This window comes from Manihot esculenta, chromosome 5, assembly GCF_001659605.2.
Source record: "Manihot esculenta cultivar AM560-2 chromosome 5, M.esculenta_v8, whole genome shotgun sequence".
Lineage (NCBI taxonomy): Eukaryota > Viridiplantae > Streptophyta > Magnoliopsida > Malpighiales > Euphorbiaceae > Manihot > Manihot esculenta.
In genome coordinates this window covers 10,534,507-10,606,595 of record NC_035165.2, presented here as the reverse complement: position 1 = coordinate 10,606,595, position 72,089 = coordinate 10,534,507, and positions in this window count along the sequence as shown.

The window sequence follows — 72,089 nt, the reverse complement described above, 5'->3', positions numbered from 1 at the left end:
GGGGTTTGATGCTTATGATCTTAAGTTGTGCATGCACAGGTTGAGTTTGGTGATTGAATGTGAAAGTTCAAAATTTTTTTATGTACTTGTTGATCAGGTATGGGATTAAACATGTTTACAGGAGGTATGTCAGGCTTGCTACGGGTCCCGGCGGCCTTACGCCGATCTGGATCCTAGCGCCGGTAGCGGTCCGAATTCCGGGTCGTTACAGATTGGTAGCAGAGCCCTAGGTTCATATGGTCGGACCTATAGAGAATGTCGGGCTCATAGATGTTCTAGAAGGTCAAGATGACCGATTACATGAAGCTGGGTGCTCCTCAGTTTGAAACAGGTGATGACCCATTTGAGTACCTTGGGAGGGTCAAGATGATTACAGATGAGATAGGAGCTGATGACTGTAGAGCCATTCAGATGGTTGGGTTCACACTGAAATGTAAGAAGGCCCGAGAGTGGTTTAAAAGCTATGTGAGCCCGAGGCTGGACAGTCTATCATGGGAGGAGTTTGCAAATGAGTTTGCTGGATGGGCTTTCCCTGATAGTTCAAGGGAATTGAAGATGATTGAATTTGAGCAGTTGAGGCAGTCAGAGGAGATGAGTGTAGATGAGTACACAGACAGGTTCTTGGAGCTGTTGCCGTTTGCTGGGCAGAATCTTGACACAGATCAGAAGAAGTCAAGGAGGTATATCATGAAACTTCATTCCAGGTATTCCTCCTTGATTCAGTCAGTAGAAAGGGAGAGTTTCCATGCCATAGTAGATATGGCCCGGAGGATGGAGGCTAGTGCAATAATCGAGGGAAGAGTTAAGCAGTCAGTGGCACAGTCTTCTGGTTCCAAGACCCTAGGTGGAGGAAAGTTGGATCCTTCTTCCTTGAGTTCAGCAGCCTCATGCAGTAAGAAGTGGGACAGAGGCCACAGGAAGTCCAAGAAGAACAAGTTCTGGAGCAAGATCAAGTCGGGTCTGGGATTAGGAAGTGGCTCGAGCTCAGGTGCAGAAAATGCAGTATGCATGAAGTGTGGGAAGCCGCACAAGGGAGTATGTCGATTTGGGACGACAGCCTGCTTCAGATGTGGGCAGGAGGAACACATGGCACGGGAGTGTCCTAGAGCAGCTTTTGTGGCACAGTCTCAGCAGACAGCTTCTGGTAGTGTGGCTCAGCCAGTAGCTCCAGCCGCGACTCAGGCTAGTGGCAGAGGCAGAGGGAGAGGGGCAACCTCTTCTTCAGCGGGTTTCAGGGGTGAAGGTCCATCAGCTCCAGCACGGATCTTCACGATGACTCAGCAGGAGGCGAACACATCTAACACCGTGGTGTCAGGAAATCTCATCATTGGTTGTTCAGATGTTTATGCCTTAATGGACCCTGGTGCATCTCATTCTTTCATTGCTCCGAGGGCCATCGAGAGGTTGGGTTTGATGGTCTCTGGGTTAGAGTGTCCCCTATGGGTCAGTGGACCCAAGTGTGACCCGTCAGTGGCGGAGTCAGTCTGCCAGTGTAGTCCAGTTTTTGTTGAGGGGAGATGCCTTTTAGCCGACCTTGTGGTTCTAGATTTGACAGATTTTGACGTCATTCTAGGGATGGATTGTCTATCTACCCATGGTGCTACCTTGGACTGCAGAGACAAGGTAGTCAGGTTCAGAGGACAGGATGGGTCAGAGGTTGTCTTCAGAGGGGACAGGAGGGGTACACCTAGAGGTTTGATATCAGCCCTACAGGCTCGTAGGCTGCTCAGGAGGGGTTGTCAGGGTTTTCTAGCTCATGTGAGAGAGCTGGACAGTTATGTTAGAGAGCCCGCCTCAGTGCCCGTGGTCAGAGAGTTCTTAGACGTTTTCCCAGACAAACTGCCAGGTTTACTACCTGTTAGGGAGATAGAGTTCGAAATTGAATTGATGCTTGGAACCAGACCGATCTCTATCCCTCCCTACAGGATGGCACCAGCATAATTGAAGGAGCTTAAGGAGTAGTTGCAAGAGCTGGTAGATAAGGGCTTCATCCGACCGAGTACCTCACCTTGGGGTGCTCCAATGCTGTTTGTGAGAAAGAAGGATGGATCCCTCAGACTTTGTATCGACTACAGGCAGTTGAACAAGGTCACTATCAAGAATAAGTACCTGTTGCCAAGGATCGATGATCTATTCGACCAGCTAGCAGGAGCAGGTTGTTTCTCCAAGATAGATATGAGATCCGGGTACCATCAGCTGAGGATAAGAGAAGAGGATGTACCGAAGATAGCATTCAGGACCAGATATGGGCACTATGAGTTCCTTGTTATGCCGTTCGGGTTGACCAATGCCCCTGCAGCATTCATGGATCTCATGAACAGAGTGTTTAGCCAGTACTTGGATCACTTTGTTATTGTCTTCATAGATGATATCTTAGTGTATTCCAGGAATGCAGAGGAGCATGCCCATCATCTGAGGATAGTCTTGCAGACCTTGAGGGAACACGGCTTGTATGCCAAGTTCTCCAAGTGTGAGTTCTGGCTGAGGAGCATCTCTTTCTTGGGGCATGTTGTGTCAGAAAATGGAATCGAGGTGGACCCCAAGAAAGTGGAAGTTGTAGCTAACTGGCCTAGACCCACTTTAGTGACAGAGATCAAGAGCTTCTTGGGTTTGGCAGGTTACTACAGGTGGTTCGTTCAGGGCTTCTCTAAGATTGCAGCTCCTATGACCAGACTGACTAAGAAAAACCAGAAGTTTGTGTGGACCGACCAGTGTGAAGAGAGCTTTGAAGAGCTAAAGAAGAGGTTGACATCGGCACCGGTGTTAGCTCTGCCAACTAGTAATGAAAACTTCACAGTGTATTGTGATGCGTCCCGTGTGGGACTAGGTTGTGTGCTGATGCAGAATGAAAGGGTGATTGCTTATGCTTCTAGGCAGCTGAAGAAGCACGAGTTGAATTACCCTACACATGACCTGGAGATGGCAGCCGTAATCTTTGCACTCAAGATGTGGAGGCATTACCTTTATGGGGTTAAATGTGAGATCTTCACAGATCATAAGAGCCTGCAGTACATCTTGAGTCAGAGGGAGTTAAATCTGAGGCAAAGGAGATGGGTAGAGCTGCTTAGTGATTATGATTGCAAAATTCAGTACCATCCGGGTAAGACAAACATTGTGACAAACGCCTTAAGCCGGAAATCACTTGGCAGTCTATCTCATATTTCAGCAGAGAGAAGACCAGTGGTGAGGCAGTTCTTCGAGCTCATTAATGAAGGTTTGCAGTTGGAGTTGTCTGGTACAGGTGCTTTGATAGCCCAGATGAGAGTGGCACCCGTATTCCGGGAGCAGGTGGCTCAGAACTAGCACGAGGACCCAGAGTTAGTGAAGATTGCCAGGACTATTCAGTCAGGTAAGAACGAAGAGTTCAGATTTGACTGCAAGGGGATCCTCCGCTATGGGAACAGATTGTGTGTACCAGATGACGTGGGTCTGAAGGGAGACATTATGAGGGAAGCTCATAATGCCAGATACAGTGTTCACCCTGGAGCCACTGATAGAGCATATTTTAGTCCATATTTCCATGGTCTTATTGACGTTTATTTGCACCTATTCTACCTAATTTTGTGGTTTTAATCATGTTTTGCAAGTATTAGGTGTGAAGAAACATTTTGGAGAAAATGCTCTTAAAAATGCCAAAAGAAGCCCAAATTAGAGGAGCAACTTTCGGAGGCAACTTTCGGAAGCCAAAAATCAGTCACCTTCGGCGGCAACCTTCGGCGGCCGAAAGAGGACTCCAGAGACGAAAGTGGACCACCTTCGGCGGCACCTTCGGCCGCCGAACCATGCAGACAGAGACGAAAGTCCACTATCTTTGGCCGCCGAATCCCAAACTCCGGCCACCGAACCTCCAAAATTCCAGCCTCCGAAACTCAACTTAGGCAGCCGAAAATGCGCTCCATTGCATTCCTTCCTTGTTCAAGAAGCCATATCCCAAGTTGCCATATTTGAAGAGCCAAATAAGGGAAGTATCTTGAGATCCAAATCTTCAATATTCACATTCAATTATTGGATTTCAAGATCCCCCTTATTAAGGAAAGAAAATCTAAAGATCACATGCTTCCTACTTAGTGCCATGCACATTCAAAATTCAAAAGGAGTCTCCCCCTTCCTTATTAGTGCATGGGCAGCCTCTTCACTCTTTAGGCAACATCTTGAAGACCTTGGGCAGCAAGTAAAAAGACCAAAGTGCCCCCACTTGCCTTCCATCACATGCAACTCGTTTTTGCCTTCATACATGCACAAACAAGGCACATGCAACACCAAGGACACTTTGGACAGCCTCTAAAAGTCTCCTGGACTTCCATGAAACCCTAGGCAGCCTCTCAAGATCTATTTAAAGGCTTCAAGAAGACAAGAAGACAGCTTTCATCTCCCAAAAATCGGCAAGGCCCCCAAGTCTCTCTCTCCACCTTAGTTCTTCATCTTTTGCTTTCTTTTCTTTTATTTTCTGTTTGGTTCAGCCATGAGTGGCTGAAACCCTCTTTCTAGTTGAAGTTTGGTTGAAACTAAGGTTGTTTAAAGGGTTGTGAGATCTGAACAGAAACTTTTGTCTTTGATTTTATTCAATATTCATGCAATTGTGCTTTGATTCCAAGATTGCTTTGTTGTTTTGATCAAATTGGCCACTTGATTCTTGATTGCAAAGTTAATTGATTGTTGGATTAGGATATTTGTTAGTCCGTAATTGCTGGAAATATTCTGTCCATAGAACACTTGGTGTAAAAACGCAAGAAATTGTATGATCTAACATCATCTCAAACGTTTGAGTAGTTAGGGTTTGGATCTTTCTTGTTCTTCATGCAATTGGCAATTGTTTTGATGCCCATGGCCCAAGGACGTTCCTTGGCAATTTGATGATTAGTAATTGGTTAGAGGACGTTACCTAATCAGTTTGCTCTTAAGGAAAGACATGGTGGTGAGAAGCGTCTTCCACCCACATAACCAACCTATTGAATCAATCAAGATAACCATATTTCAATGATCAACCCAAAGAACCAAAGTGGATCCATATCTTCAACTAGACTTTTCTCTTATTAATTTCTCTCCTATTTTAGATTACTTGCTGTTTTATTTACTTTCAATAGTTGTTAATCAAATCATCTCAAAACCCCCCTTTTACTTTCCTTGCACTTTACTTTTGTTCTGTTTGCAATTACTTGCTTTCTATTGTGTTTTCAATTTATTTTATTGGTCTTGATTGAGATAAATAAATAGGTGATCAATTCTCTGTGGATACGATCCTTCACCACTGTCTGCAGTTGTAAATTGTAGGTAACCAAGAAGGTTATTTTTGACCGGCTTCGACAACCGCTCCTGTCAAAAAATTGGCGCCGTTGCCGGGGAATTGATTTTACTTGTTTGTTTATTTTTCTTTCATGACCAGATCTGAGCATAAGGACACTCTGCCCTTTGATCCAGAAATTGAACGCACTCTCAGAAGGCTTGGAAAGCAAGCCTCAAACGCAGAGCCTTCTGCCCAACATTCGGCCGCCGAACCCAACCCACATTCGGCCGCCGAAAGTCCTACACTCCAGCAACCCAATCTTGCGCCAATGGCAGAACCTCAAGCACCAGCTGCTGCCCATGATGGACATGCTGTCCAAGGCCAGATAATTCAAGAAAATCCAGTAAATAGGCCACAAGCACAAAGGGAAAGAACCATGAGGGAGTTAGCAACCCCTATAGGTGATTATGCTCCACTTTGCATCACCTATCCACCTCTAACAGTTCCCTTTGAACTGAAATCAGGTTTGATTCATCAACTCCCTAAATTTAGAGGTTTACCAAATGAAAATCCACATAAGCACTTAAAAGAATTCAAAATTATTTGCTCATCCATGAGACCTCAAGGGATCTCTGAAGATCATGTTAAACTAAGAGCCTTCCCTTTTTCATTAGATGACCATGCTAAGGATTGGTTATTTTATTTGCCATCTGGATCTATAACTTCTTGGGATGATATGGTCCAAGCCTTTTTAGACAAATACTTCCCACCATCTAAATCAATTGGCATAATAAGAGAAATCACTAGCATAAAGCAAAGACCAACTGAGGACTTATATGATTATTGGGAAAGGTTTGAAAGACTTTGTACAGGTTGTCCACAACATGATATGTCAGACAAGGCCCTCATTCAGTTCTTCTATGGAGGATTGACTCCATCAGAAAGGAAACTCATAACTGTAGCCTGTGGAGGATCTATCCTAGACAAGACACCTAGGGAGATGAAGGAACTCATATCCAACCTTGCAGCTTCATCTAAGCAATATGAAGAAGAGGGGCAAACGCAAAGAGGAACCTATGAGGTAAGTACGTCCTCTGTTGAATCTCAAATTTCAAAACTAACTTTTCTTGTGGAAAAGATCGCCCTTGGCCAGATCCAACAACATCAAGCACCCCAGCCTTCTAGGCCATGTGGGATTTGTTTAGGTGTGGGACACCCAACTGATCAATGTCCCACACTCCAAGAAGACCATCAGCAAGCCAATGCAATTGGGAGGTACAACAACCAACCTAGATATGATCCCTATTCCAATACGTACAATCCAGGTTGGAGGGACCACCCCAACTTCAGCTATGGAAAGACCAACAATGATCAGAATTACCAAAGTTACCAAAGAAATCAAGCTCAACCAGCACCCTCAAATCCAAATCAGAACCTTGATAAGATCATGCAAACAATGATGGAAACCATGGTGAACACCATGCAAAGCGTGCAACAAGACCTAAGCCAAATGGCCACCTCTATAGGCCAACTGCAAACCCAAGGTAAGCTCCCTTCTCAAACTGAAACTAACCCTAGACAAAATGTCAGTGCTATTACTTTGAGAAGTGGCAAAGAACTTCAAGATGCTAATCACGAGCAAGAAAAGGAAGTTGAACCAAGGCCACCTGAAGCCTCTCCATCTCAATCTGAACCACCTCATGCGCACAAGACTGATCCAAAGGGAAGCTTCCACATCCCACCACCTTTTCCGAAAAGGTTTGAAAGAACTCAAAAAGAAAAAGAGGAAAAGGAGATTCTTGAGACTTTCAGAAAGGTAGAGATCAACATACCACTGCTAGATGCTGTTAAGCAAATTCCTAGGTATGCCAAATTTCTGAAAGAATTGTGCACCAACAGAACAAAGTTAGTTGAAAGAGAGAAAGTAAGTGTAGGTGAGGTAGTTACTGCTGTTATTAAAAGAGAACTCCCTACCAAATGCAAGGACAAAGGTATGTTTGCTATCTCTTGCAAAATTGGGAATGTTGGTATCAAGAAAGCCATGTGTGATCTTGGTGCATCCATTAATGTCATGCCTCTCTCCATCTATAAATCTCTCAATGCATGTGCACTAAAAGAAACAAGGGTTGTGATACAACTGGCTGATAGATCTGTGGTATATCCCATAGGTGTTCTAGAAGATGTCTTAGTCCAAGTAGATGAACTTGTCTTTCCGGCTGATTTTTATGTGATTGATACTAAGGAAGATAGTTGCAATACTAGTTCTGACATTCTTCTTGGATGTCCCTTCTTGAGTACTACTAGAACTAAAATTGATGTGCATGATGGTACTCTTACCATGGAATTTGAAGGGGAAGTCATAAAGTACAATGTCTATGATGCCATGAAATATCCACATGATATGTCCCCTGTTTATGGTCTTGATATTATTGATTGTTTGAGCCAAGATGTGTTTAATGAAAATCAATATTCTATTTTAGATGATGATCTTTGCAGGATTGAAAACCTGAAACTAAAAGAAACAATCTGCAGCATTCAGCAAGTTGAGATCAAGCAGACAGAAGATCTTCGGCCGCCGAACTTAGCCCACTTTCGGCCGCCGAACCCTACTGCTCCACAGACACTAGATTTTGTCGCATCACTTGAGCAAGACATTGCGTGGAAAGAAGACATTCTTCGGCTGCCGAACATCTTTCGGCCACCGAACCCCACTGACTTGCGGAAGCCGAATCCATCGCCAAAGCTCACCCCACAAACTGAAGAACTTCGGCCGCCGAACCCAGCACCTTTTCGACCGCCGAACCTCGCCCAGCAGGCCCCAACACAAGCAAGCTCCTCCGAACCTCCTTTGCAACCAGCTTCTGATCTGAAGCCTCTTCCAGACCATCTGAAATACCTGTATTTGGGAGCCAACAAGACACTTCCAGTCATAGTGTCCAATGAATTGAACCAACATGAAGAAGCAAGCCTCCTGAAAGTACTACAGAAACACAAGGGAGCCATAGGATGGACCATTGATGACATCAAAGGAATCTCTCCCTCCACCTGCATGCATAGAATTCACATGGAGGATGAGTGCAAGCCAGTCCGAGATGCTCAAAGAAGACTAAATCCACCCATGATGGAAGTAGTGAAAAAAGAGATAGTCAAGCTCCTTGATGCAGGCATCATATACCCAATCTCTGATAGCAAATGGGTGAGCCCTGTACATGTAGTTCCAAAGAAAACTGGAATTACCATTGTTCCAAATGCTGAAGGGGAACTTGTACCCACTAGAGTTCAAAATGGATGGAGGGTATGCATGGACTATAGGAAGCTCAATGCTGCAACAAGGAAGGACCACTTCCCACTGCCTTTCATTGATCAGATGCTAGAAAGGCTTGCAGGTAAAAACTCACTATTGTTGTCTTGATGGTTATTCAGGTTTTTACCAAATTCCAGTTGCTCCAGAAGATCAAGAGAAGACTACCTTCACTTGCCCTTTTGGCACTTTTGCCTTTAGAAGAATGCCATTTGGACTATGCAATGCGCCTGCCACTTTTCAGCGATGCATGATGAGCATATTTTCTGACTATGTGGGTAAGACCATTGAGGTATTTATGGATGACTTCACAGTTCATGGAAATTCTTTTGATGAATGCCTTACCAATTTAGAAAAGATCTTGCAAAGATGCATTGAGACTAACCTTGTGCTTAATTATGAAAAATGTCATTTTATGGTTAATCAAGGTATGGTCTTAGGACATGTTGTTTCAGCCAAGGGCATTGAAGTGGACAAAGCTAAGGTGGATACCATCAAAAATCTGCCCTACCCCACGAATGTTAGAGACATCCGTTCCTTCCTTGGACATGCAGGATTCTACAGAAGATTCATCAAGGATTTCTCAAAGATCACCTTGCCATTATGCAGATTGCTCCAACAAGATGTAACATTTGATTTTGATGCAGATTGCAAAAAGGCGTTTAATTTGATTAAAGAATTACTTGTGACTGCCCCAATTATTCAAGGGCCTGACTGGAACTTACCATTTGAAATCATGTGTGATGCAAGCAATTATGCAGTAGGAGTAGTCTTAGGGCAACGTGTGGGAAACTCACCCCATGTCATTCACTATGTCTCTCGCACACTAGATGCTGCCCAAAGCAACTATACAACAACTGAAAAAGAACTCTTGGCAGTTGTATTTGCTTTGGAGAAATTCAGACCATATCTATTAGGAACCAAAGTCATCGTCTATTCTGACCATGCAGCCTTGCGATACTTGATCAAGAAAAAAGAAGCAAAACCAAGGCTCATTAGGTGGATCCTACTTCTCCAAGAATTTGATCTAGAAATAAGAGACAAGAAGGGCAAAGAGAATCTTGTGGCAGACTACCTCAGCCGACTCCCATATTGTTCCACACCATGCCCAGTCAAAGAAGAGTTCCCAGACGAACATCTGTTCGTCACTCATCCTGCCTAGAGGATCATGCCACGCACACCACACCCCAGGGAAGTACTCAGTTTCTTTTGTCCTCTTCTTCTCTTCTTCTCTTCTCCCCTTCTCTCTTCTTTTACATTGAGGACAATGCATGATTTAAGTGTGGGGGTGCATATTTCTTCTTCTTTCTTCCTTCTTCCATCTTCTCCTTCTCATCTTTTCTTTGAAAAATTTTTCTTTTTTTTCCTTTCAGTTTTAAATTTCTTTCAAGTCAATTAGCCACAGTTAAATTTCAATTTGTTTATGCTTTCAATAAAACACACACAACCACAACCTTCTTCATCTTTTTGTTTGCTCCACTCAAACTGATGAACTATATTGGATGAGTTCTTCTTTCCATGACCCCATTGATGTGAAAACTCTTTAAACTTATGTTGAATCAATTGCAGTGGGTTATATTCATGTTTGAGAATTGCCTTTTGAATTGAATCTTTGAGTTTGCCATGGTGAAAAATGTATTGATGACCCTCAATTGATTGAGAATAAATTAAAGTTGTGTGAATGAACTTAATGTGACTTGATTTAGCAATTGGTGTTGATTTGCCCAAATCATTGAGAGAAAGAAAATTCAGCAAAGGCAAAGACCTCAAAAGCACAAATTGAAAATTGTTCCAATGGTCAAAAGACTATGAACAAGGCTGGTAGCCACTTGGATAGGTGACCAACTGAAAAATATAAACCATGACATCAAAAATAGGTTGGTGACCTTTCCAAGCAAGATCTAAAGTGCAAAAGCCTGAATAAAGTACTTCAAGGTAAGGGCAAGTCAACCCAAAAGCTAGAAAAAGTCTTAACAAATTAATGTGCATGTCTCTCTTGAGGAAAACAAATCCTAGCCACGGTAAGCAAAGGGAAACAAGGAAAGGGGGTAAGTAATCTTCATGCATATATTCTTCACTGCAATGCTTCAAAATAAGTGTCTGGAGTATGAGCTTAAGTGGAAATAAGGATCTAGAGGAAGAGAACTTATTTGACTATGTTTATTTGCTTGAGGACAAGCAAAAGCTTAAGTGTGGGGGTATTTGATAGAGCATATTTTAGTCCATATTTCCATGGTCTTATTGATGTTTATTTGCACCTATTCTACCTAATTTTGTGGATTTAATCATGTTTTGCAAGTATTAGGTGTGAAGAAACATTTTGGAGAAAATGCTCTTAAAAATGCCAAAAGAAGCCCAAATTAGAGGAGCAACTTTCGGAGGCAACTTTCGGAAGCCAAAAATCAGTCACCTTCAGCGGCAACCTTCGGCAGGCGAAAGAGGACTCCAGAGACGAAAGTGGACCACCTTCGGCGGCACCTTCGGCCGCCGAACCATGCAGACAGAGACGAAAGTCCACTACCTTCGGCCGCCGAATCCCAAACTCCGGCCACCGAACCTCCAAAATTCTAGCCTCCGAAACTCAACTTAGGCAGCCGAAAATGCGCTCCATTGCATTCCTTCCTTGTTCAAGAAGCCATATCCCAAGTTGCCATTGTAACGACCCGAAAATTGGACCGCTACCGGCGCTAGGATCCAGGTCGGCTTAAGGCCGCCGGGATCCGTAGCAAGCCTGACATGCAACCTGAAAACCTGTTTAATCCCATACATGATCAACAACATACATAAAAATTAAAACTTTTCTTTCATTCATACACCAAACTCAACCTGTGCATGCATTGAACATAGCCATAATCATAAACTTGACCCCTCTGTGGGATCTCATCAATGCCCCCCAATGGGTGGCATAACAAGAGTTGAGTTGGCTAAACATAGTCATCAATAAACATTAAGATCATGTATCAAAAAGGGATTACAATATACTATGGTCAAGCACACTTCTAACCTTAATATCATTACATTACATATCTATACATCATTATACAATCTGCCATGTCCACATTATGACTATTACATACATAAGACTTCATTACTCTTCTTGACTTCTCTATCTGACCCGTACCTGCAAACCTGGGGAATTTGGGAGAGGGGTGAGCTACTAGAGCCCAGTGAGCAGAATCATAAAGCATTTAAAACACATGCTATCATGGAATGCATCACATCACAATTAATCATATCAAGGATGAACTTGTCACCATTTAGCCCTCTACATATTCCAATCATGCCAGGGGCGTAGTGCAGGCCACACCTGGTCTTTCTCTTATACATAACATAACATACATAATCCATGGTGCCGGGGGCGTAGTGCAGGCCACGTCCGGTCTTTCTCTTACATAGTGCCAGGGGCGTAGTGCAGGCCACACCTGGACTTCCATATCATATCATCACGTCATAACATATGAGGGCTAATGGATCATTCAACATTCATCCACATCAACAACATATTATGCAATGCAACATATTCGTGATTTCTAATGCAAACAACCTAAAATATCACATGGCATCCGTGATGCATGAACATGCTCAAAACTGATTTATTTACTTGAAACATAAAGAGTTATTCTACTCACCTCTGGCTAGCTCTGACACTGACTGAAGCAACTGACTCACTGCTGGGGTCCTCGGTTCCTCGGGTCCGAACCTACACAGGTGGACTCAAATGAGGGACCAAACAACTAGAACATAACTCTAAAAACATCCCCCAAAAACCCCCTAAAATACCTTAAAACAATCATGCAAAACATGCAAAGGAAGACTGAACAGGGCAGGTTCAGCGGCACCTTCGGCGGCCGAAAGCCCCTGACAGAGACGAAAGTCTCTTTTTGGGGGCAACTTCGGCAGCCGAAAGGCCTGCCTCCTAGGCAGGTTCGGCGGCTGAAAGTCCTTCGGCTGCCGAACCTGGTTTCTGCCAGAGGGCAGAAACTTGGTTCCCTTTGCACAAAAACCTCTCCTTCTCATTCCAACATGCATATAACTCATTCAAATCATGCAAATAAACATACATTGGCTCCTAGGGGTTTCAAACTATCTTAAACCCCAACTACAACACACAACAACAACACATTGCTCAAAATCACCATATAAGCTCATAAACCTAACTATAAGCTAAACATGCATTCTACCTCATAGATCTTACATAAAACTTACTTAAAACATGCAATGAGCTTAAGATCGGCTCTTACCTCTTGAAGATCGAGAGAGAGACGACCTAAACTCGGAGATGGGAGAGATTTGAGTTCTTGGACCTCAAAGCTCCAAAACTTGCTCAAAACTTGAAAATCTTCAAAACAAGATGAAAACTTGTGAAAATCGTGAAAGATTTGAAGGAAAAGCTCAAAGATTGGTGAGGAACGGCGGAGAGCTCACCTTGGCCGATAATGGGGAGAAAAACTCGCCCTTTTTCGGCTAAGGGACCCTTTTATAGTGGCTGACCAGGCCACATTCGGGGGCCGAACGTGCCTCAGCATGCATGCCATGTTCGGCGGCTGAACTTGAGGTTCGACGGCCGAACCTGGACTTCCCTCACTTATGCCTTCGGGGGCCTAAGGCACACCCGAAATGCATGCATGTTCGGCGGCCGAACCTGAGTTTTCCTCCAAGGTTGTTTTCATTCAAAAACTCATTTCCTCTTTACTTAAAATCATCAAAACACATTAAAACCTTTTATGAAAATATGGTTTTACCCTTTTAGAAGTCTCCGACACCAGAGATTCCACCGGACGGTAGGAATTCCGATACCGGAGTCTAGCCGGGTATTACATTCTCCCCCCCTTAAGAACATTCATCCCTGAATGTTCCTCAACTAGCACATGCAAGGTACACAACATATCATACACATAAAACACATAAAACTCATAAGGAACTAACCTCAGAAAAGATAAGGGTATTGCTGGAGCATGGACTCCCGTGTCTCCCAGGTGCATTCTTCCATATTGTGGTGGTTCCAAAGGACTTTCACCATCGGGATTTCCTTGTTTCTCAGCTTCCTGATCTGGGTGTCTATGATCCGTACTGGCTGTTCAACATAGGTGAGATCTTCTTGGATCTCCACATCAGGCTCACTAAGAACCTTGCTCGGATCTGACACGAACTTCCTCAACATTGAAACATGGAAAATCGGATGGATTCTTTCCATTGAAGCAGGTAAATCCAACTTGTACGACACATTCCCAATCTTTTGCAAGACTTCGAAGGGTCCGATGTATCGTGGGGCTAGTTTACCTTTCTTCCCAAAGCGAACCACTCCTTTCATTGGAGACACCTTGAGCAATACCAGATCCCCCTCCTGAAACTCTACCTGCCTCCTGCGAATGTCTGCATAACTCTTCTGTCTGCTCGCAGCAGTCTTGATTCTCTCTCTGATTATGGGTACTACCCTGCTGGTAATCTCTACTAGCTCAGGCCCTGCCAAGGCCTTTTCTCCAACTTCTTCCCAGCAAACAGGTGATCTGCACTTCCTCCCATACAAAGCTTCATATGGAGCCATCCCGATGCTAGCATGATGGCTGTTATTGTAGGCAAACTCCACCAAGGGTAGATGCTGCCTCCAAGAACCGCCAAAGTCCAGCACGCACATTCTAAGAATATCCTCTATCATCTGGATGGTCCTTTCTGATTGTCCGTCCATCTGTGGATGGAAAGCAGTGCTAAAATCCAACCTGGTACCCATGGCATTCTGCAGACTCCGCCAAAATCTGGAGGTGAACTGGGGCCCTCTATCAGACACTATTGAAACAGGAACCCCATGCAGTCTGACGATCTCATCGACATACACCTGCGCCAACTTGTCCACAGAATAGCCACTCCTGACAGGGATGAAGTGAGCAGATTTGGTGAGTCTGTCCACAATCACCCATATGGAGTCCATTCTGTTGGACGCTGCCGGTAACCCCACTACGAAGTCCATAGCTATATTCTCCCATTTCCACTCTGGAATAGGTAGCGGGTTAAGCATTCCAGCTGGCTTCTGATGTTCCAGCTTCACCCTCTGACACACTTCGTAGGCTGACACAAACTGTGCCACTTCTTTCTTCATCGCTGGCCAACAATAAGCTTTCTTCAAATCTTGATACATCTTGGTGGCTCCAGGGTGAACGCTGTATCTTGCATTATGAGCCTCTCTCATAATGTCTCCTTTTAGCCCTATGTCATCTGGTACACACAATCGACTCCCATAGCGAAGGATCCCCTTATTGTCGAATCTGAACTCATTATCTTTGCTTGACTGAACAGTCCTGGCAATCTTCACTAACTCTGGCTCCTCATGCTGTTTCTAAGCCACCTGCTCCAGAAACACGGGTGCCACTCTCATCTGGGCCATTAAAGCACCTGTACCAGACAACTCCAATTGTAGACCTTCATCAATAAGCTTGTAAAACTCCTTTACCACTGGTCTCCTCTCTACCGTGATGTGGGATAGACTGCCTAGTGACTTCCGGCTTAGGGCGTCTGCCACAACATTCGCCTTACCCGGATGATACTGAATCTTGCAATCATAGTCACTCAGCAGCTCTACCCATCTCCTCTGTCTCAAGTTCAAATCTCTTTGACTCAGGATGTACTGCAGGCTCTTATGATCTGTAAAGATCTCACATTTTACCCCATAGAGGTAGTGCCTCCACATCTTGAGTGCAAAGATTACTGCTGCCATCTCAAGGTCATGTGTGGGGTAATTCAACTCATGCTTCTTCAGCTGCCTAGAAGCATAAGCAATCACCCTCTCATTCTGCATTAGTACACAACCCAGTCCCACACGGGACGCATCACAAAAGACTGTAAAGTCCTCATCACTAGATGGCAGAGCTAACACTGGTGCTGAAGTCAATCTCTTCTTAAGCTCTTCAAAACTCTCTTCGCACTGGTCGGTCCACATAAACTTTTGATTCTTCCTGGTTAGTCTGGTCAGAGGAGCTGCAATCTTTGAGAAGTCCTGAACGAACCTCCTGTAGTAACCTGCCAAACCCAAGAAACTTCTAATCTCTATCACTGAAGTGGGTCTAGGCCAGTTAGCCACAGTTTCTGTCTTCTTGGGGTCCACCTCTATTCCATTTTCTGACACGACATGCCCCAAGAATGAAATGCTCCTCAGCCAGAACTCACACTTAGAGAACTTGACATACAAGCCATGTTCCCTCAAGGTCTGCAGAACCAACCTCAGATGATGGGCATGCTCCTCTGCATTCCTGGAATACACTATGATATCATCTATGAAGACAATAACAAAGTGATCCAGGTATTGGCTAAACACTCTGTTCATGAGATCCATGAATGCTGCAGGGGCGTTGGTTAACCCGAACGGCATTACAAGGAACTCAAAATGCCCATATTTGGTCCTGAAGGCTGTCTTCGGCACATCCTCCTCCCTTATCCTGAGCTGATGGTACCCCAATCTCAGATCTATTTTGGAGAAACAACCTGCTCCGGCTAGCTGGTCAAATAGATCGTCGATCCTAGGCAACGGGTACTTATTCTTGGTAGTGACTTTGTTCAACTGCCTGTAGTCGATACAAAGCCTAAGGGATCCATCCTTCTTTCTCACAAACAAGACTAGTGCACCCCAAGGTGAGGTGCTCGGTCGGACGAAGCCCTTTTCTACCAGCTCTTGCAACTGTTCTTTCAATTCTTTCAACTCAGCTGGAGCCATCCTGTAGGGAGGGATAGAGATCGGCCGGGTTCCAGGCATCAATTCTATCTCGAACTCTATCTCCCTAGCAGGCGGTAAACCTGGTAGCTCATCTAGGAAGACGTCTAGAAACTCTCTAACCACTGGCACCGAGGCGGGTTCTCTAACCTGACTGCTAAGCTCTCTCACATGAGCCAAATACCCCTGACATCCCTTCCTAAGCAACCTACGAGCCTGAAGAGCTGATATCAGACCTCTAGGTGTACCCCTCCTGTCTCCCCTGAAGACAACCTCTGACCCATCCTGACCTCTGAACCTGACTACCTTGTCCTTGCAGTCCAAGGTAGCACCATGGGTAGATAACCAGTCCATACCTAGAATGACGTCAAAATCTGTCAAGTCTAGAACCACAAGGTCGGCGGAAAGGCATCTTCCCTCAACAAAGACTGGACTGCACTGGCAGACTAACTCTGCCACTAATGGATCACACTTGGGTCCACTGACCCAGAGAGGACACTCTAACCCAGAGATCATCAACCCCAACCTCTGAACGGCTCTCGGAGCAATAAAAAATGAGATGCACCAGGGTCCATCAAGGCATACACATCTGAACAACCAATGACTAAGTTACCTGCCACCACGGTGTTAGATGCGTCTGCCTCCTGCTGAGTCATCGTGAAGATCCGTGCTGGAGCTGATGTACCTTCACCTCTGAAACCCGCTGAAGAAGAGGCTGCCCTTCTCCCTCTACCTCTGCCACTGGCCTGAGTCGCGGCTGGAGCTACTGGCTGGGCCACACTGCCAGAAGCTGTCTGGTGAGACTGTGCTCCAAAAGCTGCCCTAGGACACTCCCGAGCCATGTGTCCCTCTTGCCCGCATTTGAAGCAGGCTGCTGTCCCAGCCCGGCAAATTCTCCTGTGTGGCCTACTACACTTTGCACAGACTGCATTATCTGCACCAGAGCTCGAGCCACTCCCTAGTCCCAGACTGGACTTAACCTTGTTCCAGAACTTGTTCTTCTTAGACTTCCTGGGACCTCTGTCCCACTTCTTGCTACCTGAAGCTGCTGCACTCATTGAAGAAGAGCCTGGGGTCTTAGAACTAGAAGGCTGTGCCACTGACTGTTTAACTGTCCCCTGAACGATGGCACTGGCCTCCATTTTCTGGGCCATATCCACTATGGCATGGAAGCTCTCCCTATCTGCTGACTGGATCAAGGAGGAATATCTGGAGTGGAGTTTCATGATATACCTCCTTGACCTTTTCTGGTCTGAGTCAAGGTTTTGCCCTGCAAATGGCAACAACTCCAAGAATTTGTCTGTGAACTCCTCTACACCCATCTCATCAGTCTGCCTCAACTGCTCAAACTCTATCATCTTCAGCTCCCTTGAACTATCTGGGAAAGCCCATCCTGCAAACTCGTTTGCAAATTCCTCCCAAGACATGCTATCCACTTTCGGGTTCATATAATTCTTGAACCACTCTCGTGCCTTCTTGCACTTGAGTGTGAACCCAGCCATCTGAATGGCTCTACTATCATCAGCCCCAATCTCATCTGTGATCACTTTGACCCTCTCAAGATACACAAACGGGTCATCCCCTTTTTCATACTGGGGAGCACCCAACTTCATGTAGTCGGTCATCTTGACCTTGCTCCCACTGGCTGAGCTAGGTCTAGAAGGTTGAGCAACTGGGGCTGCTGGTTCTGTAGGTGGTGGAGGTGGTGCAACATTTTCTGAGGTAGGGTTTGCTGGATTTGGATAGTAAGGTGGGGGTGGATACATTGGATACTGTGGGTATGGTGGATAATAAGGTGGGTATGGCATCTGTGTGGGATAAGGGCTAAAGCTATGGTAATCCGATGTGCCTCCCATCGAATACCCAGGGTTTTGTGAGAAGGGTGGGTAGTAAGGTGGCTGAACAAATCCTGAGGCCTGAGTGCCTCCTTGGGATTCTCCCATTCCTTCTTCTGACATGCTAACTCCCAGACTGCCATCCCTCCTCTGCTCTACATCCATATCATCCCCCATATCCTCTGACGCTCCTCCCTGAACTGTTCCTCTGACTGATCTGCTTCTACCCAGATCCAAAGACCTTCTAGGGTCTCTTACTACTCTTTCTCTGTTAGACCTACTCGACATTGCCCTAGGCAATGCTGGAGGACGGGCGCTCGTGCCCTCATCCTCAGGTGGTACTCCAGTCAATCTTGCTGATCGACGAGTTCCTCTCATCCTGTTTTCTGAAAAACAGTACACATCACATAAACATTAGTATCATATGGTTCATGTGGGCACACATGAACCTGCATCACACATCATAGCATATCATTAATGCACATGCATATAATCATGGCATTTCACATCATCATGTAAGACAGGACTCCACATCCTATCCTAGTGGACATGATCTTCCTATTGTGCTTGACCTTCTAACACAACTATGAGCCCGACACTCTAGGTCCAACCATATGAACCTAGGGCTCTGATACCATTCTGTAAAGACCCGAAAATCGGACCGCTATCGGCGCTAGGATCCAGGTCAGCTTAAGGCCGCCGGGACCCGTAGCAAGCCTGACATGCAACCTGAAAACCTGTTTAATCCCATACATGATCAACAACATACATAAAAATTAAAACTTTTCTTTCATTCATACACCAAACTCAACCTGTGCATGCACTGAACATAGCCATAATCATAAACTTGACCCCTCTGTGGGATCTCATCAATGCCCCCCAATGGGTGGCATAACAAGAGTTGAGTTGGCTAAACATAGTCATCAATAAACATTAAGATCATGTATCAAAAAGGGATTACAATATACTATGGTCAAGCACACTTCTAACCTTAATATCATTACATTACATATCTATACATCATTATACAATCTGCCATGTCCACATTCTAACTATTACATACATAAGACTTCATTACTCTTCTTGACTTCTCTATCTGACCCGTACCTGCAAACCTGGGGAATTTGGGAGAGGGGTGAGCTACTAGCGCCCAGTGAGCAGAATCATAAAGCATTTAAAACACATGCTATCATGGAATGCATCACATCACAATTAATCATATCAAGGATGAACTTGTCACCATTTAGCCCTCTACATATTCCAATCATGCCAGGGGCGTAGTGCAGGCCACACCTGGTCTTTCTCTTATACATAACATAACATACATAATCCATGGTGCCGGGGGCGTAGTGCAGGTCACGTCCGGTCTTTCTCTTACATAGTGCCAGGGGCGTAGTACAGGCCACACCTGGACTTCCATATCATATCATCACATCATAACATATGAGGGCTAATGGATCATTCAACATTCATCCACATCAACAACATATTATGCAATGCAACATATTCGTGATTTCTAATGCAAACAACCTAAAATATCACATGGCATCCGTGATGCATGAACATGCTCAAAACTGATTTATTTACTTGAAACATAAAGAGTTATTCTACTCACCTCTGGCTAGCTCTGACACTGACTGAAGCAACTGACTCACTGCTGGGGTCCTCGGTTCCTCGGGTCCGAACCTACACAGGTGGACTCAAATGAGGGACCAAACAACTAGAACATAACTCTAAAAACATCCCCCAAAAACCCCCTAAAACACCTTAAAACAATCATGCAAAACATGCAAAGGAAGGCTGAACAGGGCAGGTTTGGCGGCACCTTCGGCGGCTGAAAGTCCCAGACAGAGACGAAAGTCTCTTTTCGGGGGCAACTTCGGTAGCCGAAAGGCCTGCCTCCCAGGCAGGTTCGGCGGTCGAAAGTCCTTCGGCTGCCGAACCTGGTTTCTGCCAGAGGGCAGAAACTTGGTTCCCTTTGCACAAAAACCTCTCCTTCTCATTCCAACATGCATATAACTCATTCAAATCATGCAAATAAACATACATTGGCTCCTAGGGGTTTCAAACTATCTTCCCAACTACAACACACAACAACAACACATTGCTCAAAATCACCATATAAGCTCATAAACTAACTATAAGCTAAACATGCATTCTACCTCATAGATCTTACATAAAACTTACTTAAAACATGCAATGAGCTTAAGGTCGGCTCTTACCTCTTGAAGATCGAGAGAGAGACGACCTAAACTCGGAGATGGGAGAGATTTGAGTTCTTGGACCTCAAAGCTTCAAAACTTGCTCAAAACTTGAAAATCTTCAAAACAAGATGAAAACTTGTGAAAATCGTGAAAGATTTGAAGGAAAAGCTCAAAGATTGGTGAGGAACGGTGGAGAGCTCACCTTGGCCGAAAATGGGGAGAAAAACTCGCCCATTTTCGGCTAAGGGACCCTTTTATAGTGGCTGGCCAGGCCACGTTCGGGGGCCGAACGTGCCTCCGCATGCATGCCATGTTCGGCGGCCGAACCTGGACTTCCCTCACTTATGCCTTCGGGGGCCTAAGGCACACCCGAAATGCATGCATGTTCGGCGGCCGAACTTTGAGTTTCGGCGGCCGAACCTGAGTTTTCCTCCAAGGTTGTTTTCATTCAAAAACTCATTTCCTCTTTACTTAAAATCATCAAAACACATTAAAACCTTTTATGAAAACATGGTTTTACCCTTTTAGAAGTCTTCGACACCAGAGATTCCACCGGACGGTAGGAATTCCGATACCGGAGTCTAGCCGGGTATTACAGCCATATTTGAAGAGCCAAATAAGGGAAGTATCTTGAGATCCAAATCTTCAATATTCACATTCAATTATTGGATTTCAAGATCTCTCTTATTAAGGAAAGAAAATCCAAAGATCACATGCTTCCTACTTAGTGCCATGCACATTCAAAATTCAAAAGTAGTCTCCCCCTTCCTTATTAGTGCATAGGCAACCTCTTCACTCTTTAGGCAACATCTTGAAGACCTTGGGCAGCAAGTAAAAAGACCAAAGTGCCCCCACTTGCCTTCCATCACATGCAACTCGTTTTTGCCTTCATACATGCACAAACAAGGCACATGCAACACCAAGGACACTTTGGACAGCCTCTAAAAGTCTCCTGGACTTCCATGAAACCCTAGGCAGCCTCTCAAGATCTATTTAAAGGCTTCAAGAAGACAAGAAGACAGCTTTCATCTCCCAAAAATCGGCAAGGCCCCCAAGTCTCTCTCTCCACCTTAGTTCTTCATCTTTTGCTTTCTTTTCTTTTATTTTCTGTTTGGTTCAGCCATGAGTGGCTGAAACCCTCTTTCTAGTTGAAGTTTGGTTGAAACTAAGGTTGTTTAAAGGGTTGTGAGATCTGAACAGAAACTTTTGTCTTTGATTTTATTCAATATTCATGCAATTGTGTTTTGATTCCAAGATTGCTTTGTTGTTTTGATCAAATTGGCCACTTGATTCTTGATTGCAAAGTTAATTGATTGTTGGATTAGGATATTTGTTAGTCCGTAATTGCTGGAAATATTCTGTCCATAGAACACTTAGTGTAAAAACCCAAGAAATTGTATGATCTAACATCATCTCAAACGTTTGAGTAGTTAGCGTTTGGATCTTTCTTGTTCTTCATGCAATTGGCAATTGTTTTGATGCCCATGGCCCAAGAACGTTCCTTGGCAATTTGATGATTAGTAATTGGTTAGAGGACGTTCCCTAATCAGTTTGCTCTTAAGGAAAGACATGGTGGTGAGAAGCGTCTTCCACCCCCACAACCAACCTATTGAATCAATCAAGATAACCATGTTTCAATGATCAACCCAAACAACCAAAGTGGATCCATATCTTCAACTAGAATTTTCTCTTATTGATTTCTCTCCTATTTTAGATTACTTGCTGTTTTATTTACTTTCAATAGTTGTTAATTAAATCATCTCAAAACCCCCCTTTTACTTTCCTTGCACTTTACTTTTGTTCTGTTCGCAATTACTTGCTTTCTATTGTGTTTTCAATTTGTTTTATTGGTCTTGATTGAGATAAATAAATAGGTAATCAATTCTCTATGGATACGATCCTTCACCACTGTCTGCAGTTGTAAATTGTAGGTAACCAAGAAGGTTATTTTTGACCGGCTTCGACAACCGCTCCTGTCAGCCACCAAGATGTATCAAGATCTGAAAAGAGTTTATTGGTGGCCAGCGATGAAAAGAGAAGTGGCACAGTTTGTGTCAGCCTGCGAAGTATGTCAGAGGGTGAAGCTGGAACATCAGAAACCGGCTGGAATGCTCAACCCACTACCTATTCCAGAGTGGAAATGGGAGAATATAGCTATGGACTTCGTAGTGGGGTTACCAGCAATGTCCAACAGGTTGGACTCCATATGGGTGATTGTGGATAGACTGACCAAATCTGCCCACTTCATCCCTGTCAGGAGTGGCTATTCTGTGGACAAGTTGGCGCAGGTGTATGTTGATGAGGTTGTCAGGTTGCATGGGGTTCCTGTTTCAATAGTGTCTGATAGAGGACCCCAGTTCACCTCCAGATTTTGGCGGAGTCTGCAGAATGCTATGGGTACCAAGTTGGATTTTAGCACTGCTTTCCATCCACAGACAGACGGACAATCAGAGAGGACCATCCACACAATAGAGGATATGCTCAGAATGTGTGTGCTAGATTTTGGCGATTCTTGGAGGCAGCATCTACCTTTGGTGGAGTTTGCCTACAATAACAGGCATCATGCTAGCATAGGGATGGCTCCATATGAGGCTTTATATGGGAGGAAGTGCAGGTCACCTGTTTGTTGGGAAGAAGTTGGAGAAAGGGCCTTGGCGGGGCCTGTATTAGTAGAGATCACCAGCACAGTGGTGCCCATAATCAGAGAAAGGATCAAGACTGCTGTGAGCAGGCAGAAGAATTATGCAGATATCCGCAGAAGGCAAGTGGAGTTTCAGGAGGGGGATTTGGTATTGCTCAAGGTGTCTCCAATGAAAGGGGTGATTCGGTTCGGGAAGAAAGGTAAGCTAGCTCCACGGTACATCGGACCCTTTGAGATCTTGCAGAAGATTGGAAATGTATCGTACAAGTTGGACTTACCTGCTTCTATGGAAAGAATCCATCCGGTTTTCCATATTTCCATGTTAAGAAAGTTCGTGTCAGATCCGGGCAAGGTTCTTAGTGAGCCTGATGTGGAGATCTAAGAAGATCTCACCTATGTTGAGCAGCCAGTACGGATCCTAGATACCCAGATCAGAAAGTTGAGAAACAAGGAAATCCCAATGGTGAAAGTCCTTTGGAATCACCACAACATCGAGGAGTGTACCTGGGAGGCACGGGAGTCCATACTCCAGCAATATCCTCATCTCTTCTAAGGTGAGTTTTATGTGCTTTGTATGTGTGTTGATGTTCTAGGCTAGGCATGTGTTGTTTGGTGAACATTCGGGGACGAATGTTCTTAAGGGGGGGAGAATGTAATACCCGGCTAGACTCCGGTATCGGAATTCCTACCGTCCGGTGGAATCTCAGATGTCGAAAACCTCTAGAAGGGTAAGATAATGTTTTTATAAAATTTTTTAATGTATTTTATGATTTTAAGTAAGAAGGAAATTGAGTTTTGAATGAAAAAGACCAAGGAGGCATTTCCAGGTTCGGCCGCCGAACGTGGGATAGTTTAGGGGGGCAAGTTAGGCTTCCGAAAGTGGCTCAGGTTCGGCCGCCGAATCTCATGTTCGGCCGCCGAACTTGCATGAGTTTTGGAGGCACTTTAGGCTGCCGAAGGGTGGTCTGGCCAGCCCCTATATAAGGGCTCCATGGCCGAAACGGGCGAATTTTCTCCCCATTTTCGGCCAACGGTGAGTTCATGCTCTCCCATGGTTGTTTTTGAATGATTTTCCTCCAATCTTTCAAGTTTTAACAAGTGTTTGCTTGGCTTTTGAAGATTTGTGAACTTTGAGCAAGTTTTAGAGCTTGGAGACCCAAGAGAACTAGATCTCCCCCATCTTCGAGTTGGATCGTCTTTCCTCTCGATCTTCAAGAGGTAAGCTTAGATCCTACCTTCCTTGTATGTTTTAAACGAGTTTTATGAAAGTTATGGGGTAGAAATGCATATTTAGGTTATTATTGAGTTTATGGGTTAATGTTGAGTTTTTGGACAAAGTATGTTTTATATGTATGTTTGATGTGTTGTAGTTGGGGTTTAGGATAGTTTGAGACCCCTATATGCTTGTTGGCTTGAGTTTGCTTGTTGTAGAATAGGTAAATGCATGAGTGAATGGTTTGGGAGGTAAATGTGCATGTTGGAGGCTGAGTTCTGCCATTTGGAAGAACTCAGGTTCGGTAGCCGAAGGGACTTTCGGCCGCCGAACCTGCCTGTGGAGGCAAGCCTTTTGGCTGCCCAACCCTGCCCCCCGAAAGTGGACTTTCGACTCTGGAAGGGACTTTCGGCCGCCGAAGGTGCCGCCGAACATGCATGAGTTTTGTCTCTGGAAGGAACCTTCGGCCGCCGAAAGTGCCGCCGAAGGTGCATGACTTTCTTCTCTGGAGGGACTTTCGGCCGCCGAACCTGCCGCCAAAAGTGCCCTGTCTAGCCTTCCTTTGCATGATTTCTATGATTTGTTTTTAAGGTGTTTTAGGGGGTTTTTGGGGAGTATTTTAGAGTCATGTTCATGAATGTTTGGTCCTTCATTTGAGTCCACCTGTGTAGGTTCGGACCTGAGGAACCGAGGACCCCAGCAGTGAGACAGCTGCTTCAGTGTCTTGTCAGAGCTAGCCAGAGGTGAGTGGAATAACTCTCTATGTTTCAAAGCAAATAATGAAAGTTCTAGCATGATTCATGCATCACGAATGCCATGAGATATATTAGGGTGCTTGCATTAGAATTCACGAATATGTTGCATTGCATACTATGTTGTTGATGCAGATGAATGTTGAATGATCCATTAGCCCTCATATGTTATGACATGATGATAGGATATGAAAGTCCAGGCGTGCCTGCTCTACGCCCCTGGCACTATGTAAGAGAAAGTCCGGGCGTGCCTGCACTACGCCCCCGGCACGATTGGATATGTATGATATGATATGGAAGTCCAGGCGTACCTGCACTACGCCCCTGGCATGATTAGACTGTATAGAGGGCTAAATGGTGACAAGTTTATCCTTGATGTGATTTGTTTGTGCTGTGATGCATTCCATGATATCATATGTTTTAAAATACAATGTTTTATTATTCTACTCACTGGGCTCTAGTAGCTCACCCCACTCCCAAATTTCCCCAGGTTTGCAGGTACGGGATAGGCCAGGAGGTCAGCTAGAGTAAAGTCATGTCTATGTAATAGTTAGAAGTGGACATGAGAATGATGTAATGTAAAGTATAGTATTGAACAGTTATGTATTATAATGATGTTATTGAGGATTAGAGTTGTGCTTGACCCTAGTTTGTATGTTAATCCCTTTTTGTTACATGATCTTTCAAATGTAATGGTTTAATGAAGTTTTATGTAGACCAAACTCTTTATATGCTATGTTACCCCATTGGAGTATTTGTTGAGGACTCCAGTGTGGGGTTTGATGCTTATGATCTTAAGTTGTGCATGCACAGGTTGAGTTTGGTGATTGAATGTGAAAGTTCAAAATTTTTTTATGTACTTGTCGATCAGGTATGGGATTAAACAGGTTTACAGGAGATATGTCAGGCTTGCTACGGGTCCCGGCGGCCTTACGCCGATCTGGATCCTAGCGCCGGTAGCAGTCCGGATTCGGATCGTTACATTGAGCATACACATAACCATAAACATAAAACCCCACACTGGAGCCCTCATCAAATGCTCCAATGGGGTAACATATTATACATTAAGCTTGGTTAACATAAAACATCTTGAAAACATTTCTTTAAAAAGATCATGTACCAAAAAGGGATTTACATACACTAGGGCCAAGCACAATTCTATCCTCAATACGGTTCTTTACATTACATCACATTATAACATTTTACAATACATGTCCACATCTAACTATTACATATATAAACTTCTATTCCTGGTGACTTCCTGGTCTAGTCCGCACCTGCAAACCTGGGGGTTGAGGGAAATGGGTGAGCTACTAGAGCCCAGTGAGCAGAATAGGAAAACAATATATATAAATTGATGTTTTCATGAAATGCATCACATCACAAACAAATCACATCAAGGATGGACTTGTCACCAATAGCCCTCTACACATTTCAATAGTGCCAAGACGTAGAATGGGTCCTGGTATTTCCCTTAAACATATCATAACATTCCAATGTGCCAGGGACATATAATGGGTCTTCCTGGACTTTCTCTTACATAGTGCCAGGGACGTAGAATGGGTCTTCCTGGACTTCATACCGTATCATCATCATATCATATTATTCCATATTAAGGGCTAATGGATCATCCAATATCCATCCACATCAACATCATATTATGCAATGCAACATATTCGTGAATTCTAATGCAATCAACCTAATACATAACATGGCATTCGTGATGCATGAACATGCTCGAAATTGAGTTACTTTGAAACATAAAGATCCATTCTACTCACCTTAGGCTGACTCTGAATTAGCTATCTCACTGCTGAGGTCCTTGGTTCCTCGGGTCCAAACCTACACAAGTGGACTCAAATGAGGGACCAAACATACATGAACATGACTCTAAAAATCTCCCCAAAAATCCCCTAAAACACCTTAAAACAATCATAGAAATCATGCAAAGGAAGGATGAACATGGCACTTTCGGCGGCAGGTTCGGCGGTCGAAAGTCCCTCCAGAGCCGAAACTCAGCCACTTTCGGCGGCACCTTCGGCGGCCGAAAGTCCCTTCCAGAGACGAAACTCATGCACCTTCGGCGACACTTTCAGCGGCCGAAACTCCCCTCCAGAGCCAAAAGTCCAACTTTCGGGGGCAGGGTTCGGCAGCCAAAAGCTTGCCTCCACAGGCAAGTTCGGCGGTCGAAAGTGCCTTCGGCTGCCGAACCTGAGTTCTTCCAAAGTGGCAGAACTCAGCCTCCTCATGCACATTTTGCCTCCCACAACTTTCAAACATGCATTTAGCTATCCTACAACATGCATACTCATGCAAACAAGCATATAGGGGGCTCACACTATCCTAAACCCCAACAAGACATATACATATTACACATATTTTCAACAACACTCACATGAACCCTAACATTAAACAAGTAGCTTAAACATGCATTTCTACCCCATAAACTTTCATAAAACTTGCTTAGAACATCGAAGAAGGTGAGGATCGATGCTTACCTCTTGAAGATTGAGAGAGGGCGTGACCTAACTTGGAGATTTGGGGGAAAAACGGGTTCCGGAGGTCTCCAAGCTTCACAACTTCGATCTAAGCTCAAAACTTCAAAAACCAAGTAAAATAACTCGTAAAAATCATGAGAGACTTGAAGGAAGAACACAAGATCGACAAGGGAGGACAGAGACTCACCTTGGCCGGAAATGGGGAGAGAAAACTCGCCCATTTCGGACAGGGGACCCCTTTATAGGTGGCTGGCCAGGCCATTTTCGGGGGCCTAACGTGCCTCCGCATGCATCCCATGTTCGGCGGCCGAACCTGGGCTCTTTCTTCATTCTCTTTCTTTCTTTTCTATAAAACTTTTACTCAATTTCTTTCTTCGTAAAAACCATAAAATACATGAAACATTTTATAAAAATATGATTTTACCCTTCTAGAGGTTTTTGACACTCGAGATTCCACCGGATGGTAGGAATTCCGATACTGGAGTCTAGCCGGGTATTACACTATTGATATTCAACTTGATTTGACTTATGAGGAGGAACCATTGGAGATTTTAGAACCATAAATAAAAGAGTTGAGGAATAAGAAGATTCCATTAGAGCTCTAAAACTTGTGTTTAGAAGTTCAATTTGCATTTCATATAGAGTTATACATGCAAAGACAGTTAAAATAAAAAGATCAGTAATAATGTTTTTGTAATACCCGGCTAGACCTCGGCATCGGAATTTCTACCTTCCGGCGGAATCTCGGATGTCGGAACCCTCTAGAAGGGTAAAATATGTTTTTATAAAATGTTTTTACATGTTTTTATAGTTTTAATGAAGAAAGAAAATGAGTTTTTGAAAGAAAACACCATGGAGTAAGAGTCCAAGTTCGGCCGCCGAACATGGTGTTCTTGCGGAAGCACCTTTGGCCCTCGAAGGTAGTCTGGCCAGCCACCTATAAAAGGCCCCTTGTTCGAAAATGGAGTTTCCTCTCTCTATTTTCGGGCATAGGTGAGATTTCGCCCTCCCATGGTTGATTTTATATTTTCCTTCAATCTCTTCAAGTTTTTGATGAGTTTTACTTTATTTTGAAGATTCTTGAGCTAAAGATCAAAGTTTTGAAGCTTGGAGACCCCGGAGCTCGTTCTTCCATATCTCCATGTTTGGGATCGCATCTCCTCTCGATCTTCAAGAGGTAAGTGTAGATCCACGCCTTTTATGATGTTTTAAGTAAGTTTTAAGAAGAGGTTAAGTGTTTTGATGCATGTATAGAGTATATGTAAAATGTTAGGGTTTATGTTAGTTAAATGATAAATGCGATGTTTATTAGGGTATAGGCTAGTTTTATACCCCTATATGCTTGAAAATGTGTTTATGCATATTTTAGAATAGTTGGTTGCATGTTATGAGGTTTTTGGTGGCTGGATGTGAGAGGCAGAATCGGGTTCTGCACTTTAGGAGAGCCCAGGTTCGGCTGCCGAAGCCAGCTTCGGCTGCCGAACCTGCCTGTGGAGGCAGCTTTAGGCCGCCTAAATTTGCCCCCGAAGGTTGTGACTTTCAACTCTGGAAGGACCTTTGGCTGCCGAACCTGCCCCCAAAAGTGCCTGACTTTCGGATCTGTAGGGGCTTTCGGCCGCCGAACCTGCCGCCGAAAGTCCCCTGCCCAGCCTTCCTTTGCCTGTTTTTCCATGCATGTTTATGATGTTTTAGGAGGTTTTTGGGGAGATGTTTAGAGTCATGTTAGAGTTTGTTTGGTCCCTCATTTGAGTCCACCTATGTAGGATCGGACCTGAGGAACCGAGGTGATCAGCAGTGAGATAGCTGCTTTAGAGTTAGTCCAGAGTCAGCTAGAGGTGAGTAGAACTAAACTAATCTTTTATTTCGAGAAATCAAATGTTTTAAGCATGTTCATGCATCATGATATGTAATAGGTTGTTTGCATTAGAATTCACGAATATGACGCATTGCATTATTTATTGTGGGTGTGGATGGACAACAGGACGACCCATTAGCCCTCTAGATGTTATGCTATGTAATAGAAGTCCTGAGGAGCCCCACCGAGGGTCGGGCACAGAGCTTATGTATGTAATAGAAGTCCTGAGGAGCTCCACCGAGGGCCGGGCATAGAGTAGAGGGATTTTTAGGCCAGTCCATCCGTGATGTGAATTGTTTGTGCTGTGACGCATTTCATGAAAGCATATGTTTATTATAATGTTTTTATAGTTCTGCTCACTGGGCTCTTGTAGCTCACCCCTTTCCACTAACCCCCAGGTTTGCAAGGTCAGAGATAGCAGGAAGTCAGCAAGGGTAATGGTTATGTCATGAAATAGATTAGTAGTGGACATGAAATGACATGTACTGAAATGTAAAGGTATTGTATAGTAATGTAATGAGGATTAGTATTGTACTTGACCCTAATGTATGGTTAATCCCTTTGGTACATGATTTTTATGAAATATTTTTAATGATGATACATGTTGAACCAAGCTTGATGTATGTTATGTTGACCCCCTAGAGCATTTGATGAGGGCTCTAGTAAGGGGTTTTTATGTTCAAAGTTATGGTGCATGCACAGGTCAAGCTTGGTGAATGAAAAGTTTAAAGTTTTTATGAAAATGTATGATCATGTATGGGATTTTATCAGATGTACAGGATGTATGTTAGGCTTGCTACGGGTTTCAACGACCTTAAGTCGATCTGAAACCTAGCGCCGGTAGCGGTCCGGTTTCCGGGTCGTTACAATTTTAATATCTTTAAGTTGTAATAATTGAATCATAAAAATGCCAAATAAAAAAAAGGACATATCTTAAAATAAAGCAAATAATGTGATAAGCAAGTCGGAATCAAGTCACTTTCGAGAGGTGCTTAAGAGTTTTCTGACGTGTTAGCTTGAGGTGCTTGTTAAATTCGACGTGCTTACCTACAATGACAAGAACTTCTAAATATTAAAAGTGTAACTTTAACTTTAGAAGTTAATCTATGAATATTGAAGTTTAGAAACTAAATTGATATATGGAGAAAAGTTTAGTAGGTTAAAATGTGAATATGAAAAGTTTAAAAGTAAAATTCAAGTTTAGTCCTTCATTTTTGCCACCTCTTCAACTTAGCCCTGCATGTCTCATCTAAATAAACTCAAAATAAGTGACAAAGCAAAAAGAAAAGCTCATCTTCTTCATTTTGGAAGCCTTGGCCGAAATTTCTCCATGAAAGAATAAATGTGAGCTTAGTTTTCTTCATCTCCACCAAATCTAAGCCAATTTGTTCACCAAATCAACTCTTTTCTTCAACCAAAGTTCATCCTCATATCAAAGGCAAGAAAATAAGCAATAAATTGAAATATTTGAAGAAAGAGCAGTTAGAGCTCCAAGTATCCAAAGCTGAAAAGCTAAAGAAATTTCAAAACAAAAGGATTTTACAAAAAGATTTGGTGTTTGTATGAATTTCTATTTTCCTTTGATTTCTTCATGAATATATAAAGTTAGGGATTGATTTTGATTGTTAAAGATGTTGATAGATTTTATACATGTGAAATATGAATGTAGAAATGATGTTTGGAAGGTTAAAGCAAATAAATTTAACATGGAAGTTATAAGTGCTAAACTGGCATAATAGGTTTTAACAGGATAGCCTGTGTTGGAAGCTTCAGAACTTATTGTGTAATTGTTAAAAGTAAGCCTAACATATACCAAAGCAAAAATGAGATAGAAAGTTAAAACTTTTATAAAGTGACCAAATTCTGAATCTGTAGCTAAGTGTATATAAATTGCTTATGAATCTAAACTAGTCACAGGGGTAGTGCATTGACTCGCGGTTGTCGAAGCCGGTCAAAAATAACCTTTCTGGTTATCAATAATTTACAACTGCAGATAGTGGTGAAAGGATCTAATCTACAGAGAATTGAATACTTATCTATTTTTCCCAACAAGATCAAGAGAATCAATTGAAAGCACAATTGAACGCAAGTAACTGAAAGCAGAATAAAAGTAAAGTGCAATAAAAAAACGGGGGTTTTGAGATTGATTTGACTAACAACTATTGAAAGCAATTAAATCAGCAAGTAATTGAAATAAAATAGGAAATCAATATGAGAAAGGTCTAATTGAAGATATGGATCCACCTTGGTTGCTTGGATTGATCATTGAAACTCATGTACTCTTGATTGGTTTAATAGATTAGTTTTGGGGATGGAAAACGCTTCTCACCACCATGTCTCTCCTTATGATTAAATCAATTAGGGAACGTCCTCTAATCAATTACTAATTAACAAATTACCAAGGAACGTCCTTAGGCCTTAGGCATCAAAACAATTGTCAATTGCATAAAGAATTAGAGAGATCCAATCCTAACTACTCTAAACGCATGAAGATGATGCTAGATCATACAATTCCTTAGTTTTTACACCAAGTGTTCTTAGATCAGAATATTTTCAGCAATTACGGACTAACAAATATCCCAACTAATAATCAATTAAGTTTGCAATTAAGAATCAAGTGGCCAATTTGATCAAAACAACAAAGCAATCTTAGATTCAAGCACACAATTGTATGAATATTGAACTAATCAAAGACAAATAGTTTATGTTCAGATCTCACAATCCTTTAAACAACCTTAGTTTCAACCAATCTTCAACTAGAATTAAGGGTTTTAGCCACTCATGGCTGAACCAAAATAGAAAATAGAAGAAAAGGGAGGAAGGAGGTGAACTGGCGGTGGCAAAGGTGGAGGTGGAGCAGCGGCCGAACCTTGGAGAAGTTGGGAGGTTCAATTCTGTCTCTTCTTGTCTTCATAAGGCCTTTAAATAAGTCTTGGGAGGCTGCCTAGGGTTCCTTGGGTGTCCATGCATCTTTTAGGGGTTTGCCCAAAGTGCCCTTGGTCTAATATGTGCCTTCTAGGTGCATGTGTGGAGTTGCAAGGACTTTTTGGTCTTTTAATTGCTGTCCAAGGTGTGTCCAAGAAGTCTTCTTCACATTATTCTTGCCACTCATGCACTAAAGAGGAAGGTGGAGCCTCTTTTTGAATTTTGAATGTGCATGGCATGAAGTGGGAAACATGTGATCTTCAAGATTTGGCTTCTTGAATAAGGAAGAGGCAATTTGGGAAGATCTTCGGCTGCCTAAGCTTGCCTCCGGAAGTTGGACTTTCGGATCTGGAGGAAACTTTCGGCCGCCGAAGGTGCTGCCGAAGTTGGGTGACTTTCGGCTCTGGACGAGACTTTCGGCCTCCGAAAGTGCTTCCGAAGGTGACTTTTCCAGATTTGGCACTTTTTGGCAGTTTTGAGAGTATTTTCTCTTGATTGTCTCTTTACACCTAATATTTGCAAAACATGATTAAAACCACAAAATTAGGTAGAATAGATGTAAATAAACATCAATAAGATCATGATAATATGGACTAAAATATGCTCTATCATGCATCCGAAATACTTTGTATTGCTTATACTATAACTAATTCTTACTCATTGAAATGAGTTAAGACCAGTGCCAAATGAACCCTGAGAAGTATACCTAAAACTTTGTAGAAAAAACTTAAGCTTGAATTTGTATACAAATGTATGCATATGATATTTTTTGTTAGACTAAAAAATAGGTACAAAACTGTACTGGTTAGTACCTGATTAGGCAGCTTGCAAAGAAAAATTCATAACTTAATTTAGAAAGATCAAAATTAGATGTAAGATATCTTGTTAGAAAAACATAAATACATAAAATTCATGAAGAAAGGTTAGTCTAATTCTATCTATAAGACACTTAGAAATGTGATACAATCTCAGAAAAAAAACAAACCTAAATATGAATATTGACCTAAAAGGAATAGACATATTAGCTTTGCGGGCAAATTACGCAGTACTAGCTTGATATGCCTGCTTTATGCACATGCTAGCTTAATAAACTTAAACTTTACACATATTTTCTTAATGAAATAGCAATATTTCCATGACTGAGTATGGTCTATTAAACACACACATATGCTTTTAAGAACTCATTTTATCTACATGCTTGCTTATGAATGTATAATTCGACATGCTTACTTATTTCAATATGTTAAGTATCTAAATGGATAATTTTAGTACAAATAAATATCTAACATGTAAATATGCATCCTTTGCCCTAGTAAACCTTGGTGGGAGTCATAGACAGAATAAGGGTATGACATGCCATATATAGTTTAGCATTACTACGTCCTAAGGGGCTACATGATATGATATTTTCGACACACAATGTGCCATATAATTTATCGGCTTTTGAGCCATACAAGCACATCATTCAATCCCTAAGCCATACAGTTTGGCACTTTATGCTATACAGACACAGTTTTTCCTTATCTAGTTAGTTGATCTTGCTAAGTGTTTATAGGGGTTAAGATTTAATTATAAGACTTATTAATACCTTATAAACATGCATACAAGATAGTTACTATAATTTGAATGACCTTATATGTATACAACTACATGGCTTAATTTGCTCACTTTTCACTCACAGATACACAAAATTTCCACACATTTTTATGAAATAATTTTGTTGTAACTTTCATGTGTAATCTTGTTTATACTTTGCATGGATATATTATTATTAACCCACTGGACGTGAGCTCAGCGCATTGGACCTTTCCATGTGCAGGTAACAAACAAAGGAAGTGATAAACAAGAAGTCTTGTTTTGCATCAGCACAGAGATATCATCATAACCAGTTAATCTCAGCTTTTGTACATAGGTTGTTTATGTTTGGCATGCACATAAGTAGTCCACCAGGAGTCTGTAAATGAGTGTTGAAAATAGTAAAAATATAAATCAATGTATTTATTTCTTTAAGTTAATATGTTATATTTATAGATTTAATAGTGTGAATTGAGTAAATATTAAGAATTTATGACTTTTTTTTTACAAGGATAATTGCTAATAAACAAGGAAGACTCTTACAGTTTCTCCATTTAAAATTGTTAATGTAAATTAACATATTTTTGAACAAATTAAATAATAAATGATAATGTTGAAGCTAATTTAAATGTATATGTACAATTGTGTATAGTATAGTATGTGGTATCCTTTACTCAGCTATTTAATAGATGAGTAAAGGGTGTTACATATGTAGATGACATGATAGTAAAAATTGCATTTTGGAGGACCACCCAAATGATATTCAACAAGTTATAGATATATTGGACAAAACAGGTACAAAATTAAATCCTGAAAAATGTACTTTTAGGGTAAAAAACTGGAAAATTGTTAAGCTATATAGTCTTTGAAAGAGGCGCAAAAGTTAATCTTGAAAAAAATTAAAGCAATACATGACATGGAAGTACCTAAGTGCATTAATGACATGTAGAAAATAAGATGAAGAGAATTTAAGCACATAATCTCACAACTTGGATAAAACCTCAATTTGGATTAACCTTCAACTGAAAAGTTGTGTTTAGCCTTTAAGGGTCATAATAAAATTGCAAAAACTAAAGAAAAGAGAAGATGAAGGGGCCAACAAGGGAGGCGGCCGAATATGGGAGAGGAGAAGAAGAAGAGAAAATATGATGCTAGGTTAATGCTTGGGCAGCCTTTATATAGGCTTTTCCCCCAACAAAAGGATAAAAATTCTCAATTTAAAATAAACTCTACTACTCCTATCTTATCCCTATTCTAATCTAATTATGTTTGGTCCAATCAGAAGCTGATCTTACCTCTGTACAGTTGGAAAAATCATGATGAGCTGGCGAAATTTTGAATTCTGGAGCTGTCCATCTCCTTGGCCTATAGCCTTGCCCAAGGCTGTAAGCCCCCAGTCTGAAAATCTTCTAATTCAGCCTTTTTTTGTTCCTTTTCTTAATTTCTGCTAAAAAACTGTCTAAAATTAAATTTCAAATAAAAAAATTAATTATTTATATCAAAATCATAGCAAAATTATGGAATTTAATAAGGAAAAAGTGGTGAGTTTTGCAACTCATCAAGTGTGTTAGGGTTGGGGATTCAGGCCATCCGTTAACCTCTTTAGGTCTCTTTTTAAGATCCTCAAATCAAACAATGGGTTTTGAAACTTTAGTGGTTGCATGGGTTTGTCTATTTTCACAAGCCATAAGGATTCCATTTGTCACTGGGTTGAGAGCTTCGTTGTTGTTCGTTTGAGGGGAGAGAAGATTTGGGGCTTTAACTTATCATGGAAGGATGTCGATTCTGGGTGTAACATTTTCCCTTTCTTGTCTGAGTGGGAGCAATTGTATTTTGCTCGTTTGACGTTATTCCCTTATAAGTACGACATTTTTAAATGTCTGCAACTCCCTTTCGGGGGCGATTGTTACGCTACTGGTATATATTGACTGATTTCTTTCATCTTGTTTGCTTCTCCCTTTCTTGGCTAAATTTTTTATTTTTATGGTTTGCAGCCTTTGAGATCCCAATGGGTGAGACCATGATGCCTCAAAATTTCACATTGTCCTAAGACTTTGTCAAACAGGCTGTCGAGCAATTTACTGCTTGGAAGACCATGGAGGTAGTTCACAATGCCCTTTGTCTTAATCCTCATCAAGAGGAGAATGCGCGACCTATGGCAATCATGGGACCTTTTCTTGATTACAACTATTGAGGAGAATATTGTGGAGACTGCGGTGGGGATGGGCACTGGAAAGATAGTTGAAGCAAGGGGTGTACAACAAGTGTCTCATGAAGGGGGTAATTCTCATGGCTCCCTTAATGCCCCTGCTATCTATGTTTTCTCATCTGACCCCTCCTCGGAAGGTGAGGATGAGGTTTCGGGTGGCTTGTTGAGGAAAACTTTTTGGGCTACTTCTCAAAGATCTGACCCTCCACCGCCTCAAAAGAAGAGAAGAAGGCTAGGGAGCCTCTTCTGGCGGTTGCGCAAAAAGAACTCCTGGCATGGTGAAGGGAGATAAGGGGAGCATGTCTATTGCTGTCAGCATGGAGCTGCTTCAAGCCCTAATTCCCCATGAGTCGGGGATTGCTTATACTTTGACCCAAGAGTCGACCCCTACTCTTATTGCAGAGCTCCTCCGTAATCATGTTTTTGGGTCTTCTCTTGATATCGGTGATCCTCAATTCCTGGGAAATATTTGTCATCTGGTTAAATTCAGTGCATAGTCAGAGGCTAGCAGCTCAAGGCCTGTCGAGAAACTTTTTGCTGACTCCAATAGACAAGCTCTCTTGGTACTTTCTTTATTCATTTATTTTATCAACTTTTGATGTCTTTACTGTGTTTAACTGTTTGTTTGTGTTTATAGGTCCTCAGTGCCCTTGTCGAGTTAGAGGAAAAAATGAAAGGTTCATAGGGAGCTACCCATGCTAAAATTGAAAGAGTGAAGCGTGAGGAGGTTGCCCGCATTGTTGCCTTGAAGGGGGAGCACAAGGCAAAGGGGAGGAGATTGAATGAGCTATTTGAGCAGAGCTGTCTTCAAAACGATCGTGCTACCCAACTGGAGAGTCAATTAATTAAGGAGCGATCTAAGGCGACAACTCGATTGTCTCAGGTTCAGGCTAATGCAGAGTTGAATGTTAAGGGTTCTCTTTCACGTACTTCTCAACTTGAAGGTGAGCTTTTGAAGATATCTGAAGATTTGAAACAGGCTCATCATCACTTGGAGAAGTCTTGAGAGGATGCTCACGCTAGTGAAGCTGTGAAGAATCAGTACAAACTGGAGGTAACTGAGCGCTCTACCCATTGTAAAGAATTTGTGGTGGTAATAGTGGATTTGCACAGGAAAAATGAAGGCATTGTTAGGGCCATGTATCAAAAATATCTATAGTCTGATGAGCACCATGCCAAGATTCTCAACTCTGCTATGCATTTTTATGTTAGCAGCTATAATTTGGGACTGAAGGCCGGTCGTGATGAGTTGAACAAGCCTCTTAGTTCTCTTCGACTAGCTGAGTGTGATTCTGATGATGAAGACGTGCAGTATGTTCCTGACAACTTGCTAATTAAGAAGCCTACTAAGGCCCTGCCTCAAAGAAGATGGCTTCTAAAGCTCCTACCACCTCTTCCCGAAGTGTCTTAGGGAAAGATAGTGATCGAGCTAGTCAGATGACTGTTAATCCCCTTGTTCTAAAGGCCGTAGATGCCCAAGTTTCTCCCTCGAAAGATGTTACTTCTGCAGACCCGACTGTTGAGGCTGCTCATGCTACTCATGCTATCTCTAAGGTTAAGCCTAATCTGGCTAGTGAACTAGCTTCTTTCGGAGAAGTTTAAGAATATTTTCTAATTTTTGAATAATTGTAGGCTTGTTTCTTCCCTGCTTTTGTTTCTTTTAATTTTTGTAACACATCTTCTATTAATGAGAACTATTTCTTTATTTGCAACTCAATACTTGGTTTTTTCGCTCTTCTATCATTTATGTGAAATTTTAATATCTCGTTAGGTTAGTAGGACATTTATGTTTTGACTTAGCCCTGATGGCATGTCGAGATAACGATACTTTAGATTCATGTAAACAAAAGAGAAAATAAGCAAACTATTTGATAAAGGTCATAATGAAAACTATTGTAAGTTGCTATATGGGACTTTTGGTCTATGTTTTGAGAATTTCAAAAGGTCATGATATATTTCGCTTCTCTCAGTGTCAAATTGTATTCTTTTTAGAAAAGACCTCGTAGGCTTTTGAATGGCCGAATTGTTTTTGTGAACTTTTAGCACTTACATTGTCTTTGGGGTTTTTAGCCCTGAGTATTTTCCATGATCGCTTCAGCTCTTCACTGGGCTTTTTGCTTTGATTTTTGTCTGAGTTCTTTATTGTCGTATATTATTTTGGGCTTTTCACCTCTGACTCTCTGTCCAAGCTCTTAAACCTCTGTATATTATTTCGGTCTTTTTAGCCTTGACTCTCCGTTCGAGCTCTTTAAGCTCTATATATTATTCCAAACTCTTTAGCCCTTATTTTCAACTAAGCTTTTTGCTTTCAAGGGGATTTTAGACTTTTGCCCCATACTAATCCGAGTAACTTTCTCTCGAGCATTTTTAATTTTACTCTTGTGCCTTTATTGGGTTTCTTTATCCTTCCAAGCTCTTTGGCCCTGATTATTTTTATGCCCAAGCTCTTTTGGCTCTTTGCATTATTCTGGGATTTAGCCCTGATAATCCTTATGCCTAACCTTTTTGCTCTTGCGCTTCTTCTGGACTCTTATAACCCTGAGTATTTTTATGCTCGAGCACTTTTGGCTTTTCGCATTATTCCAGGCTTTTAGCCCTGATTATTTTTACATCTGAGCTTTTTTCTCTTGCGCTTCTTCCAAGCTCTCATACCTAAGTATTTTTACGTCCGATCTCTTTTGGCTCTTCGCATTATTCCAGGCTTTTAGCCTGATTATTCTTATGCCTGAGCTTTTTACTCTTGTGCTTCTTCCAGGATCTCATAGCCCTGAGTATTTTTGCGCCCATCACTTTTGGCTCTTTGCATTATTCTAGGCTTTTAGCGCTTAAACGTCTTCTAGTTTTTTATTGCTCTGATTTTTATCTAAGCGCTTTTGCTTTTTATTTTTTTCGAGCTCTTAGTCCCAATTTTTGTTCGAGCCTTTTAGGCTCTCTGTTTTAGTCCAGACTCGTAGCCTTGAGTTTTTATTTTCTGGCACTTCTGCCCTTAGCATGCTTTCGAGCATTTTTGCTCTTTTATTTCTTTTCGGTACTTAGCCCTGACTTTGTGTAACGACCTGGAAACCGGTACCCCTAAGTAACGGTCCGAACCGCCACCGGCGCTAGGATCCAGATCGGCTTAAGGCCGCCGGGACCCGTAGCAAGCCAAACATACCTCCTATCACCTAGTCAAATCCCATACATGATCAACAATTACATAAAAACTAAAACATCTGATGTATATTCCGAGCCTGACCTGTATGCGACATAACTGAAAACATAAAGAACCCCTTACTAGAGCCCTCATCAAAACTCTATGTAACGACCCAAAAATCGGACCGCTACCGGCGCTAGGATCCAGATCGGCTTAAGGCCGCCGGGACCCGTAGCAAGCCAAACATTCATCCTGTGAACCTGTTCAATCCCATACATGATCAACAACATACATAAAAATTTGAATTTTTCTTTCATTCATTCACCAAACTCAACCTGTGCATGCACTAAACATAAACATAACCATAAACATTGACCCCTCTTTGGGATCTCATCAATGCCCCAATAGGTGACATAACATGTGTTGAGTTGGTTTACATAAACATCATAAAATATCTGAGATCATGTATTAAAAGGGATAACAACATTCTATAGTCAAGCACACCTCTAACATCCATGAACATCATTACATTACATTTCTATACTGTACTTATACATGACTGTACTAGACATAACATCTCAACATTTTTCATGTCCACACTATCTATTACATAACCAAGACTTCATTACTCTTGCTGACCTCCTGGTCTACCCTGTATCTGCAAACCTAGGGGTTAAGGGAGAGGGGTGAGCTATAAAGCCCAGTGAGCAGAATAATAAAACATTTAAAACATATGGTAACATGGAATGCATCACATCACAATCATATCACATCAAGGATGAATTTATCACCAATAGTCCTCTACATGGTCCAACTGTGCCAGGGGCGTAGAATGGGCCTCACTAGTCTTTCTCTTACATAACATAATATAACATAACATAACATTTCGACTGTGCCAGGGGCGTAGAATGGGCCTCACTGGTCTTCCGTACCTTATCATCATCATATCGTAACATACGAGGACTAAAGGATCATTCAACATTGATTCGCATCATCAACATATTATGCAATGTAACATATTCGTGAGTTCTAATGCAAACACCCTATTATATCTCATGGCATTCATGATGCGTGAATCATGCTAAAACTGATTTATTTACTTTAAAGCATAAAGAGTTATTCCACTCACCTCTGGCTAGCTTTGACAGACATAGAAGCAGCTGAACTCACTGCTGAGGTCCTCGGTTCCTCGGGTCTGAACCTACACAGGTGGACTCAAATTAGGGACCAAACATACATGAACATGACTGTATGATACTCCCCAAAAACCCCCTAAAAACGCCTCAAAACATCCATGGAAAACATGCAAAGGAAGGCTGAACAGGGCACTTTCAGCGGCAGGTTCGGCGGCCGAAAGTCCCTCCAGAGCCGAAAGTCAGGCAGGTTCGGCGGCACCTTCGGCGGACGAAACTCCCAGACAGAGATGAAACTCATGCATGTTCGGCGGCACTTTCGGCGGCCGAAACTGCCCTCCAGAGACGAAAGTCCTCTTTCGGGGGCAGGGTTCGGCAGCCGAAAGGCTTGCCTCCCAGGCAGGTTCGGCGGCCGAAAGTCCTTCGGCTGCCGAACCTGGTTTCTGCCAAAAGGGCAGAAACTCGGCTCTTCATGCACAATAGCCTCCCATTCCATTCAAACATGCATAAACCTGATCTACAACATGCATACTCAAGCATACAAGCTCCTAGGGGCTTCAACTATCTTAAACCCCAACTACAACACGTCAAGCAACCACAAATATCATACATTGCTCAAAGACTTAACATAACCCATAAAACCAACCAAAACCTAAACATGCATTTCTACCCCATAGACCAACTTAAAACTTGTTTAAAACATGCAATGAGCTCAAGATCGGCTCTTACCTCTTGAAGATCTAGAGAAAGACGACCTAAACTTGGAAACCAAAGGAAAAGAGCTCCTGTGTCTTCCAAGCTTCAAAACTTGCTCAAATGCTCAAAATCTTCAAAATAAAGTGAAAACTCATGAAAATCTTGAAAGATCTGAAGGAATAACTCAAAAATTGGTGAGGGACGGTGGAGAGCTCACCTTGGCCGAAAATGGGGAGAAAAGCTCGCCCATTTCGGCTAAGGGACCCCTTTATAGATGGTTGGCCAGGCCACATTCGGGAGCCGAACGTGCCTCCGCATGCATGCCATGTTCGGCGGCTGAACATAAGGTTCGGCGACCGAACCTGGTTTCTCTTACTTATGCCTTCGGGGGCCTAAGGTATATCCGAAACACATGCATGTTCGGCGGCCGAACTTGAGGTTCGGCGGCCGAACCTGCATCTTCCTCCAAGGCTGTTTTCATTTAAAATTCAACTTCCTTTTCACTTAAAATCATAAAATACATTAAATCATTTTATAAAAACATGGTTTTTCCCTTCTAGAGGTTTTCGACATCCGAGATCCCACCGGACGATAGGGATTCCGATACCGGAGTCTAGCCGGGTATTACATTCTTCCCCCCTTAAGAACATTCGTCCCCGAATGTTCACCAAACAACATAGCATGGCATCAAACATGATCATACAAAGCATAAAACCTAAACATTCATACAAAGCACATAAAAACTCACCTTAAAAGAGATGAGGATATTGCCGGAGCATGGACTCCCGTGTCTCCCAAGTACCCTCTTCGATGTTGTGGTGATTCCAAAGGACTTTCACCATCGGGATTTCCTTGTTCCTTAGCTTTCTGATCTGGGTGTCTAGGATCCGTACTGGCTGCTCAACATAGGTGAGATCCTCTTGGATCTCCACATCAGGCTCACTAAGAACCTTGCCCGGATCCGACACGAACTTTCTCAATATAGAAACATGGAAAATCGGATGGATTCTCTCCATTGAAGCAGGCAAGTCCAGCTTGTACGATACATTCCCAATCTTTTGCAAGACTTCAAAGGGTCCGATGTACTGTGGAGCTAGCTTACCTTTCTTCCCGAACCGAATCACCCCTTTCATTGGAGACACCTTGAGCAATACCAAATCCCCCTCCTGAAACTCTACTAGCCTTCTGCGGATATCTGCATAACTCTTCTGTCTGCTTGCAGCAGTCTTGATCCTTTCTCTGATTATGGGCACCACCCTGCTGGTGATCTCTACTAGCTCAGGCCCTGCCAAGGCCTTTTCTCCTACTTCTTCCCAACAGACAGGCGACCTGCACTTCCTTCCATACAAAGCTTCATATGGGGCCATCCCTATGCTGGCATGATGGCTGTATTTGTAGGCAAACTCCACCAAAGGTAGATGCTGACTCCAAGAACCGCCAAAGTCCAGCACACACATTCTGAGCATATCCTCTATTGTCTGGATGGTCCTCTCTGACTGTCCGTCCGTCTATGGATGGAAAGCAGTGCTAAAATCCAACCTGGTACCCATAGCGTTCTGCAGACTCCGCCAAAACCTGGAGGTGAACTGGGGCCCTCTATCAGACACTATTGAAACAGGGACCCCATGCAGCCTGACGATCTCATCAACGTACACCTGCGCCAACTTGTCCACAGAATAGCCACTCCTGACAGGGATAAAGTGAGCAGATTTGGTGAGTCTGTCCACAATCACCCATATGGAGTCCAATCTGTTGGACGTCGCTGGTAACCCCACCACGAAGTCCATAGCTATATTCTCCCATTTCCACTCTGGAATAGGTAGCGGGTTAAGCATTCCAGCCGGCTTCTGATGTTCCAGCTTCACCCTCTGACACACTTCGCAGGCTGACACGAACTGTGCCACTTCTCTCTTCATAGCTGGCCACCAATAGACCTTCTTCAGATCTTGATACATCTTGGTGGCTCCAGGGTGAACGTTGTATCTGGCATTATGAGCTTCTCTCATAATGTCTCCCTTTAGCCCTATGTCATCTGGTACACACAATCTGCTCCCATAGCGGAGGATCCCCTTGCTGTCGAATCTGAACTCACTATCCTTGCCTGACTGAACAGTCCTGGCAATCTTCACTAACTCTGGGTCCTCATGCTGTTTCTGAGCCACCTGCCCCAGAAACACGGGTGCCACTCTCATCTGGGCTACCAAAGCACCTGTACCAGACAACTCTAACTGTAGACCTTCATTCATGAGCTCGAAGAACTCCCTCACTACTGGCCTCCTCTCTGCTGAAATATGGAACAAACTGCCAAGTGATTTCCGGCTTAAAGCGTCTGCCACAACATTCGCCTTACCCGGATGGTACTGAATCTTGCAATCATAGTCACTAAGCAGTTCTACCCATCTCCTCTGCCTCAGATTCAGATCCCTCTGACTCAAGATGTACTGCAGGCTCTTATGATCGGTGAAGATCTCACATTTAACCCCATAGAGGTAATGCCTCCACATCTTGAGTGCAAAGATTACCGCTGCCATCTCTAGGTCATGTGTAGGGTAATTCAACTCGTGCTTCTTCAGCTGCCTAGAAGCATAAGCAATCACCCTTTCATTCTACATTAGTACACAGCCCAGTCCCACACGGGATGCATTACAATAGACTGAGAAGTCTTCATTACTAGATGGCAGAGCTAACACTGGTGCTGAAGTCAACCTCTTCTTTAGCTCCTCAAAGCTTTCCTCACACTGGTCGGTCCACGCAAACCTCTGGTTCTTCTTAGTCAATCTGGTCATGGGAGCTGCAATCTTAGAGAAGTCCTGAGCGAACCTCCTGTAGTAACCTGCCAAACCCAAGAAGCTTTTGATCTCTGTCACTGTAGTGGGTCTAGGCCAGTTAGCTACAGCTTCCACTTTCTTGGGGTCTACCTCGATTCCATTTTCTGACACCACATGCCCCAAGAAAGAGATGCTCCTCAGCTAGAACCCACACTTGGAGAACTTGGCATACAAGCCATGTTCCCTCAAGGTCTGCAGAACTAACCTCAGATGATGGGCATGCTCCTCTGCATTCCTGGAGTACACTAAGATATCATCTATGAAGACAATAACAAAGTGATCCAGGCATTGACTAAACACTCTGTTCATGAGATCCATGAATGCTGCAGGGGCGTTGGTTAACCCGAACGGCATAACAAGGAACTCATAATGCCCATATCTGGTCCTGAAGGCTATCTTCGGCACATCCTCTTCCCTTATCCTTAGCTGATGGTACCCCGATCTCAGATCTATTTTGGAGAAACAACCTGCTCCTGCTAGCTGGTCAAATAGATCGTCGATCCTTGGCAACGGGTACTTATTCTTGGTAGTGACCTTGTTCAACTGCCTGTAGTCGATACAAAGTCTAAGGGATCCATCTTTCTTTTTCACAAATAGCACTGGAGCACCCCAAAGTGAGGTACTCGGTCGGATGAAACCCCTATCTACCAGCTCTTGCAACTGTTCTTTTAACTCTTTCAATTCTGCTGGTGCCATCCTGTAGGGAGGGATAGAGATCGGTCTGGTTCCAGGCATCAATTCTATCTCGAACTCTATCTCCCTAGCAGGTGGTAAATCTGGCAGCTCGTCTGGGAAAACATCTAAGAACTCTCTGACCACGGGTACTGAGGCGGGCTCTCTGACAAGACTATCCAGCTCTCTCACATGAGCCAGAAAACCCTGACAACCTCTCCTGAGTAGCCTACGAGCCTGGAGGGCTGATATCAAACCTCTAGGTGTACTCCCCCTGTCTCCTCTGAAGACTACCTCTGACCCATCCTGACATCTGAACCTGACTACCTTGTCTCTGCAATCCAAGGTAGCACCATGGGTAGATAGCCAATCCATCCCTAGAATGACGTCAAAATCTGTCAAATCTAGAACCACAAGGTCGGCGGACAGGCATCTTCCCTCTACAAAAACTGGACTACACTTGCAGACTAACTCTGCCACTGACGGGTCACACTTGGGTCCACTGACCCATAGGGGACACTCTAACCCAGTGACCATCAATCCCAACCTCTCGACGGCCTTCGGAGCAATGAAGGAATGAGATGCACCAGGGTCCATTAATGCATACACATCAGAACAACCAATGATGAGATTACCTGACACCACGGTGTTGGATGTGTTTGCCTCCTGCTGAGTCATGGTGAAGATCCGTGCTGGAGCTGACGGACCTTCACCTCTGAAACCTGCTGAAGAAGAGGCTGCCCCTCTCCCTCTGCCTCTGCCACTAGCCTGAGTCGCGGCTGGAGCTGCTGGCTGAGCCACACTACCAGAAGCTATCTGCTGAGACTGTGCCCCAAAAGCTGCCCTAGGACACTCCCGTGCCATGTGTCCCTCCTGCCCACATCTGAAGCAGGCTGTCGTCCCAACCAGACATACTCCTTTGTGCGGCCTCCCACACTTCTTGCATACTGCATTATCTGCACCAGAGCTTGAGCCACTCCCTAATCCCAGACCTGACTTGATCTTATTCCAGAAATTGTTCTTCTTTGGCTTCTTGGTGGTACTGCTCCACCTCTTACTATCTGAACTCAGAGAAGAAGGGTCTACTCTTCCCCCACCTGGGGTCTTGGAACCAGAAGGTTGTGCCACTACTTGCTTGACTTTCCCCTCGATGATAGCACTAGCCTCCATCCTCCGAGCCATATCCACTATGGCATGGAAACTCTCCCTCTCTGCTGACTGAATCAAGGAGGAATACCTGGAATGGAGCCTCATGATATACCTCCTTGACTTCCTCTGATCTGTGTCTAGATTCTGCCCAGCAAACGGCAACAGCTCTAAGAATCTGTCTGTATACTCATCCACGCTCATCTCATCTGTCTGCCTCAACTGCTCAAATTAAATCATTTTCAGCTCCCTGGAACTGTCAGGGAAAGCCCATCCTGCAAACTCATTTGCAAACTCCTCCCATGATAGGCTGTCCAATCTGGGGTTCACATAGTTCTTAAACCACTCTCGGGCCTTCTTACATTTTAATGTGAACCCAGCCATCTGAATGGCTCTACTGTCATCAGCTCCTATCTCATCTGTAATCGTTCTGACCCTTTCAAGATACACAAACGGGTCATCACCGGTTTCAAACTGGGGAGCACCCAGCTTCATATAGTCGGTCATCTTGACCTTGCTCCCTCCAGATGAGTTAGGTTTAGGCATTTGGGTTTCTGGGACAGTAGGTGCTGCTGGTGGTGGAGGAGGTGCAGCATCCCCTGGGGTAGGGTTTGTTGTACCTGGATGGTAGGGTGGGGGTGGATACATAGGGTACTGTGGGTAAAAAGGTGGGTATGGCATCTGAAAGTGATAAGGGTTAAAACTGGGGTAATCCGATGTACCTCCCATCGAATACCCGGGATGCTGAGAAAAGGGTGGGTAGTAAGGTGGCTGAACAAATCCCGAGGCCTGAGTGCCTCCTTGGGACTCTCCCACTCCCTCTTCCGACATACTTACTCTAAGACTGCCATCCCTCCTCTGATCCACATCCATCTGATCCCCCACATCTTCTAACATATCCCCTTGCACTGTTCCCCTCACTGATCTGCTTCTACCCAGATCCAAAGACCTTCTAGGGTCTCTTACTGCTCTTTCTCTGCTGGACCTACTTGACATTGCCCTAGGCAATGCAGGAGGATGGGCATCAGTGCCCTCGTCCTGAGGTGGTACTCCAGTCAATCGCGCAGATCGACGAGTTCCTCTCATCCTGTTTTCTGAAAAACAGCACACATCACATAACATTAGCATCGAATGGTTCATGTGGAAGCACATGAACCCGCATCACATACATCACATACATAGCATATCATTAATGCACATGCATATAATCATGGCATTTCACATCATCATTCAAGACAGGACTCCACATCCTATCCTAGTGGACATGATCTTCCTATTGTGCTTGACCTTCTATAACATCTATGAGCCCGACACTCTAGGTCCGACCATATGAACCTAGGGCTCTGATACCAATCTGTAACGATCCGAAAATCGGACCGCTACCGGCGCTAGGATCCAGATCGACTTAAGGCCGCCGGGACCCGTAGCAAGCCAAACATTCATCCTGTGAACCTGTTCAATCCCATACATGATCAACAACATACATAAAAATTTGAATTTTTCTTTCATTCATTCACCAAACTCAACCTGTGCATGCACTAAACATAAACATAACCATAAACATTGACCCCTCTTTGGGATCTCATCAATGCCCCAATGGGTGACATAACATGTGTTGAGTTGGTTTACATAAACATCATAAAATATCTGAGATCATGTATTAAAAGGGATAACAACATTCTATGGTCAAGCACACCTCTAACATCCATGAACATCATTACATTACATTTCTATACTGTACTTATACATGACTGTACTAGACATAACATCTCAACATTTTTCATGTCCACACTATCTATTACATAACCAAGACTTCATTACTCTTGCTGACCTCCTGGTCTACCCTGTACCTGCAAACCTGGGGGTTAAGGGAGAGGGGTGAGCTATAAAGCCCAGTGAGCAGAATAATAAAACATTTAAAACATATGGTAACATGGAATGCATCACATCACAATCATATCACATCAAGGATGAATTTGTCACCAATAGTCCTCTACATGGTCCAACTGTGCCAGGGGCGTAGAATGGGCCTCACTGGTCTTTCTCTTACATGGTGCCAGGGGCGTAGAATGGGCCTCACTGGTCTTCCGTACCTTATCATCATCATATCATAACATGCGAGGACTAAAGGATCATTCAACATTCATCCGCATCATCAACATATTATGCAATGTAACATATTCATGAGTTCTAATGCAAACACCCTATTATATCTCATGGCATTCATGATGTGTGAATTATGCTAAAACTGATTTATTTACTTTAAAGCATAAAGAGTTATTCCACTCACCTCTGGCTAGCTTTGACAGACACAGAAGCAGCTGAACTCACTGCTGAGGTCCTCGGTTCCTCTGGTCCGAACCTACACAGGTGGACCCAAATGAGAGACCAAACATACATGAACATGACTTTAAGATACTCCCCAAAAACCCCCTAAAAACACCTCAAAACATCGATGGAAAACATGCAAAGGAAGGCTGAACAGGGCACTTTCGGCTGCAGGTTCTGTAATACCCGGCTAGATTCCGGCATCAGAATCCCTACCTTCCGGTGGAATCTCCGTTGGAATCTAGAATTCTGAAGATGCCAGAGGCTTCTAGAGGGGTAAAATGTGTTTTCTAAAAGGTTTTTACTGATTTCATGGTTTTAAATGAAAAAGAATTGAGTTTTGAAAAGAAAAGACCAAGGAGGCATTTGCCAGGTTCGGCCGCCGAAAGTGAAGTTCGGCCGCCGAACATGGGAAGGCTTCGGGAGAGTTTTTTGCCTCCGAAAGCTTTGTTTGAGCGAGCCAAGGTTCGGCCGCCGAACCTCAAGTTTGGCCGCCGAACATGCATGAGTTTAGGGGGCACGTTAGGCTGCCGAAGGTCTTCGACCAGGCCACCTATAAAGGGCCCTCAGATCGAAAATGGACGAGTTTTCTCCCCATTCTCGAGCTCAGGTGAGTTTTTGTCCTCCTTTGGCCGTTTTCATGTTTTTCTTCATCTCCTTCATGTTTTCATGAGTTTTATGGCTGTTTTGAAGAGTTTCCAAGCTTAGATCAAGTTTTGGGAACTTGGAGACCCAAGGAGTTGGTTTCTCCCATCTCCAAGTTAGAGCTCGCACAAACCCTCGATCTTCAAGAGGTAAGTGTGGATCTATGCTTTCCTTTACATTTCATGAAGTTTTAAGTAAGTTTTAAGAGGTTTTAATAGTTAAGTATGGGTAGATATGCATGTTAGGCTTTATGTGGGTTTTTATGCAAATGTATGTTTATATGATGCTATGTTGAATGTTTAGGATAGGTTATGCATGTGGGAGAGTGTATGCATGATTGGGAAAGAGCAAGTGAGGATTTGGGTTGTTTTGATGGTTTTGGCTTATGTGAGTCATAAGCTATCTATGTATGTTTTTGATGTTCTTTGTTGGAGTTTAAGCTTGTTTAAGCTCCTGTGTGCATGGTTAAAGGTTTATGCATGTTTTGGTTAAGTTGGGTGCTGTTTTGGGGTGTTTGGAAGGTTTGGGAGGCTTGAATGCATGAGAAGCTGAGTTCTGCCCTTTTGGAAAGAACTCAGGTTCGGCCGCCGAAAGTAGCTTCGGCCGCCGAACCTGCCTTTGGATGCATGGATTGGCCGCCTAACCTTGCCCCCGAAAGTTGAGTTTTGGCTTGAAAGCAGAATTTCGTTCGCCGAAGGAAGGATTCGGCCGCCGAAAGTGCCTGATTTTCATCTCTGGAGAGGGACTTTCGGCCGCCGAAGGTGCCGCCGAAAGTGCCCGAGTTTCGTCTCTGGAGAGAGGGTTCGGCCGCCGAAGGTGCCGCCAAAGTGCCTGTCCAGCCTTTTCATGGTTGTTTTCTATGCATGTTTAAGTGATATTTTAGGGGTTTTTGGGGAGTTGTTTATGAGTTGTTTAGAGTGTGTTCGGCACCTCATTCGAGTCCACCTGTGTAGGATCGGACCCGAGGGACCGAGGAGGCCATCAGTGTTAGCTATTGCATAGTCAGTCCAGCGTTTGCCAAAGGTGAGTAGAATTAAACTTAATCTTTTAATTTATGAAATCAAATGCTTTTAGCATGTTTCATGCATCATGATGAATAGTAGGATTGATTGCATTAGTGTACACGAATATGAGGAATTGCATTTAACCTTGTACTTGGCACTGCTCCTTGTACATTGTATGATGTGACAGATCGGACATAGTTTTGGATACATTAGCCCTCACAGTAAAGACCTGAGGAGCCCCATCAAGGGCCGGGCACAGTAAAGTCCTGAGGAGCCCCATCAAGGGCCGGGCACAGTAAAGTCCTGAGGAGCCTCTGAGAGGGGCCGGGCACAGAGTACTTCGGTACTATTTGATTGTACAGTAAAGACCTGAGGAGCTCCTTTGCGGGCCGGGCACAGATTCGAGGGAGTTTTGATCCGTCCATCTGAGATGATGTGATTTACTTGTGATGTGATGCATTCCATGAGATCATGTTTTATCACATTTTTTATATGTTCTACTCACTGGGCTTTTTAGCTCACCTCTCTCCCCTAACCCCAGTGTTACAGATATGAGGTCGATTGGAAAGTCTCAAGAGTAAAGGTTTTGCTTATGTAATAGTATTAGATTAGTACTTTGGTGTGGACATGTAATGTGAATTGAGATAATGGATTGTAATGTAAAGTTATGTTCATGGATTAGTACTGTGCTTGGCCCTAAGACTTGGTTAGTCCCTTTCTAATACATGATGTATGTTATGTTAGATGTTGAGTTGTGTTTGAACTAAACTGGTGGCATGTGTTGTTTACCACGCTAGAGCTTGATGAGGACCCTAGTGGAGGTCTTATGTTTGTGGTTTGATGCATGCACAGGTTAGGTTCTAGTTCTTTGGATCTGACTCCGGCTTGATGTATGTTATGTTGACCCAGCTAGAGTTTTGTTGAGGGCTCTAGTAGGGGGTTCTTTATGTTTCCAGTTTTGTTGCATACAGGTTAGGCTCGGGATAGACATCAGATGTTTCAGTTTTTATGTTAAAGTTTTGATCATGTATGAGATTTGACCAGGTGATAGGAGGTATGTTTGGCTTGCTACGGGTCCCGGCGGCCTTAAGCCTATCTGGATTCTAGCGTCGGTGGCGGTTCGGGCCGTTACAGAGGGGTATCGGTTTCCGGGCTATTATAGAGTGGTATCAGAGCTTTGGGCCTCGAGAGTACGGTGTGTTGCACATTGAAAAGAGGTTGGCTTAGAGGTCATAGAAGGGTAAGCACAATAGGAAGAATCATGTCCACTAGGATAGGATGTGGAGTCTTGTCTTGTATGATGATGATGTGAGATGCCATGATTTTATGCATGGACATTAATGTTATGTATGATATGTTATGTATGATATGCTATGTATGTGTTGCAGGTTCATGTGTTTTCATATGAACCGTATGATGCTAATGATTGATTGTATGCTTGTGTGTTGTTCTTCAGAGGAGCCAGAATACGAGGTGCTAGTCCATCTGTGGAATCGACTGGAGTTCCATCTGAGAGGGAAGGTTTGGACACCTTTCCCCCTGCTCTGCCAAGAGCGCAGTCGTGGGGATTCAGCAGATGGGGAACATCAAGGGACCTTGGAAGGTCTTTTGATGTAAGCAGAGAAGGGATGGCTCCAAGAAGGATGTCAGCTAGTATGAGGGAAGTAGAGTTGGGTGTTCAGAGAAGGGATGTCAGTTTGGGAATCAGAGTGCCGGAAGAAGGTATGGGAGATTCTCAGGAGGATGCTCAGACTCAGGATTCCAGGATCTTAGGTTCAGGAGGGATTGATCCCTCCACTTTGAGTACAGCCTCCACAAAAAGTAAGAAGTGGGGCAGAGCCCTCAGAAGGTCGAAGAAGAAGTTTTGGCAGAATCTGAAGGCTAGTCTGGGTTTTGGTGGTTCGAGCTCTGGCTCAGGCAGTTCAAGATGTATGAGGTGCGGAAGGCCGCACAAGGGAGTCTGTCTGATTGGGACTAATCTATGTTTTAGATGCGGTCAGGAAGGGCACATGGTACGTGAGTGTCCCATTGCGCCCTGGTTGGCACAGTCTCAGCAAGCAACTTCAGGTAGAGCAGCTCAGCCAGCAGCTCCAGCCGTGGTTCAGGTTAGTGGTCGAGGTAGAGGAAGAGAGTCAGCCTTTTCTTTTGAAGGTTCCCGTGGAGAAGGTCTGTCAGCTTCAGCTCGGATCTTCACCCAAGCTCAGCAGGAGGCAGACACATCGAACATAGTGGTGTCAGGTACGCTCACTTTTGAATGTTCTGATGTGTATGTTTTTGTGAACCCTGGTATTCTCTTTCTTTAGTTGCTCTAGGAGCCGTCGAGAGGTTGAGTTGATAGCTTTTGGGCTAGAGTGTTCTCTTTGGGTCAGTAGACTCACGTGTGATCCATCTGTGGCAGAGTCAGTCTGCCGGTTCAGTTCTGTGTCAGTTGAGGGTAGATGCCTTCCACTCGATTTTGAGGTCCTAGACTTGATTGTCTGGACGTCAATCGAGGGATGGATTGGTTTCTGCTCGTGGTGCTATCTTGGTCTGTAGAAACAAGGTAGTCGGATTCTGAGGACAGGATGGGTCAGAGATAGTCTTCTGAGGGGACACAGTAGGGATGTCTAGAGGTTTGATGTCAGCCTGTCAGGTTCGTAGGGTGCATAGGAGGGGTTGTCAGAGGGTTCTAGTTCTTGTTTGAGAGTTTAGCAGTCAGGTCCGGGAACCAGCCTCAGTGCCAGTTGTAGAGAGAGAGTCTTAGATGTCTTCCCAGGCGAGCTGTCAGGTTTACCACCTGTCAGGGAGTTAGAGTTGAGCATAGGAGTGGTGTCTGGACCCAGAACCATTTCTATTCTCCCCTACAGGATGGCGCCTGCATAGAGAGAGGTAGTAGTTAGAGTAGTGGCGAGGGCTTGGTAGAAAAGGAGTTTTATCCGACCTAGTACCTCACCCTGGTTTATTCCAGAGTGGTGGTGGGAAAGGAAGGATGAATCCTTGAGACTTTGTAACAACTGTAAGCAGTTGACCAAGGTCCCTACCAAGGGCAGGTATTCCCATGAAGGATGGATGGTCTATTGGGACAGCTAGTAGGAGCTGTTTGTTTTCTAAGATAGATCTGAAATCTGGGTACTACCTGTGAGAGTTAGAGTCAGTTTTGGGTTAGCTATGAGAAGAAGCCAGTTAGTGAAGATGAAGAGAAAAGAGTAAGGATCAGAGAAGCGCAGCGGAAGCTAGTGGAGTTCAGGAGTAGGTTGGGTACTGCTAAGGTGTTCCTTTTGGTAAGGGTGATTTCCAATGGAGAGGATCCATTCGGATTTCTATGTTCCTGTGTTATGGCAGTTCGTGTCAGATCCAAGTGAGGTTCTTAAAGAACCAGAGGTGGAGATCTCAAGGGATCTCACCTAAGTTGAGCAGTTAGTGCGGATCTTGGACACATAAGTCAGGAAGTTGAGGAACAAGGAATCCTGATGGTGTAAGTCCTTTGGAATCACCACAGTATGGAAAGGTGTGTTTGGAAGACCCGGGAGTTTATACTCCAGCAGTGCCTGTGTCTCTCTTTCAGGAGAGAGATTTTTAGGTTTTGCTTGCTGGTTTGCTTGCTTGTTTATGTATGATTGATGTTATGCTTGAGAATGCCTGTTTGTTTGTGGAACATTCGGGGACGAATGTTCTTAAACGGGGGAAGAATGTAATACCCGGCTAGATTCCGGCATCGGAATCCCTACCTTCTGGTGGAGTCTCCGTTGGAATCTAGAATTCTGAAGATGCCAGAGGCTTCTAGAGGAGTAAAATGTGTTTTCTAAAAGGTTTTTACTGATTTCATGGTTTTAAATGAAAAAGAATTGAGTTTTGAAAAGAAAAGACCAAGGAGGCATTTGCCAGGTTCGGCCGCCGAAAGTGAAGTTCGGCCGCCGAACATGGGAAGGCTTCGGGAGCGCTTTTGGCCTCCGAAAGCTTTGTTTGAGCGAGCCAAGGTTCGGCCGCTGAACCTCAAGTTCGGCCGCCAAACATGCATGAGTTTAGGGGGCACGTTAGGCTGCCGAAGGTCTTCGACCAGGCCACCTATAAAGGGCCCTCAGATCGGAAATGGGCGAGTTTTCTCCCAATTCTCGAGCTCAGGTGAGTTTTTGTCCTCCTTTGGCCATTTTCATGTTTTTCTTCATCTCCTTCATGTTTTCATGAGTTTTATGGCTGTTTTGAAGAGTTTCCAAGCTTAGATCAAGTTTTGGGAACTTGGAGACCCAAGGAGTTGGTTTCTCCCATCTCCAAGTTAAAGCTCGCACAAACCCTCAATCTTCAAGAGGTAAGTGTGGATCTATGCTTTCCTTTACGTTTCATGAAGTTTTAAGTAAATTTTAAGAGGTTTTAATAGTTAAGTATGGGTAGATATGCATGTTAGGCTTTATGTGGGTTTTTATGCAAATGTATGTTTATATGATGCTATGTTGAATGTTTAGGCTATGTTATGCATGTGGGAGAGTGTATGCATGATTGGGAAAGAGCAAGTGAGGATTTGGGTTGTTTTGATGGTTTTGGCTTATGTGAGTCATAAGCTATCTATGTATGTTTTTGATGTTCTTTGTTGGAGTTTAAGCTTGTTTAAGCTCCTGTGTGCATGGTTAAAAGTTTATGCATGTTTTGGTTAGGTTGGGTGCTGTTTTGGGGTGTTTGGAAGGTTTGGGGGGCTTGAATGCATGAGAAGCTGAGTTCTGCCCTTCTGGAAAGAACTCAGGTTCGGCCGCCGAAAGTAGCTTCGGCCGCCGAACCTGCCTTTGGATGCATGGATTGGCCGCCTAACCTTGCCCCCGAAAGTTGAGTTTTTGCTTGAAAGCAGACTTTCGGCCGCCGAAGGAAGGATTCGGCCGCCGAAAGTGCCTGACTTTCATCTCTGGAGAGGGACTTTCGGCCGCCGAAGGTGCCGCCGAAAGTGCCCGAGTTTTGTCTCTGGAGAGAGGGTTCGGCCGCCGAATCGGCCGCCGAAGGTGCCGCCGAAAGTGCCCTGTCCAGCCTTTTCATTGTTGTTTTCTATGCATGTTTAAGTGATGTTTTAGAGGTTTTTGGGGAGTTGTCTATGAGTTGTTTAGAGTGTGTTTGGCACCTCATTCGAGTCCACCTGTGTAGGATCGGACCCGAGGGACCGAGGAGGCCATCAGTGTTAGCTGTTGCAGAGTCAGTCCAGCGTCTGCCAGAGGTGATTAGAATTAAACTTAATCTTTTAATTTATGAAATCAAATGCTTTTAGCATGTTTCATGCATCATGATGAATAGTAGGATTGATTGCATTAGTGTACACGAATATGAGGCATTGCATTTAACCTTGTACTTGGCACTGCTCCTTGTACATTGTATGATGTGACAGATCTGACATAGTTTTGGATACATTAGCCCTCACAGTAAAGACCTGAGGAGCCCCATCGAGGGCCGGGCACAGTAAAGTCCTGAGGAGCCCCATCGAGGGCCAGGCACAGTAAAGTCCTGAGGAGCCTCTGAGAGGGGCTAGGCACAGAGTACTTCAGTACTATTTGATTGTACAGTAAAGACCTGAGGAGCTCCTTTGCGGGCCGGGCACAGATTCGAGGGAGTTTTGATCCGTCCATCTGAGATGATGTGATTTACTTGTGATGTGATGCATTCCATGAGATCATGTTTTATCACATGTTTTATATGTTCTACTCACTGGGCTTTTTAGCTCACCCCTCTCCCCTAACCCCAGTGTTGCAGGTATGAGGTCGATCGGGAAGTCTCAAGAGTAAAGGTTTTGCTTATGTAATAGTATTAGATTAGTACTTTAGTGTGGACATGTAATGTGAATTGAGATAATGGATTGTAATGTAAAGTTATGTTCATGGATTAGTACTGTGCTTGGCCCTAAGACTTTGTTAGTCCCTTTCTAATACATGATGTATGTTATGTTAGATGTTGAGTTGTGTTTGAACTAAACTGGTGGCATGTGTTGTTTACCACGCTAGAGCTTGATGAGGACCCTAGTGGAGGTCTTATGTTTGTGGTTTGATGCATGCACAGGTTAGGTTCTAGTTCTTTGGATGTGACTCCGGCTTGATGTATGTTATGTTGACCTAGCTAGAGTTTTGTTGAGGGCTCTAGTAGGGGGTTCTTTATGTTTCCAGTTTTGTTGCATACAGGTCAGGCTCGGGATAGACATCAGATGTTTCAGTTTTTATGTTAAAGTTTTGATCATGTATGGGATTTGACCAGGTGATAGGAGGTATGTTTGGCTTGCTACGGGTCCCGGCGGCCTTAAGCCGATCTGGATTCTAGCGCCGGTGGCGGTTCGGGCCGTTACAGAGGGGTATCGATTTCCGGGCTGTTACAGGTTCGGCGGCCGAAAGTCCCTCCAGTACCGAAAGTCAGGCAGGTTCGGCGGCACCTTCGGCTGCCGAAACTCCCAGACAGAGACGAAACTCATGCATGTTCGGCGGCCGAAACTGCCCTCCAGAGACGAAAGTCCTCTTTCGGGGGCAGGGTTCGGCAGCCGAAAGGCTTGCCTCCCAGGCAGGTTCGGCGGCCGAAAGTCCTTCGGCTGCCGAACCTGGTGTCTGCCAAAAGGGCAGAAACTCGGCTCTTGATGCACAATAGCCTCCCATTCCATTCAAACATGCATAAACCTGATCTACAACATGCATACTCAAGCATACAAGCTCCTAGGGGCTTCAACTATCTTAAACCTCAACTACAACACGTCAAGCAACCACAAACATCATACATTGCTCAAAGACTTAACATAACCCACAAAACCAACCAAAACCTAAACATGCATTTCTACCCCATAGACCAACTTAAAACTTGTTTAAAACATGCAATGAGCTCAAGATCGGCTCTTACCTCTTGAAGATCGAGAGAAAGACGACCTAAACTTGGAAACCAAAGGAAAAGAGCTCATGTGTCTTCCAAGCTTCAAAACTTGCTCAAATGCTCAAAATCTTCAAAATAAAGTGAAAACTCATGAAAATCTTGAAAGATCTGAAGGAAGAACTCAAAAATTGGTGAGGGACGGCGGAGAGCTCACCTTGGCCGAAAATAGGGAGAAAAGCTCGCCCATTTCGGCTAAGGGACCCCTTTATAGATGGCTGGCCAGGCCACATTCGGGAGATGAACGTGCCTCCGCATGCATGCCATGTTCGGCGGCCGAACATAAGGTTCGGCGGCCGAACCTGGTTTCCCTTACTTATGCCTTCGGGGGCCTAAGGCATACCCAAAACACATGCATGTTCGGAGGCCGAACCTGTATCTTCCTCCAAGGCTGTTTTCATTTAAAATTCAACTTCCTTATCACTTAAAATCATAAAATACATTAAAACATTTTATAAAAACAAGGTTTTTCCCTTCTAGAGGTTTCCGACATCCGAGATCCCATCGGACGATAGGGATTCCGATACCGGAGTCTAGCCGGGTATTACACTCTAGCTGGGTCAACATAACATACATCAAGCCGGAGTCACATCCAATGAACCAAACCTAACCTGTGCATGCATTCAAACCAAAAACATAAAACCTCCACTAGAGTCCTCATCAAACTCTAGCGTGGTAAACAACACATGCCACAAGTTTAGTTCAAACACAACTCAACATCTAACATAACATACATCATGTACTAAACAGGGACTAACCAAGTCTTAGGGCCAAGCACAGTACTAATACATAACACAACTCTACTATACTTGCATTACATTACATTACATTTCATTATCTTACAATCCATTATATCAATTTACATTACATGTCCATACTAAAACACTAATCTATTACATAAACATAACATTAACCCTTGGGACTTCCCAATCTTTCTCAGACCTGCAAACCTGGGGTTAGGGGAGAGGGGTGAGCTAAAAAGCCCAGTGAGTAGAGACAAAGAAGACAGTTCATTAATTACATGCTTTCATGAAATACGTCACAGCACAAACATTTCACATAACGGATGGACATGACCACCAAAACTCCCTCTGTCTAAAACATATCATGGTGCCCGGCCCTTCGAGCTCCTCAGGATTTCATTATGCCCGGCCCTTCGGGCTCCTTAGGACTTCATTATGCCCGGCCCTTCGGGCTCCTCAGGACTTCATTAACATGACATATCTAGGGCTATTGGGGTCGCCTTGGTCCATCCACATCAACAGTAAATAATGCAATGCGTCATATTCGTGTAACTAGTGCGATCAACCTATTACATATAAACATGATGCATGAATATGCTTTAGGCATTTGATTTCATAAAATAAAAGATTAAGTTTAGTTCTACTCACCTCTGGCAGACGCTGGACTGACTCTGCAACAGCTAACACTGATGGCCTCCTCGGTCCCTCGGGTCCGATCCTACACAGATGGACTCGAATGAGGTGCCAAACACACTCTAAACAACTCATAAACAACTACCCAAAAACCCCGTAAAACATCACTTAAACATGCATAGAAAACAACCTTGAAAGGGCTGGACAGGGCACTTTCGGCGGCCGAAGGTCCCTTCCAGAGACGAAAGTCATGCAGGTTCGGCGGCAAGTTCGGCGGCCGAAGCCTCACTCCAGATCCGAAAGTCAGGCACTTTCGGAGGCCGAACATCACCTTCGGCGGCCAAAAGTCTGCTCCAGATCCGAAACACAACTTTCGGGGGCAAGGTTAGGCGGCCAAACCATGCATCCACAAGCAGGTTCGGCGGCCGAACCTGAGTTCATCCGGAACTCAGCCTCATGCACAAACAAGCCTCCCAAGCCTTCCAAGCACCCAAAACATGCATCCAACCTTTTAAAACATGCATAACCCTTAATCATGCACAAAGGAGCTTAAACAAGCTTAAACTCCAACGAAGAACATCAAAAAGCATACATAAATAGCTTATGACCCACATAAGCCAAAACCATCAAAATTACTCAAAACCTCACTTGCTCTCTCCCAATCATGCATACACTCTCCCACATGCATAAAGGAGCATAAACTAACATAAATTCCTCAACACAAACATCACATAACATACATTGGGCATAAAACCCACATAAACCTAAACATGCATATCTACCCATACTCAACTATCAAAACATGTTTAAACTTACTTAAAACTTCATTAAAACACAAGGAAAGCAAGGATCTACACTTACCTCTTGAAGATCGAGGGGTGGTGCGATCCCTAACTCGGAGGTGTGGAGGATCCAAGCTCCAAAAGCCTCCAAGCTCCCAAAACTCCTATTAAAGCTTCAAAACTTCAAAACAAGGGTAGAACTCATGAGAATTTGAGGAATGGGTAGAGAAAACATGAAAACGACCAAAGGAGGGTATAAACTCACCTGAGCTCGAGAATGGGGAGAAAACTCGCCCATTTTCGATCTGAGGGCTCTTTATAGGTGGCCTGGTCAACAACCTTCGGCAGCCTAACGTGCCCCCTAAACTCATGCATGTTCGGCGGCCGAACTTGAGGTTCGGCGGCCGAACCTTGGTTAGTTCAAACAAAGCTTTCGGAGGCCAAAAGCGCTCCCGAAATCTTCCCATGTTCGGCGGCCGAACTTCACTTTCGGCGGCCGAACCTAGCAAATGCCTCCTAGGTCTTCTTTTCAAAACTCAATTCTTTTTCATTTAAAACCATGAAATCGGTAAAAATATTTTAGAAAACACATCTTACCCCTCTAGAAGCCTCTGGCATCTTCAGAATTCCAGATTCCAACGGAGATTCAGCCGGAAGGCAGGGATTGTGATGCCGGAATCTAGCCGGGTATTATATTCTTCCCCCCTTTAAGAACATTCGTCCCCGAATGTTCCATAAACAAACAGACAATCTCAAAACATAGCATCAATCATACATAAACAAGCGAGCAACAAGCAAGCAAAACTAAAAAACCTCTCTCCTAAAAGAGAGACACAAGTACTGCTGGAGTATAAACTCCCGGGTCTCCCAAACACTCACTACTAACCAGTGGTGATTTCCAAAAACTTTTCACCATCGGGATTTCCTGGTTCCTCAGCTTATTGACTAATGTTTCCATGATCCGCACTAGCTACTCAACATAGGTGAGACCTCCTGCGATCTCTACCTCTGGTTCATTAAGAACCCTACTAGGACCTGACACGAACTTCCATAACATAGGAACATGGAAATCCAAATGGATTTTCTCCATAAAGAATCACCCTTCCCAAAGAGACACCTTAGCAATACCCAACCTTCATCTGAAACTCAACACGCTTCCACTGCGCTACTCTGATCCTTTCTCTTCTCTCCTCTTCTCTACAAAACTGACTTCTTCTCTAACTCTCAACAGGTAAGAGATACCTGCTCCTGGTAGTGACCTTGTCCGACTGCCTAAAGTCGACACAGGGTCTCAAGGATCCATCCTGCTTTTCCCTCAACAACACTGGAGCAATCCAGGGTGAGGTACTAGGTCGGATAAAACCCTTGTCTACCAAGCTCTTATAACTGCTCTAACAACTCTTAAAACTCTGCAGGTACCATCCTGTAGAGAAAGATAGAGATGAACCTGGTGTTAGGCATCACTTCTATGTCCAAACTCTATCTCCCTAGCAGGTGGCAAACCTGATAGCTCGCCTGGGAAAACATCTAAGACTCTCTCTAACAACTGGCACTGAGGCTGGTTCCCTGACCTGACTACTAAACTCTCAACAAGAACTAGAAACCTCTGACAACCCCTCCTACGTACCCTACGAACCTGACAGGCTGACAACAAACCTCTAGGCATCCCTACTATGTCCCCCCAGCAAACCACCTCTGACCCATCCTGTCCTCAGAATCTGACTACCTTGTCTCAGCAGACCAAGATAGCACTACGAGTAGAAAACCAATCCAACCCTAAACTGACGTCCAGACAGCCAAGTCTAGGACCTTAAAGTCGGGTGGAAGGCATCTACCCTCAACTGACACTGAACTGGACTGGCAGACTGACTCTGCCACAGATGGATCACACTCGGGTCCACTGACCCAAAGAGAACACTCTAGCCTAGAAGCTATCAACTCAACCTCTCGACGACTCCTAGAGCAACTAAAGAAAGAGAATACCAGGGTTCACAAAAACATACACATCAGAACCTTTGAAAGTGAGCGTACCTGACACCACCAAGTTCGATGCGTCTGCCTCCTGTTGAGCTTGGGTGAAGATCCGAGCTGGAGCTGACGGACCTTCTCCACGGGAACCTGCGGAATGAGGGACTGACCCTCTCCCTCTGCCTCGACCACTAACCTGAACCATGGCTGGAGCTGCTGGCTGAGCCGCTCTACCTGAAGCTGCTTGCTGGTACTGAGCCATCCAGGGTGCAGTAGGACACTCACGTGCTATGTGCCCTTCCTGCCCGCACCTAAAACAAGCTGTTGTCCCCGTCAGACAGACTCCCTTGTGCGGCCTTCCACACCTCAAGCATCTTGAACTACTTGAGCCAGAGCTTGAGCCACCAAAACCCAGACTAGCCTTCAAATTCTTCCAGAACTTCTTCTTCTTCCCCCTCAGGGTTCTGCCCCACTTCTTGCTTTTCGTGGAGGCTATACTCAGAATGGAGGGATCAATCCCTCCCGAACTTGAAATTCTGGAATCCTGAGTCTGAGCATCCTCCTGAAAAACTCCCATACCTTCTTCTGGCACTCTGATTCCCAAACTGACATTCCTTCTCTGAACATCCATCTCTACTTCCCTCATACTAGCTGACATTCTTCTTGGAGCCATTCCTTCTCTGCTCACATCAAAAGACCTTCCAGGGTCCCTTGATGTTCCCCATCTGCTGACTCCCCACGACTGCGCTCTTGGCAGAACAGGGGGAAAGTGTAACGACCCGAAAATTGGACCGCTACCGGCGCTAGGATCCGGGTCGACTTAAGGCCGCCGGGACCCGTAGCAAGCCTGACATAAAACCTGTAAACCTGTATAATCCCATACATGATCAACAACATGCATAAAAATTAAAACTTTTCTTTCCATAAACGTCAACCAAACTCAACCTGTGCATAAATATGAACATAACTTTGATCCCTCTGTGGGATCTCATCTGTGCCCTCAAAGGGTAACATAACCTGTGTTGAGCTGGTTTACATAAACATCATCAAAACCTCTAAGATCATGTATAAAAAGGGATACAACATTCTATGGTCAAGCACACACTAACATCCATAAAACTCATTACATAACTATACTGTACTTTTACATTACAATTTGATCATGTCCATTGCTAGCTATTACATAGGCATGACTTCTTTACTCTATCCGGACTCCCGTACTATATCCTGTACCTGTAAGCCTGGGGGAAAAGGGAGAGGGGTGAGCTAAAAGCCTAGTGAGTAGAGCTATTAAAACACATCAACACTATGCTCTATGAAATGCATCATAACACAAACAATTCACATAAGGGTTGGGCGAACTCGTCACCAATTAGTCCAAGTTAACTCTGTGCCAGGCCTGTAGAATGGGGTCCTGGTCTTTCCTGTCAGAACATACATTACTTACCATTTTCCCAGGGCCTCCTCTGGCTCCTGGTCTTCAAGTCCCATAACCGTGCCTTACTCTGTGCCAGGCCTGTAGACTGGGGCCTGGACTTGTTTACTCTGTGCCAGGCCTGTAGCATGGGGCCTGGTCTTCCTGTCTTGAACTAACTGGGTCATCCGACATTCACCCACAACAACAACAATTTATGCAATGCGGCATATTCGTGAAAACTAATGCAATCATCCTATTGCATAATCATGATGCATGAAACATGATAAAGCATTTAATTTAAAAGATTAAGTTATAGTTCCACTCACCTCTGGCTGACTCTGACAATACCGAAGCAGCTGAACTCACTGCTGGGGTCCTCGGTTCCTCGGGTCCGAACCTACACAGGTGGACTCAAATGAGGGACCAAACATACCTGAACATAACTCTAAAATATTCCCCAAAAACCCCCTAAAACATCCTGAAAATATCACATAGAGATATGCATGAAATGGCTGAACAGGGCACTTTCGGCGGCACCTTCGGCGGCCGAAAGTCCTGGACAGAGACGAAACTCAAGTAGGTTCGGCGGCACCTTCGGCGGCCGAAAGTCCCAGACAGAGACGAAAGTCTCTTTTCGGGGGCAACTTCGGCAGCCGAAAGGCCTGCCTCCCCAGCCATGTTCGGCGGCCGAAAGTGCCTTCGGCTGCCGAACCTGGTTTCTGCCAAAGGGCAGAAACTTGGCTCCTTTGTGCATTTCGCCTCCAAACCTTCCAAACATGCATATTTTTCAACCAAAGCATGCATACAAGTTCCTAGGGGCCTCAAACATGCATATACCCCATCTACAACACTTCAATCACACACAATCAAGCTACATTGTTCAAAAAGTCATCAAAAACCCATAGGTTCAACATATGCCCTAACATGCATTCTATCCCTTAAAACTTCATAAAACTTGTTTAAATCATACATTGAGCTTAAGATCGGCTCTTACCTCTTGAAGATCGAGGGTTGAGGAGATCTAACTTGGAGATGGGAGAAGTTCCAACTTTTGGTCTCCAAGCTCCAAAACTCGTTCTAAGCTCAAAGATCTTCAAAACCAAAGTTATAAACTTGTAAAGATCATGGAAAAAGGAAGGAAAAACTCAAGATTGGGGGAAGGATGGCGGAATGCTCACCTTGGCCGAAATGGGGAGAAAAAGCTCGCCCATTTTCGGCTAAGGGACCCTTTTATAGGTGGCTGGCCAGGCCACGTTCGGGGGCCGAATGTGCCTCCGCATCCATGCAATGTTCGGCGGCCGAACTTGACTTTCGGCGGCCGAACCTGGACTTCCCCTCACTCATGCTTTCGGGGGCCTAACGTGCCTCCAAAACACATGCATGTTCGGCGGCCAAACTTGACTTTCGGCGGCCGAACCTGGGTTTTCCTCCAATGCTATTTTCATGCAAAAACTCATTTTATTTAATACTTAAAACCATTAAAAACATGAAAACATTTCATAAAAATATGATTCTACCCTTCTAGAGGTCTCCGACATCCGAGGTTCCACCGCACGGTAGGAATTCCGATACCGGAGTCTAGCCGGGTATTACATTCTCCCCCTCTTAAGAACATTCGTCCCCGAATGTTCCTCAACTAACATACAAAGCATGGCATCAATCATAACATACAACATAGCATACAATATATCATACATGCAACACATAGAACTACTAACACTCACCTCAAAACAGATGGGGGTATTGCTGGAGCATGGACTCCCGTGTCTCCCAGGTGCATTCTTCAATATTGTGGTGGTTCCAAAGGACTTTCACCATTGGGATTTCCTTGTTTCTTAACTTTCTGATCTGAGTGTCAAGAATCCGCACTGGCTGCTCAACATAGGTGAGATCCTCTTGGATCTCCACATCAGGCTCACTAAGAACCTTGCCCGGATCTGACACGAACTTTCTCAACATAGAAACATGGAAAACCGGATGGATTCTCTCCATTGAAGCAGGTAAATCCAGCTTGTACGATACATTCCCAATCTTTTGCAAGACTTCGAAGGGTCCGATGTACCGCGGAGCCAGTTTACCCTTCTTCCCGAACCGAACCACTCCTTTCATTGGAGACACCTTGAGCAATACCAGATCCCCCTCCTGAAACTCTACTAGCCTTCTGCGGATGTCTGCATAACTCTTCTGTCTGCTTGCAGCTGTCTTGATTCTTTCTCTGATCATGGGCACCACCTTGCTGGTGATCTCTACTAGCTCGGGTCCTGCTAAAGACCTCTCTCCTACCTCTTCCCAGCAAACAGGTGATCTGCACTTCCTTCCATATAAAGCTTCATATGGAGCCATCCCGATGCTAGCATGATGGCTGTTATTGTAGGCAAACTCCACCAAAGGTAGATGCTGCCTCCAAGAACCGCCAAAGTCCAGCACACACATTCTGAGCATATCTTCTATGGTCTGGATGGTCCTCTCTGACTGTCCGTCTGTCTGTGGATGGAAGGCAGTGCTGAAATCCAACCTAGTACCCATAGCATTCTGCAGACTCCGCCAAAATCTGGAGGTGAACTGGGGCCCTCTATCTGACACTATAGAAACAGGAACCCCATGCAGTCTGACTATCTCATCAACGTACACCTGCGCCAACTTGTCCACAGAATAGCCACTCCTGACAGGGATAAAGTGAGCAGATTTGGTGAGTCTGTCCACAATCACCCATATGGAGTCCAATCTGTTGGACGTCGCCGGTAACCCCACTACGAAGTCCATAGCTATATTCTCCCATTTCCACTCTGGAATAGGTAGCGGGTTAAGCATTCCAGCCGGCTTCTGATGTTCCAGCTTCACCCTCTGACATACTTCGCAGGCGGACACAAACTGTGCCACTTCTCTCTTCATAGCTGGCCACCAATAAACTTTCTTCAGATCTTGATACATCTTGGTGGCTCCGGGGTGAATGCTGTATCTTGCATTATGAGCCTCTCTCATAATGTCCCCTTTTAGCCCAATGTCATCTGGTACACACAATCGACTCCCATAGCGGAGGATCCCCTTGTTGTCAAATCTGAACTCGCTGCCTTTGCCCGACTGGACAGTCCTGGCAATCTTTACTAACTCTGGGTCCTCATGCTATTTCTGAGCCACCTGCTCCAGAAACACGGGTGTCACTTTCATCTGAGCAACCAAGGCACCTGTACCAGATAACTCCAACTGTAGACCTTCCTCAATGAGCTTGTAAAACTCCTTCACCACTGGTCTCCTCTCTGCCGTGATGTGGGATAGACTGCCTAGTGACTTCCGGCTTAGGGCGTCTGCCACAACATTCGCCTTACCCGGATGATACTGAATCTTGCAATCATAGTCACTCAGCAACTCTACCCATCTCCTCTGTCTCAAATTCAAATCTCTTTGACTCAGGATGTACTGCAGGCTTTTATGATCGGTGAAGATCTCACATTTTACCCCATAGAGGTAATGCCTCCACATCTTGAGTGCAAAGATTACTGCTGCCATCTCAAGGTCATGTGTGGGGTAATTCAACTCATGCTTCTTCAGCTGCCTAGAAGCATAAGCAATCACCCTCTCATTCTGCATAAGCACACAACCCAGTCCCACACGGGACGCATCACAAAAGACTGTAAAGTCTTCATCACTAGCTGGCAGAGCTAAAACTGGTGCTGAAGTCAACCTCTTCTTGAGCTCTTCAAAACTCTCCTCGCACTGGTCGGTCCACAGAAACTTCTGATTCTTCCTGGTTAGTCTGGTTAGAGGAGCTGCTATCTTTGAGAAGTCCTGAACGAACCTCCTGTAGTAACCTGCCAAACCCAAGAAACTCCTGATCTCTGTCACTGAAGTGGGTCTAGGCCAGTTAGCCACAGTCTCTGTCTTCTTGGGGTCTACCTCTATACCATTCTCTGACACTACATGCCCCAAGAACGAAATGCTCCTTAGCCAGAACTCACACTTGGAGAACTTGGCATACAAGCCATGCTCCCTCAAGGTCTGTAGAACCAACCTCAGATGATGGGCATGTTCCTCTGCACTCCTGGAATACACTAAGATATCATCTATGAAGACAATAACAAAGTGATCCAGGTACTGGCTAAACACTCTGTTCATGAGGTCCATGAATGCTGCAGGGGCGTTAGTTAACCCGAACGGCATTACAAGGAACTCAAAATGCCCATATCTGGTCCTGAAAGCCGTCTTTGGAACGTCCTCTTCCCTGATCCTCAACTGATGGTACCCCGATCTCAGATCTATTTTGGAGAAACAACCCGCTCCTGCTAGCTGGTCGAATAGATCGTCGATCCTTGGCAATGGGTACTTATTCTTGGTAGTGACTTTGTTCAACTGCCTGTAGTCGATACAAAGTCTAAGGGATCCATCCTTCTTTCTCACAAACAAAACCGGAGCACCCCAGGGTGAGGTACTCGGTCGGATGAAGCCCTTGTCTACCAGCTCCTGTAACTGCTCCTTCAGCTCTTTCAATTCTGCTGGCGCCATCCTGTAGGGAGGGATAGAGATCGGTCGGGTTCCAGGCATCAGTTCTATCTCGAACTCTATCTCCCTAGCAGGTGGTAAACCTGGCAGTTCGTCTGGGAACACATCTAAGAACTCTCTAACCACTGGCACTAAGGCGGGCTCTCTAACCTGACTATTAAGCTCTCTCACATGAGCCAAGTACCCCTGACATCCCCTCCTAAGCAACCTACGAGCCTGAAGAGCTGAGATCATACCTCTAGGTGTACCCCTCCTGTCTCCTCTGAAGACGACCTCTGATCCATCCTGACCTCTGAACCTGACTACCTTGTCCCTGCAGTCCAAGGTAGTACCATGGGTAGATAACCAGTCCATCCCTAGAATGACGTCAAAATCTGTCAAATCTAGAACCACTAGGTCGGCGGACATGCATCTCCCCTCAACAAAAACTGGACTACACTGACAGACTGACTCTGCCACTGATGGATCACACTTGGGTCCACTGACCCAGAGAGGACACTCTAACCCAGAAGTCATTAATCCCAACCTCTCTACGGCCCTCGGGGCAATAAAAGAATGAGATGCACCAGGGTCCATCAATGCATATACATCCGAACATCCAATGATGAGATTACCTGCCACCACGGTGTTGGATGCGTCTGCCTCCTGCTGTGTCATTGTGAAGATCCGTGCTGGGGCTGATGGACCTTCACCTCTGAAACCCGCTGAAGAAGAGGCTGCTCCTCTCCCTCTGCCTCTGCCACTGGCCTAAGTCATGGCTGGAGCTGCTGGCTGCGCTACACTGCCTGAAGCTGTCTGCTGGGACTGAGCCATCGGGGCCGCTCTTGGACAGTCTCGAGCTATATGCCCCTCCTGACCGCATCTGAAGCAGGTGTTTGTCCCAAACCGACATACTCCCTTGTGTGGTCTACCACACCTCGCACAAACTGCATTATCCGCACCCGAGCTTGAGCCACTTCCAAATCCCAGACTGGACTTAACCTTGTTCCAGAACTTATTCTTCTTACCCTTGGGTTTACCCCATCTCTTGCTGCCTGAAGCTGCTGCACTAAGGGTAGAGGGATCTAACTTTCCCCCACCCGGAGTTTTAGAACCAGAAGCTTGTGCCACTGTCTGCTTAACTGTCCCCTGAATGATGGCACTAGCTTCCATTCTCCTAGCCATATCTACTATGGCATGAAAACTCTCTCTATCTGCTGACTGTACCAAGGAGGAATACCTGGGATGGAGCTTCATGATATACCTCCTCGACTTCTTCTGGTCTGTGCTAAGGTCTTGCCCTGCAAATGGCAGCAACTCCATAAACCTGTCGGTATATTCGTCTACACTCATGTCATCAGTTTGCCTCAACTGCTCGAATTCTATCATCTTCAATTCCCTTGAACTATCAGGGAAAGCCCATCCTGCAAACTCATTTGCAAACTCTTCCCAAGTCATGTTGTCCACTCTCGGGTTCACATAATTTTTGAACCACTCCCGTGCCTTTTTGCACTTAAGTGTGAACCCGGCCATCTGAATGGCTCTACTGTCATCCGCCCCTATCTCATCTGTAATTGCCTTGACCCGCTCCAAGTACACGAACGGATCATTACCGGTTTCAAACTGGGGAGCACCCAGCTTCATATAGTCTGTCATCTTAACCTTGCTCCCACTGACTGAGCTAGGTCTAGGTGGTTGAGCAACTGGGGCTGCTGGTTCTGCAGGTGGTGGAGGTGGTACAACATTTTCTGAGGTAGGGTTTGCTGGATTTGGATAGTAGGGTGGAGGTGGATACATTGGGTACTGAGAGTATGGTGGGTAGTAAGGTGGGTATGGCATCTGTGTGGGATAAGGGGTGAAACTAGGGTAATCCGATGTACCTCCCATCGAATACCCGGGATGTTGTGAGAAATGTGGGTAGTGAGGTGGCTGTACAAATCCCGAGGCCTGAGTGCCTCCTTGGGATTCTCCCATCCCTTCTTCTGACATACTGACTCCCAAACTGCCATCCCTCCTCTGTTCTACGTCCATATCATCCCCCATATCCTCTGACGCTCCTCCCTGAACTGTTCCTCTGACTGATCTGCTTCTACCCAGATCCAGAGACCTTCTAGGGTCTCTTGCTACTCTGTCCCTGTTGGACCTGCTTGACATTGCCCTAGGCAATGTAGGAGGACGGGCGCTCATGCCCTCATCCTCAGGCGGTACTCCAGTCAACCTTGCTGATCGACGAGTTCCTCTCATCCTGTTTTCTGAAAAACAGTACGCATCACAAGCAACATTAGCATCATATGGTTCATGTGGGCACACATGAACCCGCATCACATACATCACATATCATAGCATATCATTAATGCACATGCATAAAGTCATGGCATTTCACATCATCATGCAAGACAGGACTCCACATCCTATCCTAGTGGACATGATCTTCTCCTATTGTGCTTGACCTTCTATAACCTCTATGAGCCCGACACTCTAGGTCCGACCATATGAACCTAGGGCTCTGATACCATTCTGTAACGACCCGAAAATTGGACCGCTACCGGCGCTGGGATCCGGGTCGACTTAAGGCCGCCGGGACCCGTAGCAAGCCTGACATAAAACCTGTAAACCTGTATAATCCCATACATGATCAACAACATGCATAAAAATTAAAACTTTTCTTTCCATAAACGTCAACCAAACTCAACCTGTGCATAAATATGAACATAACTTTGATCCCTCTGTGGGATCTCATCTGTGCCCTCAAAGGGTAACATAACCTGTGTTGAGCTGGTTTACATAAACATCATCAAAACCTCTAAGATCATGTATAAAAAGGGATACAACATTCTATGGTCAAGCACACACTAACATCGATAAAACTCATTACATAACTATACTGTACTTTTACATTACAATTTGATCATGTCCATTGCTAGCTATTACATAGGCATGACTTCTTTACTCTATCCGGACTCCCGTACTATATCCTGTACCTGTAAGCCTGGGGGAAAAGGGAGAGGGGTGAGCTAAAAGCCCAGTGAGTAGAGCTATTAAAACACATCAACACTATGCTCTATGAAATGCATCATAACACAAACAATTCACATAAGGGTTGGGCGAACTCGTCACCAATTAGTCCAAGTTAACTCTGTGCCAGGCCTGTAGAATGGGGTCCTGGTCTTTCCTGTCAGAACATACATTACTTACCATTTTCCCAGGGCCTCCTCTGGCTCCTGGTCTTCAAGTCCCATAACCGTGCCTTACTCTGTGCCAGGCCTGTAGACTGGGGCCTGGACTTGTTTACTCTGTGCCAGGCCTGTAGCATGGGGCCTGGTCTTCCTGTCTTGAACTAACTGGGTCATCCGACATTCACCCACAACAACAACAATTTATGCAATGCGGCATATTCGTGAAAACCAATGCAATCATCCTATTGCATAATCATGATGCATGAAACATGATAAAGCATTTAATTTAAAAGATTAAGTTATAGTTCCACTCACCTCTGGCTGACTCTGACAATACCGAAGCAGCTGAACTCACTGCTGGGGTCCTCGGTTCCTCGGGTCCGAACCTACACAGGTGGACTCAAATGAGGGACCAAACATACCTGAACATAACTCTAAAATATTCCCCAAAAACCCCCTAAAACATCCTGAAAATATCACATAGAGATATGCATGAAATGGCTGAACAGGGCACTTTCGGCGGCACCTTCGGCGGCCGAAAGTCCTGGACAGAGACGAAACTCAGGTAGGTTCGGCGGCACCTTCGGCGGCCGAAAGTCCCAGACAGAGACGAAAGTCTCTTTTCGGGGGCAACTTTGGCAGCCGAAAGGCCTGCCTCCCCAGCCATGTTCGGCGGCCGAAAGTGCCTTTGGCTGCCGAACCTGGTTTCTGCCAAAGGGCAGAAACTTGGCTCCTTTGTGCATTTCGCCTCCAAACCTTCCAAACATGCATATTTTTCAACCAAAGCATGCATACAAGTTCCTAGGGGCCTCAAACATGCATATACCCCATCTACAACACTTCAATCACACACAATCAAGCTACATTGTTCAAAAAGTCATCAAAAACCCATAGGTTCAACATATGCCCTAACATGCATTCTATCCCTTAAAACTTCATAAAACTTGTTTAAATCATACATTGAGCTTAAGATCGGCTCTTACCTCTTGAAGATCGAGGGTTGAGGAGATCTAACTTGGAGATGGGAGAAGTTCCAACTTTTGGTCTCCAAGCTCCAAAACTCGTTCTAAGCTCAAAGATCTTCAAAACCAAAGTTATAAACTTGTAAAGATCATGGAAAAAGGAAGGAAAAACTCAAGATTGGGGGAAGGATGGCGGAATGCTCACCTTGGCCGAAATGGGGAGAAAAAGCTCGCCCATTTTCGGCTAAGGGACCCTTTTATAGGTGGCTGGCCAGGCCACGTTCGGGGGCCGAATGTGCCTCCGCATCCATGCAATGTTCGGCGGCCGAACTTGACTTTCGGCGGCCGAACCTGGACTTCCCCTCACTCATGCTTTCGGGGGCCTAACGTGCCTCCAAAACACATGCATGTTCGGCGGCCGAACTTGACTTTCGGCGGCCGAACCTGGGTTTTCCTCCAATGCTATTTTCATGCAAAAACTCATTTTTATTTAATACTTAAAACCATTAAAAACATGAAAACATTTCATAAAAATATGATTCTACCCTTCTAGAGGTCTCCGACATCCGAGGTTCCACCGCACGGTAGGAATTCCGATACCGGAGTCTAGCCGGGTATTACAGAAAGGTATCCATACCTTCCCTCCCAGATGGAACTCCAGTCGATTCCACAGATTGACGAGCACTTCGCATTCTGGCTCCTCTGAAGAACAACACACAAGCATGCAAACATTAGCAATCATACGGTTCAGGTGGAAACACATGAACCTGCAACACATACATAGCATATCATACATAACATTAATGCACATGCATAAAATCATGGCATTTCACATCATCATTCATACAAGACAGGACTCTACATCCTATCCTAGTGGACATGATTTTTCCTACTGTGCTTGCCCTTTCTATGACCTTTAAACCAACCTCTTTCCGATGTGCAACACACCGTACTCTTGAGGCCCAAAGCTCTGATACCACTCTGTAACGACCCGGAAATCGGTACCCCTAAGTAACGGTCCGAACCGCCACCGGCGCTAGGATCCAGATCGGCTTAAGACCGCCGGGACCCGTAGCAAGCCAAACATACCTCCTATCACCCGGTCAAATCCCATACATGATCAACAATTACATAAAAACTGAAACATCTGATGTATATTCCGAGCCTGACCTGTATGCGACATAACTGAAAACATAAAGAACCCCTTACTAGAGCCCTCATCAAAACTCTAGTTGGGTCAACATAACATACATCAAGCCGGAGTCACATCCAATGAACCAAACCTAACCTGTGCATGCATCCAAACCAAAAACATAAAACCTCCACTAGAGTCCTCATCAAACTCTAGCGTGGTAAACAACACATGCCACAAGTTTAGTTCAAACACAACTCAACATCTAACATAACATACATCATGTACTAAATAGGGACTAACCAAGTCTTAGGGCCAAGCACAGTACTAATACATAACACAACTCTACTATACTTGCATTACATTACATTACATTTCATTATCTTACAATCCATTATATCAATTTACATTACATGTCCACACTAAAACACT